We start from the raw sequence: 72,089 nt of genomic DNA, 5'->3' as shown, positions 1-72,089 counted from the left end.
TACAAAATTGAACGAGTCCATGGTAGTCAACAATTCAGCTGCAATCAAACAAGTGGGATCATCAATATGCAGATTAAAGTCCCCAAGGACTAAAACGCGATCTAGTTTTATAATAGACGTTAAAAACTCAGAGAAATCATCAAGAAATGTGCGTGCAGGACCCGGAGGTCGGTAAACTAAAACACAGTAATAGGGGTGTGTTTTCCCAACCTTACACATCTGCATCTCAAATGAGTCAAAAGAAGCTGTGTCCGTCAAACTGCAGCAACAACAAAAACAAAACAAAAAGATATATATATATATATATTATAATTTTTTTTTATGTGTTGGGGTTAAGTGTTCATGGAAAAGCCTTTTTTTAGCTTTTTTTTTATGCATTTGTTCTCCCTAATTTGGACTGCCCAATGCGTTTGAAGTCCTCATGGTGGAGTAGTGACTCGCCTCAATCTGGGTGATGAGGACGAATCTCAGTTGCTGCCACGTCTGAGACATTGAATCCACGCATCTTATCTCGTGGCTTGAGGAGCACGTTACCGCAGAGACATAGCGTGTGTGGAGGCTTCACGCTATTCTCCACAGCATCCACGCACAACACACCACGTGCCCCACCGAGTGCGAGAACCACATTATAGCGACCACGAGGAGGTTATCCCACGTGAATCTACCCACCCTAGCAACCAGGCCAATTTGGTTGCTTAGGAGACCTGGCTGGAGTCACTCAGCATGCCCTGGATTTGAAGATGACTCCAGGGGTGCTAGTCTGCATCTTTACTTGCTGAGCTACCCAGATCCCCATTTTTGTTTTGCAGTTTTTTGAAGACAAGAGAGTGAGTCTGCTACATGGATGGAGTTGGGAATGTCATCCCACCAATGTGGTACAGTGAAACCAAAAGTCCAAAAACCAAAATGGGAATGTAGCTCTGCAGAAATGATTTTAGGTACACTGGAGCAGACCCAGTGACTGTTCTGTATGCCTCTGTATGTGCATCAACCGGCAGCCAGTGAAGAGAGACAAGGAGTGGTGTAACATGTGCTCTCTTGGGTTCATTAAAGACCAGATGTGCTGCTGCATTCTGGAACATTTGCAGGGGCCAAATTGCATATGCAGGGAGGCCTGCAATGAGAGTGTTCCAGTAGTCCAGTCTAGTTATGATAAGTGACTGAACAAGAAGTTGTGTGGCATGTTCAGAGAAGAAGGGTCTTATTTTCCTGATATTGTAGAGTGTAAATGTACATGATTGTGCTGTCTTTGAGTCTGTGAAATGTATTTGGTTATCGATGGTTACCCTATGATTTCTGATCATTTTGGAAGGCGTTATTGTAGTTGAACCTAGCTGAACAGGGATGTTGTGTTCAACATTGGGGTTGGCTGTAAAGATGAGGAGCTCAGTCTTCACTGGGTTATGTTAAAGGTGGTAATCCATCATCCAGGTAGAGATTTCTGTCAAACAGGCAGAGATTTGAGCAGTCACCATGGTGGCATTGGGCTTGAAAGATAAGTAGATCTGTATGACATCAGCGTAGCAGTGGTAAGAGAACCCATGGATTTGAATGATGGGTTCTAGTGATGTTGTGTATATAGAGAAGAGAAGTGGCCCAAGCACTGAGCCCTGAGGTACCCCCATAAGTAGCTGATGTGACTTGGATACTTCACCTCTCCAGACTACCTTGAAGGACCTACTTGAAAGATGGAACTTAAACCAGTCATGTACAGTTCCTGTGAGGCCCAGAGTAGAGGGGGTAGACCGTAGGATCTGATGGTTGACCATGTCAAATTCTTCTGAAAGGTCCAGTAGAATCAGGACAGATGATCTGGAGCGACACAGTGACAAACAGCAGGGTAGTCTCGGTGGAATGTCCACTTTTGAAACCTGACTGATAGTCATCCAATAGCTTGTTATGCAAGAGATAGGCAGAGATTTGATTGAAAACTACCCTTTCAAGTGTTTTTGCCATGAATGGGATGAGAGAGAACGGTCTGTTGTGTTCTACTTGTGTGGGGTTAAGTGCAGGCTTTTTAAGCAGCGGGGTTACTCGAGCCTGCTTAAATATAGTGGGGAAAATCCCTGCAAGTAAAGATATATTAATTATGTGTGTGAGTGCAGGTAGGATGAGCTGAGAGATGGCTTGGAGAAGGTGGTAAGGAATGGGGTCAAGGGGACAGGTGGTGGGGTGGTTGGAGAGGAGGAGTTTAGAGACCTTAGTGTCAGTCAGAGGAGAGAACATAGAGATGAATGGCGGGTGAATGAGAGGCTGTAGTGCTGAGATTGTCTTGCTAATGGCTGTAACCTTGTGGCGAAGACATCTGCTGTCAGGTGATGTGTCAGGCGGTGGAGGGGGAGGACAGAGAAGTGTGTCGAATGTTCTAAACAAGCTGCGAGTGTCTGTGATGCTGTTGATTTTGTCCTGGTAATAGGAAGTTTTTGCAGATTTAACGTTATCTAAAAAAGATGCAAGCAGGGACTGATACTTACACAGATCTGCTGGATCTTTAGATTTGAGGTCAGTCCAATGTTTGCGTAGAACACCAGAGAGCCAGGGGATGGGTGGTGTCATACGTGCTAGCCTAGAGGAGAGAGGCTAGATGCATAAAGTAGAGCCTAGTGTGTCTGTGGCAGTGTTTACATCCTGGGTAGAAAATAAGTTTTGTGTGGAAAGGTGTACTCAATTGTAACTGTGAGATTTGGTGAGAGATTCAGAGGGAATGCCGTGCAATTCAGGGCTGCTCACAGCAGGCAATGCTTGAAGGAAAATTAATTTGCCATATTTGAGAAGTGTTTTTAAAACTCAAGTAGCTGGTGCAGAACGAATATGCGATTACTTGTGAACATTTTTAAATCATTTCATGCATATTCTGTGCATTCTGAGCATGCACGGTTAGAAAAATCAGGCCGCACACGCTCAGTGCTCAACACTGTGATTTTGATTTCGAACAAAAATTTACATCAGGCATCCTGTGCACATATATGCCTTGTGTTGGTGTCTGACAAAGTATACTCTGGGCTTTTGTCACACAGTCAGCAGAGGGTGCTGCAGGGTCTTCCACTCAGCCATTGCCTAAAAGCTAGAGCACCCTGTGCTTGTAGTCACCAGTCAGGCTGCGGTGATCTGTGCTGGAAAGAACACCAGCACTGCTGCCAACACAGCGTAGAGTTTTGCAACTGGCAATGGTGCAGGAGTCACAGTTACCAAGAGTGTCAACATGCCTCTCATCAGCCTGTCGAAGGGGGTGGGGTCAGTTGTAGTGGGTGGGTCGAAAAGTGCCAGCCCCTCGCTGGTCACTGCAGCACCACTGGTTGGAGGAGGCACATTCAGTGGGAAGACTGCTGCTACCATCTTGATAACCAGTCATCTGCTGTCCAGAGTTGCCATGGAGACCCGTTCCCCTTGTTTCCTGCTATTTTTAAAGATGTGAGTTAAGGAGGGGAAAATTAAAATTCCTTTTGAATGGCAAAGCACTAAAGCTCTTACTGACAAATGTGATTTTCTTTTGTTTATTTATTTATTCTTCACTCAGTGACTCTTTCTGAGGGAAGTTGGTCCACTAGCCTTAAAGAGTTTGTGATAAACCAATCTTTCTCAGCATTCTGAATCCATGCATTCTACACAGCACAAACCTAAAGGAATGTCCAAAGCATTACAGTGATTTTTAAAGGACCAGGACCTGTTCAGAGCAATATAGTTAAAACATCCTTTACAGCAAATGATATTTGTGGCCCAGTTTGAATTTCTGATCTTCTTCAGTATTTGTTTGGTGACTTGCTAATGTATTACATTTCTTCTAATGGCTGTTGTACTCCATATGCAGAAGCAGAGCATGAGCAGTGATCATGAAATCTTATGTACATGATGCTGGTGTAATCTTGTGTAGTTTTGTAGAATTCTTTCATGTAGTGACAGCCAACACAAAAAGCTCTGCTCCTTTCAAACATCATAATTTTGTGCATTATGGAGAGGGAGGACAATGAGCCTTTGAATGTTGTTTTGTACACTCGGTTTAGCACAATCACTCAGTTTTATAGCATAATCAAAAATAAGTAATTGTGTACAATGAATGAATTTGATGAGCCAAAGCTTTGAAGCATTGAGTATTTTCCTCACAAAAAGTAAGCCCTTCCAAAAAATGTGTTCTTACCATCTTCACCTACTTTTGAGGTAACAGCATTGCACACTTTTTCCAATTGTTAATTAATCCTTTTAAAAAGTAAGTTAAGGGTCATAGAGCACTTTGGTTTTTTTCTTCGCAACCAGTCTTGTGTCATCTAGTGTTAATACAAAAATGAGCTATGTTTTTAAATTACTGACCATACAAGATGTTGTGTATATATTGCATACACTCAGCTGTGTATGGGTATTGCTGTTAAGCTTGTTGACCTGCGCTCTGTGTAATAGTGTATAACAGGCAGATTTATTTCACTTGTTTAAGCCTATAACAGACCAGTATACTTTATGATAGCTGTGCTAGCTTTATAGGAACCTCCTGTGTAGAACCCAACAAATGAATGGGATTGATGAATCTGTCCAATCTTTACAAACTTAGATGCAATGGATTTGAGTCACAGTCACAGTGTTAAATGCATCTGACTGAAGATAATTAGGTGTCACCATTTGGTGTGCAAGAGAGAGATCTATGTTATTGGCTTAATAAACAATGTTTATGTATTCTCCTTGTTACTCACAGGTATGCTGAAGTTGCACTCTGCTCAGTCCAGCTCCCAGCAAACAGTTCTCACCATTCCAGCCAATCAGCTGAAGCAGCTCAGTGTGGGCAGCAGCTCCTCATGGCTGCAAACCATCTTGATGCCTGTCAATAAAGGTAACAACACTCTGATCCTCTGAAACCCACACAGCCTGACTCACTCAGAGTTTTTGAGTCTGTCTAAAGTGAAGTTAGGGTTATTATTTTAGACTTTATTCTCTCAGTAACTACTTTGGCATGTAAGCTCTGTTCCAAAAATGTTTTTACTAAGCTCATTGCAGTGCATATTACTTGGTATCTTATAAGGCAGCATCATTTTTGTCATGGCATCTATTCCCAGGAAACACACATACTGATATAGTGTATATCTTGGATGGACTGTCAGTTGCTTTAACTTAAAGTGTCTGCCAAATGTGTGAATGTAAATGATACAAGGAGGGTGATTAGGTCTGAGGGTGTTCGAGTTGGGGTTGACTTTGTATTCTGACATTAAATGGAGTGAAAGTGTGCATCAATTGAATTGAAGCTGCCAGATTGCATTTATCAGAGATGTTGGCTTTTTCCAGCCTTCATCGGTGATGACAGTAATAGGTGAACAGAGCTCTGGAGACATCCTTCTGTCAGATATGGTTTTCGGTCTTTCTCTCAGTCTTTCTTTCCCTGGCTCTAGTGTTGTGTTAGATTGATCTTCGCAGGCATTGTTTCAGCCAAAGTTGCCTTATTTTATTCTATAATTATTATTTATTTTATTTTTTTAATCAGTGCAATAAAAGACAGGAAATGTCCTGTCACAGTACACAATCTGTTGTCATAGTGATAGAGTTGGATGGGATATTGGAAGAATTCTTTGAGAGATTAAAGTATTGATTAATTGAGAAATGGCAGGATTGAGTGCTCTTAACATTTACTGTATAAGAGAGAGATGCAACAGGAAATTTCAAGTTTATGAATCAGAACATAAAAAGCCTTGAAATCATGTTGGAATGATGATGTTGACCAGATGAGCGCATATGAATGCCATAGTGTCGAACATGTCTCAAGCTACGATGGTTGGAGACATGTACATTAAAGAAGTCATAGCAAAATGCATGAGATGTGAATGTTGATTGTACAGTTTAGTTTTATAAACAATAGCAATAAAGCTAGCCAGCTGAATGTTGAGAAGAAAAACTGCAGTTCTCATCATCTTCTGTCAGTGACATTCTCAGGGCTACTACTGGTTTCATAAATAGATTGGTTGCACATTATTTTACAGTAAATTTACTCTCTGTATATTTAGAGTGTACTTACCCAAGAAAGTAGTGAGTCATTTTTGGTAACCACATGTACTTAATATGGGTTAGGGCTGGGTTAAGGTTTAGGGTTTGTAGTACCTAGTAAATACTGTAAGAATCTGTAAATATCCTGCCTTGAAAGAAATCTAAAGCATTATCGAACATAGCAGTTTGTTAACATTGCTTTAAGACTTTATGTAACCCTGTCTGTTTGTGTGTTACAGTAGGACAGTCTGATTCATAAGGTGCATCAAGCCGTACGACTTCAAGTGGAGCTGCTTCGTTAGCATCCACACCTGTAGTTCAAGGTGAGGCACACTCCAGAATGTTTGTTTTGTGATAAATAATCCTGAATAAAAACTGAGCTCCTCTCGAACTGTATTCATGTGGGTGGGGGTTTGTCTTCTCTGTGTTTGTGTTGTTAAAATTGAACCTGGTTTGGTCGGCTCGACCTGTACTACACCACTACCCCAAACAGCCTCTGCTCCAGTCTCTACAGCACACTCCTCTGTTACCCGGGCAACCAGCCCTATTTCTACAGAAGCAGCTGCTTATATAAAAGAAGAACAGGGCTCAGAATCTATAACACATGAACTTAAAGTAAGAACCTCACACACACACATACACAATCAACACATAACTATTTCTTTCTGTCCTATTCTGTCTTTATAACAGGTTTCCTAGAAGATTTGTTAATAAGAATTATTTAATTATATGTTGTTATAGCAACAATCTGTCTAATTAGACTGATTTAAAGGAATAGTTCACCCAAAAATGAAAAGGTGTAAGATGTTTTCTTCTGCTGAACACAAAGATTTTTAGAAGAATATCTCAGCTCTGTTGGTCCTCACAATTCAAGTGAATAGTGTCCAGAACGTTGAAGCTCCAAAATTACTTAAAGGCAGCTTAAAAGTAATCCATATGTTTCCAGTTGTTAAATCCATGTCTTCAAAAGTGAAATGATTAATGTGGGTGAGAAACAGATCACTAGTTAAGTCCTTTTTTAAATATAAATCTCCACTTTCACTTTCATATTCTTCTTTTGTTTTTGCTAACGTGCATATTGCCACTTACTGAAAATTAACAATTTTGATGTGTTTCTCACCAACACTTAAATCACTTCTGAAGATATGGATTTAAACACTGGAGTCATATGGATTACTTTTATGCTGCCTTAATTTGCTTTTCAGAGCTTAAAATGTTTTGTAACCATTCACTCATATTGTGAGGACCTATAGAACTGAAATATTCTTTTAAAAATCTTTGCTTGTGATCAGCAGAAGAAAGGAAGTCATACACATCTGGGATGGCATGAGGGTGTCACGCAACCTTTACAAATTTTAATAAAAGAAAAGTACTCTGCTTGTTTTGAGTCAGATATTACAGGGTTCCCATGTGTCTTGGAAAACCTGCAAATTTTCATTGCCTGAAAAAGTCATGAAGAATTTGAAAAATACTTAAATGTCCTGAAAAATAACATAAGGATTTGGTATTCAGGATAGGTGTCAATAATTAGAATTAATTGTAAACAATAACACATTTTTCTCTCATTTCGTTAAAAAAAGAAAGCTTAAAAGATTGATGCATTCACTAGATGAACTCAGTTGCACTGAACTTGCCTATTTATTATGTGGCGCCTTGTCTGTCTCTCTCTCTCTCTCTCTCTCTCTCTCTCTATCTTTCTCTCTCTCTCTCTCATCAAATTCAACTCAAATTCTGACATTTCCCAACTCAATACAAATATGAAATTATTTTTCTATGAGGATGTAGATTCAGCAGTGATGCAAGAACAATTTTCACCCCACTTAGAAATATTGTCAATGTGTTGAAAGCTTATATTATTTTTGTGCACATTTTTTAAATGTTGTTGTTCTCTCTCAGTACTGAGCACATAGAGTACATGGCACAGCTTCTGACGGCCATAGTGAAGAAATTCCCTCTGATCGTCCCTGAGAAAAGTGAGTTGTGAATGTTTATGCACACAGTTTTACCTTCTGCCATTCAGTTCTCCAGTTGATGAATGCTTTAAAGAGATTTTTCTGTACATGTCAATTTACACTAAGCAAAACCGGACCAACTGAGGTGTGTGTGTGTTTACAGATGAGGACTCTCATCCTTTCTGTGCAACCTCTGTAGATCAGTACTACTACTGGAACATCGGCAAACGGAGAGATGCAGAGGTACAAGAGGAATGTGTGTTTTCCATCTAAACAGAGCTTAGAATGTGTGTTTGTATGTGGACCTGTAAAGTTTGATTGTGTTTATTTGCTTTTTCTCTCTATGTAGCTGCAGTGTGTGGTAATGGTTCGTCGAATGTGTGCAGATCTGTTGGAAAGGATGCCTTACCTGCAGGCTCTCACCCCTCCCAGAAATAAAGAGGGGCTCCATTGGTGCCATGTGCATGGTTACACACCCCCTGAACCCCAGCGTATAGAAGAGGACTCCATAGAGGACATACTCGCACAGATAGACAGCGAGCCGGGTAGGGTTGCTCTAATGCCAAACTTCTGGCTTCATAACGATACCAGCACTGGCACCTTGATATTGATACTACATTTTTATAGATATAAATGTTGCCTTTTCTGTTTGAATTTTTCTGGATTCCATTTTAAATGTTTTAATCAATGTTATGATCAAATTGTGTTTAATCAAGTACATACTGTACAGATTTGATCAAATGAAAATATAATAATTTATAAATAATAATTTTTGGTAATACAAAAAAGATGCTCAGCAGAGCTTTACAGTATTAATGAAAACATTAATTGAAAATGATCTGATTACCTGAGGCTGTCATGGCTGAATCACAACATGCTGATATTCAGTACTGGTGTTCAGCTTTTAACAATATTTATCATTATATTATTGTTATTATGAGTATTATTGTTACTTCTTTGAATAATACAGTAGTAATATTTTTCTGTCGTAATGTCTTCAATTTCACGCATCCAGTTAAATTAAGCTCTCATTTCCGCAGGACTTTTATTTTGAAAGACCTTTGTTCTTACTGTTTTTACTGAAGTGTTCGTTATATCAAGCTTGCCGTGACTCGCAAGCTGAAATCTCCAGTGAAAAAGGTAATTTGAGAGTTCACAGCCGTTTACACACTAAACACACTGCTCTGCGGCTCTGCAGATGGATACTATTGGACACACTGCATGAAAATCAAGCAGTAGTAGTGTGTGTTGCATGTGTGTGCATGTGCATGCCTGTGTGTGTGAAGGAGATGACGATGCAGAGCCTCTTATTCATTCTGTGGGGGTGTCGCAAATGTGACTATATTATTCAATTGAATGACATCCTTCTGCTGTTTAATGATCGCACTTGGCCATATCATAGTTTTTTATTATTATTTTCAAATAGTCTTTGATTTCATCTCAAAACACTCATATTACATTACATTTTGTTAATGGCAGCATCATTTAATATGGTACTGAAATTAACAACAAGATGATATCGTACCATTTAAACAATTTTGGTATCGCAATATTTCGTTAGTACTAGTAGTAGTAGATTTTCGTTTCGTTATAACGCGCAGCCCTAGAACTGGGTGAGTCTGTGATTGAATGTTTAAGTGTTTTGCCAATGCATGAATGCTTGTGTGCTTGATGTTGTTTCTGGATTTTGTGTGTGTGTGTGTGTGTGTTGTACCCTTAGCTTAGGGTTAATTCATTATGTTCATTAGTCTCTCTCTGCCTGCCCATGTGTCGACAAGAGCTCTGACTTACACTTGTCTTGGCACAGACAATGCAGCAGTGTTTTCTCTTCCTCTCTCTCTTCTTTAGTTCACAGTGATGGTGCATTAGCCTGTATAATGATGAGATAATCAGTATTCAGAGTTGGGCATGAATTCAGCTCTCAGCTTATATGCCCGTCATTGCCTCCTGTATGCCATGAGCAGCTAAAATAAAACATAGTCCAAAACCTAGTGAGCTACCAACCTAGGGAACATTTTAAAGCATCTTATCCGTGCTTCAGACATAAAGCCAGTTCCCAAAAAAAACTAATTAAAATTGTTCTGTCTTCTGAGATACCTAGTTTTCCCAGAATCTAAGTTGGCACACCACATGTGTAATTCATGGATAAGCCAACCCCAGATTGCATTGGTATAGACTTAGTGAAAGTTTTCATTTACATTTTAAACTATTAAACTATTTAGAAAATTGAGTTGTGAATTTAGCAACATGCTTATGTCAGACTTTTTCAGAATCAAATGTGAGTGGTAGTCAAGTCCAGTACACTTCACGTGAGAAGTGTTATTTGCGCACTGTGTATGAGTTATGGAGTTACATTTAAATGGATTAATGGAGTTATTACCCATGAAGAGTGTTTCAAATCAATCACCTATATTTCAGTTATAGGATGCTGCCTTAGATGGGAACTGCCTATGTAGGCAGTGAGACAGCTTTCTTGTTTTTGAAGTGAAGCTTTGAGTAGACAAAAGAGCAGTGCTGTATTTGTATTGTTTGTGTAATTCTGCAGACAAGCAATGCGAAGTTGCAGTGTTTTACTGTGTGTGTGTGTGTGTGTGTGTGTGCGTGCGTGTGCGAGCGTGCGTGTGTGTGTGCGTGTGTGTGTGTGTGTTCGCTAGAGTGCAGCTCAACTCTGACAGGCTGTCTCAGTGTTGTCTCAGTCATATGTCTCAGTTTCTGGAGCAACTTCAGAGGATTCTGAAGGCGGAGCCTGAGGAGGAAGATGAACTACTTGACATCATTAGTGTGAAGGAAATCGACGCTGCCAAGGTCAAAATCAAACTGGAACAGGATGATATTGAGCAGGAAACCAAGTTCTTTCTAGGGTGTTGCCCGTCAACCCAGTTCATCAGAGACACAGCAGAGCAGGTGAAAGGGAGAGAAATGAACTTCCTGTCTGCATGTCGTCAGACTTACTGTTGTGTCATACATGCAATTGTGTGTTGGTGTGTTAGATTGGCATGACGATGCAGCAAGTGGAGGTGTAGAAAGAATGTTTTCGCTCCTGTCGTGAAAACCGTGATTCTTAAGTTCTGTTTAAAAAACTGTTTAAATTGAAACTGCATATTAATTTGGGATGTAAGTATTTTAACTACAAATAAATCACACATCACAAGCTGGAGTTTGTCATTTCTGCGACACAATCGCCAGTGAACGGAATTGCAAAAATTAACGTTGTTTTTAAAAACAGCTTTCTGAATACGCCCCTTGCCTGCAGTTATTCAAACAGTCAGATAGTCCCGCACCCAACTCACGATTGAGTGCACGGACAGAGTGCACGGAGGTAGGCAGGTACATATTTAGACAGGAGGTAGGCCATCCAATCATTGCATTCGGGCCGAATTTTACAGGCCTGTGACTGACACAAATATTTAGTATCAGAGCTCATGATGTATTGATTGCTGTCTGGATGCAAAGAGAATTTTCACCAGTTTAACAAAACATGCTTCTGGTATAAATTGCATACTCTAGCTTTATGAAGATTTTTTATGAAGATTTTGGACCAGTGAGATTTAGTTTTGGTTGAGGCTACACAACAGACAGACAAAGAAAAACAAGCAACCAATAAAATGTCTTGTGCCTCTCACCGTGGTTGGGTCTTACAGGACAAAAGCTCTTAAAGGACTGAAAGATTAACATTGAAGAGATGTATCTTATCACACCTGGTTAGCATGATAATAAAAGGTGGATGCATCATCAGGCTGAATGGAGCAGTTCACAGGCTGTGGAGCAGTTCACCAGTGAAATTCTGAGGGAATCATTTGGCAAATGCTCATGGGAAATCCCCACAAAACAGGTCAGTGCATCCATCAACATCAGATTAATCACGACAGAGTGGGATTTTTGGTGTGTTTTTCTATCCAGTTTATTAAATATTATAAGGTTTCAAGGTCAGTTCTGATTAGGGATGAAACGTTTCACAATTTCATTCCGTTGACATCTTTTCATTCACATTATTGCTTGAGAAAGTCAGGTTTTTTAAGAACATTTTTACAAATCCAGTCAGTTATATTAAGACAGAATCAGCTACATTTACTCAGCATCATATAAACTTGACATCATAAAATAAATCTTAAATTGTGACTTTCTCCATGTCAGAGCCTGAACCTTTATTTCCCCCACCAAACTGGTTGAAATCCACAGTGTGGGAAATCTTTGGGTATGTTTATGATCACAGAATTTACAGAGATGAATGTAAGTGAAAATTCATTCTATAATTCGATATAAAGAGTGAGTTGGCTCAGTACTGCTCTACTTACTCAGCAGATTTATGTCTGCATTTATTCATATGCCTGTCACACACACAGTGAGAGTCCTACCAGAATACTTCATCAGGCTTTTATACAATATTCATTCTCTGCCTTCTATAATGGACCATTTTAATTGATGATCATGTAAGCAGCAACTGATCGATGCCTCATACATTAACAGAAAGCACTACTTTGACAGGGCTGCATTTAGATCTCTTATTTAAAACTGAAAGGTCAATACCCCATTAAATAAAGATAGCAAATGTACCGTGAGATTTCTTTCTCCATCTCTCTCTCCTCACATCCCTCTGTTTTTGCCTCTGAGGGAGATATCGGCTATGGACATGCATCTAGCCATTGGTTCTATTCCTAGTGATTTTCTTACTAACAGGTACTTTTGCCTTCATATTAAGCTTTTCTGTCTTTTCTCTTGTATTTATTCTCTCCATAAACTCTGACTTAGACAATGCTGACTAACTTCCAACCCCTCCATTTGACCACAGAAAGGCAGACAGACAGGTGGACTGTCTAATTGCACACTGACTCCACCTCATCTTATTGTGTAAGGGTGGAGAATCTGCAAGAGCTGACCAATCACAGGCTCAAATCCATGCTAACCTGCACATATCATAACAGAAGCCAGGTATTACCACGGCCACATTAGCAACTGTGTTATATACGAGGCACCCAAACATAAAATTGAGTTATGGACCGAAGAGCAAAGGTGATCATAACATTACACAGATCACATGACCAAACAGACCAAAGAGCTGTCCATTTTCTGTTCATTTCTTATGGCTTAATTTATTTATTAAACCACACTTCATTTATGAATTCTGTTATTTTGAGTCCTAAAATATTATTGTAAGTGCCTCAATGTACACAAAATGTTTGCTATAATTAACGTTATTCCACATATGCTGTCAATTGATCTTAACTTGTATTGAACTCAGAATATCCCTTTAAACAGAATGAAACCTCTGTAACTCCAGTAGAGCTGGCCTTTAGAGCACCGAGTTCACTTCCAGTACTCTGCTGCTTTCATTGAGACCAAACCCCTGTGATCACATAACCTTAACCCTGTGCTGCAATTGACAGAGCTGTCTATCTGATATTAGTCTTAACCAGCAGTCCATCCATTAAAAAGTAAAATATGGTACTCCTGAACCAGCAAGCCATTAACACATTTTCTCTTCTGCTGGAGATTTTTTTGTGCAGCATGTGTGAAATCATTTACTTTCAGTGTGTGTTTTAACAGGTCTTAAGAGACCAAATTTAGTGGAACTTTGGAGAAAATTGATTCAGAAATCTTAACATGACTTAAAGCAGGGTTGGGGAACATCAGGCCTCAGGGCTGTATAAGGCCCACGAGACCAAAAAATGGCATTAATTCAATTAACCTGAAAAAAAAAATTCCTTTCAAATAATCTTTAAAAATAATTTTAAATGATAACAACACCAGTGGGGAATTCTCAGGGCCAGCAAAACCTTCTCTGCTGGCCTAACATGCCAAATAAATAAATATCAATCACCTTTTTGCCTATGTATTTAATTGACCATTAATGGAGCACCGGTGGAGAGAGTCAGCAGTTTCAAGTTCCTCTGTGTCCACATTACTGAGGAACTCACATGGACCGTCCACACTGAGGCCGTTGTGAAGAAGGCTCACCAGCACCTCTTCTTCCTGAGATGGCAGGAAGTTTGGAATGAACCACCACATCCTCACATGGTTCTACAACAGTACTGTAGAGAGCATCCTGACTGGCTGCATCACCACCTGGTACGGCAATAGCACAGCCCACAACCACAAAGACCTGCAAAGGGTGGTGCGAACTGCCAGACACATCATCGGAGGTGAGCTTCCCTCCCTCCAGGACATATATAACAGGAGGTGTGTGAAAAAATCACATGCCCGAAGCAGCGTGTGAGTCTGAGCTCCACCCCATCAGGCCTTCAGAATTTCCACAGAATCCCTCAACAGTGCAAATGAATGAGCAACTAAAGTCAGATTGTTAGATTGATTTATTTGTTCTTGGTGGGTGTGATCTTTAGGATATGTCCCGGTAAAAGGCTTCTAGCTGTCCTTAAGTGGTTTTTGCATTGTTATAGCAACATCAAGTGTAAATTAGGCTGCTGGAGCATTCCGTGTCGTATCAAGTTTTGAAAATTACTGCTGAATTCCATTAAACTCGCAAAGTCGGATTTTACAACTTCCTATTAGGAAAGGTGCAATGGAATACATCTTGAAGTTAGAATTACAACTTGGAGGCTCGTGCAGAAATTCTCAACTCCGATTTCGCCGAGATGCAGGTGTATGATGTCACACAAACATGTCGACACTCAGGGAGATTTACAAAGTAAGTGATAAACATTCACTTTATTAAGTAATATCGATAAATGTGTTTGTTTCCACATTACATGATAATAAATCTTGTTTAACAAACGCTTGCAGAAACAGGTTTAAAAAATGAAATCTCTGTTGATAATCGTACACCTGAAGCACAAATGCTAGCGCTGCAGAGTTGTTTATCAGGTAGGTTGCTAGGAGACATCTCTAATGAGAGTCAAACCCCTGCTAAGCAAACGGGAGCATTGCAGTTTTGTTTCCTTAAACGTCATCTTCTGAATATCGGGGAATGGAATGCATTCATGGTCGGAGATATCAAGTAGGAATATCCCACATCCAACTTGAATGGAGCGCAGCATGACCGTGTACCCTGACAAAACAACATTTATCGCAAGCAACATTTAAATCGCATATATTATTAGATCGATTTTTTTCTATGTATTATAGACCTCCTTGGTAGATTAATATGAAAAATTATGATTTTTTTAATGTCTGTTTGGGTGACGTTCATTTCACTAAGCAGTCATGCTGCTGTTAAAATTATGCTTGCTTGAGCATTAAGTGTCGTTTCAAGTTCTGGCTTTCGTGCGTGAATGTTTTTTTAAAATGTCAATTGGTATTATTAGTAAGCTGCGACATAATGTATGATGCCCAAAGGCGTAAGGTGTCTTATTCCTTGTGAAACTGTGTTTTCTTAATGGCATGAATCACACTCAAAGTCTAGAATTTAAATGCACGGCCCGCCACTGAACAAATAAAATATTATATAATAGACAGACCTTTTAGTGTTTTTGGTGTGCAAGCACGTAATGGAATGCATACATTAATTTCAACCCACATTGCAAGTGATTGGGGCCAGTACATAAACATTAAAATGCACACTGTTCAAAAGTATAGCCTCAAGACATAAACATGATCTTAGTGTGATCAAATCACTTACAAAGTTTACCGCAGTTGCGTTGTAAACTTTAAACTTATAAGGTTTGTAAGCAATATTTTCCACACTAAACTTATGTTAAAACGGGAGATGTTTACATCTTGTGGCTATATTTTTGAAATATTGTGTATATTAATGCTTACGTACTGACCCCATTCACTTCCATTTATAAGTGCCTTGAGGGATTTTATGTTGTAGTCAACATTATTCCACAAATGCAGTCGATTAAGCTTCATTGGAACATTCCTTTAACTAGTTTCACACTAGGGAAAATAATGTCACTTATATTCTTAATCATGTTGTTTTCCAAGGAATATGAATCATTTTTGTTCTGTGAGATTTACGAAGGGCTGAGCTTCGATCGGTATGGGTGTGGAGGAAAAAGCTGATAGTTTTTGTCTTCTTTTGTATCTGTCAAAGACTTATAGGCATTGAGGAATTATAGCATATGTGATTTTTACATTTTTTATGAAAACAAACTGTTAGCTGGTTTGGTGGGGTACTTGGCTTTCAAAACCAGCTGCAGTTTCTGTGTGTCGCTTGTGTTTGAGACATCAATTTCTGCTGTGTGTGTTTATGCTTGTGCTTTCAGTGTTGGACAGTTGAGAAATCGTCTTGTCTATATGAACTGTCTCCTGATTTTCCTTCACATTGTGTATTAGAAAATGACTATTCTTATATTAAAACCAGTTTATCTGCCTCTCAGATCCATCTGTTTTGATTTGTTAGTTTTTCCTCTAACTGCAAGTACAAATGAATTGTCACAACAAACCAATTTACAGGATGAACTTTAGAGGGTTGTGTGTGTCAAGCAGATTTGTGTTTGGATTTCAGGTGTTTCTCTATTGTTTTTTCTTGTGTTTCACAATTTTAGCTCTTCTCATGCTTAAAGGGATAGTTCACACAAAAATGAAAATTCTTTCATTTACTCGCCCTCATGCAATCCCAAATGTGTATGACTTTCTTATTTTGCAGAACACAAACAAAGCTTTTTAGAATAATATCTCAACTCCGTTGGTCCATATAATGCAAGTGAATGGTTTCCAGGCCTTTTAAGCTCCAAAAAGGAGATCAAGTCATCATAAAAGTAATCCATAAAATTCAAGTGGTTTAATCAAAGTCTTCTTAAGCGATCCAGTTGGTTTTGGGTGAAAACAGACCAAAATGTAACTCCTTTTTTACTGTTACTTCTTTTTGGATCTTCGAAATTCTGGCCACCATTCACTTGCATTGTATGAACCAACAGAGCTGAAATATTCTAAATATCTTCATTTGTGTTCTAGAAATTTGTGTTCTACAGAAGAAAGACAAACACATCTTAGATGGCATGAGGGTGAGTAAATTATGAGAATTTTCACTTTTGGGAGAACTATCCCTTTAAGGGTCCCCTGCTCTTTTTCCATATGTAGCAGGAAAATCAGGTAAGTTCTAGATAGTTCTATGTTGATCTTTGCTGTTTTAATGGTGGTTTTAAGGGACGTCTTTGCACAAAACAACAGACATTTTTAAAATGTATGTATGGGAGAGTGAAAATTTAGATTGATTCTCTTTGATTAAATCATCATCAACAATGCAGAAGAAATTTTACGATGGTTATTTTTATTTTAACAGTGTTTACTCTCAATATTTCCCTTAATTTCCCTCAAGACCAAATTTTCAAAATAAAACTTGGAAAACCCCTTGTGAGCAATTCACCCTCAACATTCAGTAAAAGTTAACTAATCTTAATGTATAAATGTAAAGACAATAAGGTCTGTAAAGGGATAGCAGGGTCTGGAGTGAGAAAACAGCAATTAAAAGCATCCAGTGTTCTCAGGCAGACATTAACACAGCAAGAAAAGCAGAACAACATTACTATATACAAAAAATAGTGTAACTACACACCCACACTAAGTTACCATATTACATTTTTGCATTTTTCCTCATTGTTAAACATTGCATATTCAAACAAAACATAAAACTATTACGAAACATGCAGATTTTCATTGAGCAGGGACATGGCAAGGTCGGCAATCTTTTTTTTATGACAACTTTCCCAGTCACTCTTTCACACACTCTTTCTCTCGTACACTTTTTCACTTTTAAACTTGAAGTTTATTACAAACATATCCTTTCAGTAGATGTTTAACATTTGAAACATACATTCTCTTGCATAGATTTTACATTGTGTAAATGTCCAGCAACATTTTTTAGTTCTATTATTTCCTCTGTGGAATGATTTGGAGAATCTTTTTAAACTGATTTTGTTTTTCACAATTGAACTGATCCCATTTAACTGATTTTACATCTTACACAAGTTCCTGCAATCCTGAACATTTCTCTCCTCAATCTCAGTTGTTCTATTCCCCTGATTTATGATATACATTCCAAGTCTACCAATACCTCCAGTTTCTGAACATTCATGTGTCTTTTGAGACATTCTTTCTTTTTAAATGATTTCCTCTTTTAGTGAAAGGCTGAATCAGATGTGTGTGCGTCTCATTCAGCTTGATGGATCATATGTTGAAGATCCTTGATTTGCTCTGAAAGACAGCGGATGGGTTTGGTGACAGCTTAGTCTTCAGCACCTGCTCCTGTTACACACACATATAGACATTTCAGTTAAAATGATCACAATGACTGAAGATTCAAACACAGGTTTGTGGATAAGACCCCCTATGAAAATGCAATTGGTAGTGCTTTGCAAACATCCCCACAGCATGATACTGCCACCACTATGCTTCACTGTAGGGATGGTATTGGCCAGGTGATGAACGGTGCCTGGTTTCCTCCAGACATGACGCTTGCCATTCAGGCCAAAGAGTTCAATCTTTGCCTCTAAAATTATTTTCTTCACTGGTGATGAGAAAAATACATACTGTATACATATACATTTTTTAGTATTCAGTAAGACAGACCGTACTGTAAGTGTTTTCATTTAAGTGTTGGCATGTAGCTAAATTGATTACCTTATAATTAATTATTACTTTTTGGCTCATCAATTTAAAAACTGCTGTTGTAGCTTCGGCTTTGCATTCATTGTCATTTTCCTATATATGAAAGTTGAAAGAGAGCCACCACAACATCTGTAGCACAAGGGGTTGAGGGCAATATTAGCCCAAAAAACACATAGATGCACACTTCAAAAATCCAGAAATAGTACACAATCCAGGCACCTTTGTCATACCATTTTCAATGTACTATGATTAGTATGCAATTTGTCATCCAGCCTAACTCCATCTATCTGCCTCTCTCTCTTAGATTTTCACCATTTCTTGCTGGAAGACAATATCTATTCCTAAGCACTGTGGGGAAAAGTTGGAACTTATTGTGTGAGGCCAAGCAGTGGAGGGAAAAAAGGAAAATTAGATTTATGTACTAAATCTTTTTCTCTCTAGCACACACGCATTCACACACTATGCTCAGTATTTATAGAAAAAGAACCTGACAACTCCCTCAGCCATGCAGACTCACTTAAAGCAGTATTGTGTCAATATCTATAATAGAAGTTAAGCTCAATCGACAGCATTTGTGGCATAATGTTGTTTACAACTCAAATTAATTTAGACTCGTTCTTCTAAAAAAAAGAATAGCAGAAATCTGGGTTACAATGAGGCATTTACATTGGAAGTAAATGGGGCCAATCCATAAATGATAAAATGCCCTGTTTCAAAAGTATATTAACAAGATGTAAACAATATGCATGTTAGCATGATTTTAGTGAAATCAAATCACTTACCTTTTCTGTGTAAAGTTATAGAGGATTTTAGAACTGTGTTTCCATGATGATGTAATGCTGTAAACCCTATTACGACCATAAACATTCCATTTTATTGAAACAACTGTACAGCTCAAGTTAACAGAAGAATTGATTTGTGTTTTTGTATAATTTTTAGCTTCATATTTCTGCCTTTAACCCCTCCAAAAATTAGCCCCATTCAATTGCAGTGTAAAAACCTCACTCTAGCCAAGTTCTTGCCTATTTTTAAAGAGGAGGGATTAATAGAAATAATTTTGTCACAAATGCTGTCGATTGAGCTGAACTTGCACTGAATCTGGAATACTCTTATAAGAATGGTCCTGTAGTTTCATACGTCTCTGGTCTCTTTGTCCAAGCTAGTGTCTAAGAAAAGTGGACAAATATTCAGACTTTTCTAGTCAAATTAATTTAATCAGATGCTGCAGGGAAAAAAGGAGGTCAGGATAGGTTTGAGTTAAACCCCAGAGATGGCTGAAATGATGCCAGCTGGCTTAGTCACGCAAGTCTCCAGTGACATATTCATACACTATCCAGTAATCTTTCAGACACATACTCCACAAAATTTCAGCACATCAGACTCACACAGGCTTTTTGAAGACTTTAAAAAAAACTGGGAAAGTATTACAAAGACATGCACATAAAAAGGAAGGTAAACGACCATTAGATATGATCTCAAAACATTTATTCTCGCTGCATTAGAACAACAGACCAGTGGATCTGTCTGATAACTTGACAAATTACAAATAGTGCAGCTCAGGTTAAATAAAATGGGAAAAGTTATAATAAAATAACAGAGCAAGTAAAGTGACGCCATAGGCACAAATGGTTCACCCACCATAAAACCTCACCAAATAAATCCCTGCATTTCTGCCTCAGGTCACTGGTATTGTTTTTAGTAGTCTGTTTCTCTCCTCACTGGTTAAGCACATTTGAGGTACAGCATAAGAGGATCCATTGCTTACACAGAGTGCAATTATGACTAAATCTGATTATTACTGATACAATTCGCTGCAGAATTGTTCAAATAGAATGGAGACACTCTAAATGTATCCCCAGTTTCACAGTAAGCTTTGATTATTATTGACAGGAAGCACAGAGCCTACATTCACGTAATGTGCCATGGGAGATCGGTCAGTGTCTGATTACATAACATCAATGGCTCAACAGACACAGAGGGTACAACCAGATCTGCCCCAGTATTCAGAAACTGTGACCTAAAACCCTGATTTGTCCCAGAAAGGCATTAGTGTTAAATAACTAATATAATTTAATTGCATATTGAACGTGATTTCACAGATTAACCTATAAGGTTACGCAAATCAACATTGCTTGTAACTTAAAGGAATATTCTAGGTTAAAAACAACTTTGTTATTCTAGAAAAGTATGACCTGGTTTGTTTTGTGAAACACAAAAGGACATTTTGGGTAGAATGACAGCCCCAGTCTACATTCACTTTCATTGAAATGACAAAAGATCCAATGAAAGTAAATGGTGACTGAGGCTAACATTCTGCCTAACATCTGCTTTAGTGAAAGTAGTAGTCCCACTTCAAAAGGACATTTTAGACTTTTAGATTTTTAACTTTAAGGCTCGTATATTAAACATTTTTCATGTAACCGCCTGATCTCACATAACAATCGGCATGCTTGTGCCGATTTTTCTTTAGCCGAAATTGGTATACTATAAACAAATTTAAAACACTGCCTCCAAAGCCAGAATGTACCTTAGGGTTCCTTTGTAAGTGCAGTATTGTATACATGGGTGTTTTTTATATATATATATTAATTTGTTGTTATTTAGTCTAAATATGACATTGGTTTTACACAATGATCCCCTGCTTATTATATCAAAATTTGCTGTTTAATCTCATTCTGCTGAGTGTGGTTTACATTTTTGCACATTGTTGATTACATCAGCACGCTGTCAGATCTCATCTCCCTGATCAGTCGTTCTGCTCACCTCTGGTTTAATGCCGTGCTCTGTCCTCTGTGTGTGTGCTCTCTCTGACAGACTGCTTGGCTGTGTGTGTGTGCTGGTCTCCAGAACACCATTTGAATGTCTGTGTGTGTCTGTGCTGAAGGCAGCCTGGTAGCTGGTCTCAGGTTGGGGCTCACCAGTGCCTGTACTGAGGAAGGTGGGACGTTTTTGGGCAGACTTTGATGGCCGGGCTCCAGACCAATGCTGGTACTCCTGCCTGATCCCAGAGAGAGATAAAATGACAAACACAGTGTCAGGGTCCTGGGGAGCATCAGACAAGAGCAGCAGACATTAAGCAGAGTTAAAATCAAGCTTCTAAATGAAAGCAACAGGTGGCCTGGTCAAAGACCTGTATGAAACATGATTCAAGACACTTATAGGAGTAGCTGCATCATGCTCATTATCTGTCTATATAACAAATGTATGTTCTTCATAAAAACTACAGTCTGATATAGAAAACCCCACTGCAGAGGACTTTATATTAAGAGGATTATAACAGCACAATCTGCAGAAGCATGAAAGCCTCTGGGAAAATCAATGTGTGGAGTGCTTAGTTGAATAATTGAAGTGAAATGATGCATTTTCACAGATCAACTAGTAAACCATAGACTGATACAAACAGCTCTGTCGATCATAATTATGCTTTCATCCGACTTAATTTATGTCATATGCGATTTTAGTTTCATTGCTCTTTTACGAGTTGTCCGATGAAATATGCATGAGAAGTGCATCGTTTGAAAATCACCGCAATGCACAACCATTACAACAACCTTAGCTTCACTTAAAAAAAACAAACACTATTGTCTCTCTATATATACTGTATATATAAATAGCTTATAATAATAAAATAAATGTATTCTAACAATAGCGAATAAATCATTTTTATTTAAAATATGTGATATTTATTATATTTGTGTTTTTTATTATTTATAATATTGTAATATAATATATGTGTGTGTGTGTGTATATATATATATATATATATATATATATATATATACACACACACACACTAATTAAAAAAGTATGTAATTACGTAAAATAAACTTAAAATATTTAATTTAATAAAATATTAAATAATGTATAAATATGTAATAGGCTATTAATCCATTAAAACATAATTAATAAAATAATATAATAAAACAACCAATGTTTTGGTTATAATTTTTCATATTTTTACCCAAAATACATTTTAGAATGAATATCAACAAATAAGTAGCATATAAAAAACATCGTCGTTGTAAAATGTTTCTTACACCAAACCAAATCTAAAAGCCAAATACTTTCTTTATGATTCATTATGATAATAACTAAATGAAAAGAAGCGCGAGACTGAGTCAGTCATTGAGAGGTGCTGAGAGAACAGCTCCCTTATAAGACCACAGAGCAAAACTCAGATTGATCATCAGTACCTGTACGAGCTGATCTGATCTCCGCCTCTCTGCCTGCCGCTGCGCTCCTTTCTCTCCACCCGCAGCTGGTTCGTGTCGTTCGGGTAACCGTTTACCGGGCTGTCCGTTAATGCGCCGCTTTTTCCGCCGTTACTAATCCAGGGAAAGTTGTCCTTCTTCGGAATGGGCCAAGGTTTGTAATCCTGTTTATATTGGGTGACGCTCTGAAAAGGCACACCCGGAGGATGGTAGTCCTCGCGGGGTTTGTAACTCGCTTCCGTCCGTCCCCTGTGCGGCCGCCGAACTCCAGCAGAATCCCGCGCCGTGGGAGAGTCGAAGTCGATGCTCGGCGCTTGCTCCGTGGAAACCAGTTTGGTCACGGATTGCACCTCGTGCTCCGTGATGTCCGAATAGTTCTGAATCGTTAGCGGAACCGACAAATCCGATTTATCAAACTGATTCCAGAACCGCGCCAAACAACATACTCTGCTGATGCACGGCCAAGCCATAGCGAAAAACGGGAAAAAAAGATGAAAAAAAAAAAAAAAAACACTGCAAACCCAAAAAAAAGCAAAATAAAAAGAAAGAAAATGCAAGCGATAAAGTGGTTGATTACATAAAGGAATGTGAATGCGGGTCCACTCCTCGACAACTGCGCGAGACCGCTCGCTGTCGGTACACTGTCATTGCACACTCATCTCACGTGGTCCGCGGATTTCCACTTGATGCAGGAAAAAAAATAATCCATTGAGAGCCGGTGACCCGTGCGCACCTCACTGCTAAACCAAGCGCACTGAACCAAATGTTCTGAAAATCATTTATTAATAGCTGTGTCTCAGAACCTAGTGAGATTAGGCCCTACTACATAGACTGCAATTTTGGGCATCATAGGCGCCAGTGCTTACTCACGATGTGCCTAAATGCTGCCTACACTAATAAGGAGTACCAAGCAGACTACAACCCCAATTCAGGGACAGTACAGAAGATGCTAATAAAAACAAAAAGGAGTGATTTGTAAATACTACCCTGTGCTGTATTGAAAGCAGTAATACTACACATTATATGGTATTTTACCATGTTAATAGCATTTTCTTTTCATAATATACACTCATTTCAAGTCAGATGATTGAAACACACTCCAAAAAAGTTGAGACTGTCATGTGTTTACTACTGTGTAACATCAACATTTCTTATAATAACACTCATTATGCATTGGGGCGTTGAAGACACAAGTTTAAGTTTAGCAAGTGGAATTTTCAGCTGCAAATTGCACGGGGCCTTTGTTGCCACATGGGTGCCAAAGGATTTTTGGGGCCCCTGACATCTTTGCATTCTGAGCCCCCTATCTTATTGCAACCTGTATAGCATTTTTTTTTTTTTTATTAAAAGTTATCATTAATAATAAAAAACATGAACATATAATCATGATTTCACATTCAATAATTAATTAATGTAACAATGCATTTAATAGAAATAACTAGAAAGTTGGGACTGTGTTTCTAATGGAAATATTGTATTTTGTTATGTTTTAAATGTTGTTCAACTCTAGAACACATATATGGGTCAAAAATGTCTCGGCGTCTAGATTTTAAGACATTTTTCTTAGACAACCTTTTGATCTGTCCCTCCAGGTATTCCTCAGTTAAGTCTTCTATCACGTGAATTCCCTTTTATAAAATTTTGGTGAAAATAGTTTTTTTATTATATGAGAATTTCCATGACAATCCCTAGAATACATATAACCCATATGTATTTCCTATGGTATTCAATGCATTTAACACTGATATTATTTTTGTAATACATTGATTGATTGTTGAGTAATATATATTGTAGTAAAATATATATACACCGATTAGCCACAACATTAAAACCACCTGCCTATATAAAACATCGGCAAGTAGAATTCTGAGATGATATTCTTCTCACTACAATTGTACAGAGTGGTTATCTGAGTTACTGTAGACTTTGTCAATTCCAACCAGTCTGGCCATTCTCTGTTGACCTCTCTCGTCAACAAGACATTTCCATCCGATGAACTGCCACTCACTAGATTTTTTTTGTTTTTGACACCATTCAGAGTAAACTCTAGATACTTTTGTGTGAATATCCCAGGAGATCAGCAGTTACAGAAATACTCAAACCAGCCGGTCTGGCACCAACAAACATCCATGCGATTATCTAATCACCCAATTGTGTGGCAGCAGTGCAATGCATAAAATCATGCAGATATGGGTCAGGGGCTTCAGTTAATGTTCACATCAACCATCAGAATGGGGAAAAATGTGATGTCAGTGATTTGGACCGTGGCATGATTGTTGGTGCCAGACAGGCTGGTTTGAGTATTTCTCAGTTTGAAACACTCAAACCGATCGCTCAGTTTGGCCGGGCGGCCAGCTCTAGGAAGAGTCCTGGTGGTTCCAAACTTCGTCCATTTACAGATGATGGAGGCCACTGGGCATTGGGCCCTTCAATGCAGCAAACATGTTTCCGTACCCTTCCCCAGATCTGTGCCTCGATACAGTCCTGTCTCGGAGGTCTGCAGACAATTCCTTGGACTTCATGGCTTGGTTTGTGCTCTGACATGCACTGTTAACAGTGGGACCTTATATAGACAGGTGTGTGCCTTTCCAAATCATGTCCAATCAACTGAATTTAACACAGGTGGACTCCAATCAAGTTGTAGAAACATCTCAAGGATGATCAGTGGAAACAGGATGCACCTGAGCTCAATTTTGAGTGTCATGGAAAAGGCTGTGAATACTTATGTACATGTGATTTTTTTGTTTTTAATAAATTTGCAAAGATTTCAAACAAACTTATTTCACTTTGTCATTATGGGGTACTGTTTGTAGAATTTTTAGGAAAATAATGAATTTAATACATTTTGTAATAAGGCTGTAACATAACATAAATTGGAAAAAGTGATGTGCTGTGAATGCTGTTCTGAGATGCAGATTGGTGCTGTTTTGGTGGCAGCAGGGGGACCTATGCAATATTAGGCAGCTGGTTTTAATGTTGTGGCTTATCGGTGTATAGTGAGTAAATATAGTGTCATATGGCAATATAGAGTAAGGTTGCAATTTTAAACGTTTATAACAGGTTGTTTTTTTACTAAATAAAAATAAAAATGAATACTAGTCCATTGTACTTATATGTGTCTGCCTGCAGTCTTGACCTTTCAGAATTGCAATTAAAATACCATAACCATACCATGGTGCTATCACAATACTTTCTCGAAGGAGCTCACTAGTTTTTGAGACACTCAAATTCTAACTGCTGCAAAGCAAAACAGATTTAGTGAGCCTTGAGAAAACCCACAAAAACACACATTCTGTTTTTATTGTGACATTCTTCGAATCACCATAACAAACCAAACAACATATCTCAAAAAGCAGCCCTGTCACATGGATTAGATATTATCTACAATGTGATTTGGTCTGGCTTATTTTGGACTGAACATCAGGACCTCAATAAACCCTAATAGTCATTGGAAGGCTATTTTCCAACCAATAAGCATAAGCCTCATTAACAGGTCAATTAAACAAGCACCTGGCCCTCATTACTGCACTCTCTGTGTCTGCTATTGCACAAAATGTCTCCCTCTGGTCCTTGAATAAAAAGGTTGAGAATTCTTCTAAGCAAAAGTTGAAGTTTCAAACATATTTACATTTTTTTAAATTGACAGGAAAACTTGTGGCCTAAACATGTAACAGTAAAATATAGAAAAAAACTTCACTACATTCCTCTCTGTAGGGTCAGATTTAAAAAAATATTTTTTTTTTTAAATCCACGAAAATGTATAATCCTTTTGCCTTTTAACAAACAGCACACATGGATCAGATACAGTTCTAAGTCACAAATCAAATCAAATAAATCACATGACATCATGCTATGTAGATGTAAAGGTGCCATCTGTGTTCTGCAGGTAACAAATTCCCAAGTGTACCATCAAAGTTATTGGACCATGTTGATTTGCATTGTATGGACCTACAGAGCAGAAATATTCTTCTAAATATTCTATATTTGTGTTCAGCAGATGAAAGAAAGTCATACAAATCTGGGATGGCATGATGGTGAGTAAAAAATGAGAGAATTTTCATCTTTGAACTATTCCTTTAAATTCTTGTATTACTGTGAATAAACATGGTAGAAACATTCACATTTATTAAAATGTGTATTGCAAAGGAAATAAGAAGTGTGTTCTAGGTTGGAGTTCAATGTAAAGAAATGCTGCCCCCTGCAGGCAAGCAGTAGGACTACAGGTCTGAAGTTTAGTAGCGCATGTATGTAGCTATAGATTCCTTGTATAAGTCTTGTATTCTATATGATCTCAGCTCACATTCATCTTAACATTTTTATATTTTAGGTGAACAACCTCTTTAAGGATTCGTGTTCCAGCCCGTTAAGGATTTCCAGTTCTAGTTCATTTTCTGTTCCCATTCCTTCTTTCTTAACTCCACTCGCCTTATTTTTCCACTTACAGTCTTGGGCAGATGGTCCACAAATTCAATCTGACAAGAAATGTATTGAAACATTTGAAATGGGGAATTTTTTTTTTTAACAATGTTTCCTAAATAAAATAAAAATGTATTGAGTGAAATTACGAAATATAAGAGGATGGAACTTTAATTGGCAGTGGGATCAGTTACCTTGCGTGGATATTTATAAGGAGCTGTGACACTCTTTACATGTGTTTGTAGTTCCTGGATCAGTTCTTTATGGTGTCTTGATTTAAAATCTGCTGTCAGCACTACAAAAGCCTTTACCACCTAAAACACAGAGCACAAACAATTAAGATCCCTCTCTTTTCTGAAAACCAGTGTGAAAATCTCATTTTCGATTTTAAGTGAAAAAACAACAAAATTAGTTAAAATCTTAAACAACTTCAAGAACTTAATATACCAACTTTGCTCTAAAACCTAGTAAGATGTCTACTTAAACAGTATTTAAAGGCATCATCGGCATACTCCCGATGTGAAGGCTGTATCAAAAACTCTGTTGGCTGTTCTAAGATACCTTGTTTTGGCCAAAAGCGTTAAGACAGTCTCGCATATATGCTTCATAGAGAAGGCAATTGCAGTACCTCTCCTCGAACCGGATCAGGGCTGCTAACCACGGCTGATTCTGCTACTGCTGGATGTTCTATCAGAGCATTTTCCACCTCAAATGGACCAATGCGGTACCTAAAACGCACACAATCGAAGATATCAAGCGAAATAAACGTTGTAACTAACAAACGATTAAAAAAAAGTTGCTGTACCCTGCAGAGAGGATGACATCATCGGCTCTGCCGATGAACCACAGGTATCCGTCATCATCCATCATTCCTCTGTCACCTGTCAGGTAGAAATCACCACGGAAACATTCTGCTGTGCGCTCTGGCTCCCCCTATAGGATAAATTCAGAAGTAAAACTTAATTTGCGCAATGCTGAACAACTGTATTATTAGTACACTAATTCACCCACTGAGTGAAAGTGTGTATGAGCAGAAGTACCGTGTACTCTGTAAAGAGTGAGAAGGGTCTGTGTGGTTTCACTCTGATTGCAAGGTTCCCCTCTTGTCCTTGTGGCACAATGAAACCATCTTCATCCACCACCTTCAACCAAAACATCCAAAAAGCGCATTGAAATCAGTCCAAATCAGTGTAAAGCTCCTTAAAGTGAATATGCTGGGTTCTACACAAGTTAAGCTCAATCGACAGCATTTGTGGCACAATGTTGATTACCACAAACATTTATTTAGACTCGTCCGTCCTTTTCTTTAAAAAAAAAAGAAGATCGAGGTTACAGTGTTGCACTTATATTACAAGTGAATGGGCCGAATTTTTGGTGGGTTTAAAGACAGAAATGTTTAGCTTATAATTTTATAAAAGCACATACATTAATTTTAATGTTACAACTTGTGTGTTATTTGAGCTGTAAAGTTGTTTAAATCATAATTTTAGGGTTTGTCGTCATGGCAATAAAGTTGTAAAATTGGCTATAAGAGATTTTATCACACTAAAATCACATTTTAATGGACATTGTTTATATCTAGAGGCTATATATTAGAGAACAAAATTTGTATTTTAACCATCTGGGGTCTGAGGGTGTTTTGGGCCCTGGAGAAGTTTTGACATGCCTTGACATTTGTGCTTTTTTCAGTTGCTTAAAAACACATTAATGGCTGAAGTCTGATAACACTGTCTTCAGCACAAACTGGGCTACAATAATATGTGAGCAACATGTGTGTACATGTTCTTATTTTTGAGAAAATAACGTTTATGCATGGTTTTTGAATTTTTTAAAAAAATAAATGTTATGTCTTTGAAATAAGGCCATATAACACGTCCTCAAAATTTTCCCACAAGCCTTTTGAGAACTGGATCTTGTAGCCTAGAGTTTTTGCTACAAAATGTTGTGAAAACCACCCTGATCACTCATTCATACAAAACAATATAGTAATTTAAATTTTGTAAGACACTTTTAGTGTTAGAAAGGTCATATGCCAGGAGGTGTGAACTATAATGAATACTGCTGCACCTGAACATCATATCCTGGTGCCGCCTTTCCAAAAGACCCTGGTTTGATCTTCATGCCTTTGAATGTGCCTGCAATTAAGACCTGGGTGGAAAAAGAAGAAAAGGATGATCTTTGTGTGAGACAAAACTAATCTTAAACGTATTCTCCTCGGTTCATTGTAATGGATGTTATTCATTAATTTGTGTCTACATAAAAAGGTACTAATATTGGACCAGTTTTTACACCCATCTACATTGCTCTTGTAAAAATTGACATAAGATAAAACTTACAGTTTCAGTCTGTCCATAACCCTCATAGATGTCTAATCCAGTGAGTTCTTTCCATTTCCACATCACTTCTGGGTTTATAGGTTCCCCAGCACATAGACAGTGCTCAAGAGCCTGGAATTTAAACCTGTCAGAAGCCACAGACACAGATTGAGATTTAAACCTCAAAGTCAAATTACAAAACATTTTTAATACAATAAGTTAAAGCTACAAATTATTAATATGTGTCCAGGATATCAGAGCACAGCAGTTACAGACAGAGTACCTGGATTTGTCCTCCTGTACAAGCATCCGATAAGCTGTTGGTGCCGTGCAGAAGGTGGTGATGGGATAGCTACACAAAGTCTTTCATGAGAAAAACAAGAGTTTACTTGGATACTTTTATACTATTGAGTTTATTGCACAAAATATATTTACTAATCATAAAACATGAAAATTACTCAATGACTAGCCTAAACAAAAAAAAAGAAAAAATCCATGATAACTATGTTGTAAAACACACATACATATGCAACTATATTTGTTGATTTGCAAAATATCTCCAAAATAAGATTTTAGTTTAGGTGATTTTTTTGTTGTTTAGTTTTTGTACCTTGAGAACTGTAGTGGTGTCAAACCGTGGCATTTGGTGAACAAATACACACGCTCCTTGAATCCAAGGAGCAAACACACTGCTCCATGCTGACTTGGCCCAGCCCGTATCTGATGTGTTCCATAAAATATCCCGCTCTGTCAGATCCAACCAGTACCTTAAAAAACAAGCACATTTTATATAAATATTTAGAATTATACATATTTAACCTTTTTATAACTACATATCATTTACGAAATTCCCACTACTCGGAAAGTTTAATATGCTCATTAAATATACTTTACATACAGTACAGATTTATTGTCTTTCACCCAAAAATGAAAATTCTCTCATCATTTATTCATGCTCATGCCATCTCAGATGTGTGTGACTTTCTTTCTTCTGCTGAACACAAATAAAGATTTTTAGAAGAATATCTCAGCTCTGTTGGTCCATTCAATGCAATTAAATGGTGTCCAAATCTCAAACTGTGAAACTCAAAATGGCACATAAAGGCAGCATAAAAGTAATCCATACAACTCCAGTGATTAAATCCAGCTATATGAGAGGTGTGGGTGAGAAATTGATCAATATTTAAGTCTTTTTTTAATTTTTACTTTAAATCTCCCCTTTCACTTTTGCATTCTTCTTCTTTTGATGCTTCATGCATATCGCCACCTACTGATTGGGGCTGGTCAAAGGTGGAGATTTATAGAACAACAGGATTTCAATATTGATCTGTTTCTCACCCACACCTATCATATTGCTGGTGGTGGCGTAGTGGCCTAAAGCACATAACTGTTAATCAGAAGGTTGCTGGTTCGATCCCCACAGCCACCACCATTGTGTCCTTGAACAAGGCACTTAACTCCAGGTTGCTCCGGGGGGATTGTCCCTGTAATAAGTGCACCGTAAGTCGCTTTGGATAAAAGCATCTGCAAATGCATGAATTAATGAATGTATGTAAATGTAACCATTGAGTCATATGGATTACTTTTATACAGACTTAATGTCCTTTTTGGATCTTCACTTGCGACTAAATGGACAAACAGAGCTGACATATTTTTCTACAAATCTTCATTTGTGTTCATCAGAAGCAAGAAGGTCATACACATCTGGGATGGCATGAGGGTGAGTAAATGATGATGATGAGAATTTTCATTTTTGGGTTAACTATTCCTTTTAGGTTAATGCAGAACTGGTATTTTAAGAATCCAGCCTGCTGCCCCTTAATAACCTCACAAACCTGCCGTTCACTGTGAGCCCCAGGCCGAAACTACAGTGGCTGTGTTGGGTCATTTTGGGTGAGCCAGTCGTGCCACTGGTAAAGAAGATAGTCATGGGCTCCTCACTCTTGGTGTCTACACAGACATGGTCATCTGATACTCTTCTATAACACAAATGTAAAATTTAATTTACATATTTATTTACATTGTTCAATTTCAAGGTCCTTTACTCACTTATAGCTTTGTTTGAGCAATTATTAATTAAAAAGTCTCACGCACACAAATTACTTTCTGATTAAAATAGCATTGCACATGCACATCTGCCCTTCAGTCTCCTCCACTCACCCCATCAGTTCTGTCAGATTGCCCCAGCCGTGTCTGGCCCCGTGGGACCGCAGAAGTTTGATGGTCAGGGAAGGGCATTCCGAGGCCACTGAGTCCAACAGTGGAGCCACAGTTTCATCTGTGATTACACACTTGGCTCCAGAGGCCTGCAGCCGGTGGTGGATATCTCGAGCCGTAAGCTGACAAGTGCCAGGGATCAGAACAGTACCTATGAGAAAAGGGGGGCAAAAAAAAAGTGTTGAAAGAAATACACACAACTAGACACATATGGAGAATTCCCACAATTGTAAATAATGGAGAATGTGTGAACTAGTGAAACTTCAGTGAAGACAGCAGCTTATAACAGCCAAACAGCCAGTTAAAATTGTATTCATTTGGATTTGCAACGTAATATCATTATATACATAGTATTACTTTATGACAGCAAATTAGATTGCTGAAATAAACGTAACACTTATTTTGCATAGTACTTACTATAACTTCATTAAAAATATATTTAATAAAAATAGAAATAGTTTATAATCAATTGACAAAGCTTTTAGTACTTTAGGAACTGTCACAAGTTACTAACACTTGTGTTAATCAGCCGAGCAAACACAGTTAGACACAGTAAAGACATTAAGGCACGATTCCTATAAAGATGTTCACTGTGGGCACTGAGACATTAAAGGGATAGTTCACCCTAAAAAATTCATATATCATTATTTCATCATTTACTCATCCCTCATACCATCTCAAACTCGTATGACTTTTTCAGTGGAACACAAAGATATTTTGAAGGCTGTATGGTCTGTTTTTGTCCAAACATTATAAGTCGATGGGGTCCAAAATTTGAAGCTCCAAAAAGGACAAAGGCAGCATAAAAGTAATTAATACGACTAGAGTAGTTTAATCAGTGTCTTCTGAAGAAATCCAATCACTTTGAGTGAGAAACAGACCAAAATGTAAGTCCTTATTCACTATAAATCTTGAGACGGCATGAGAAGTTACATTTATGGGTGAACTATCCCTTTAAGGCATGACTTTCTGTAAAGCTGCTTTGGAAAGATGTGTTTTGTGAAAAGTGCTATACAAATAAAAATGACAGTTTTAATTTCAAACAATTAGCTCAAAAAGAACAAATACTGTCAAAAGAATCAGCCTGGCCGATTTATATCAGTCTATCACTACTCAAATCCATTTTAAAAAACCTGTTGCCAGTTACAAGTGTGTACAAGTGTGTATTTTGGGTAGAACTTTTGTTGGCTGTTTACCCAGCAAGGCTACACTGATAGATGGTCCAAAAATAACATGTTTTTTCCAGCATGGTAAAGCCATAAAAGAAGATTAAAGTTGAATAGAAACGGAGTAAAGGAAAGCAGAACAAAGGAGAAACGATAATGAAAATATCTCAGCATAAAACTGACTGTACATATTTCACCTGTTCTGAGACATGCTACATTAACCAGCCACCACTCCGGGACTTGAGGTAAAATGAGGAAAACACGGTCCCCTTTTTCCAAACCGTACACCTGACACAGAACATTTGCTAGTCTTCTGGAGTGAAACCCCAGCTCCTCAAAACTCCATCGAACCTCCTCCCTAATGTCATTCACCCACCACAGAGCTGGAAGAGATGACTTCAGTCCGTTCTGTAATTTCACAACAGTAGACAATTCATCAAACGCTTACACAGCATTGCCACTGGGAAATTAAAAGATGGTATTACAATAATTAAATCAGCTTGGTGAAATAAATTAAAATAATTTTCATTAATAAGTAATACATGTGTGTGTATATATATATATATATATATATATATATATATATATAATTTTTGTGTTAGGGCTGGTCAAAATATTGGCAGGGCAAGCAGAAATCTGAACTACTGACCAAACAGAAAAAAAATAGGCTACTTACCTTTGATCCCCCAGTCACTAACAAAGATTTTTTTTTACAAGTAATGCTAAAAGAGCAGTAGTTTATGTATATTTAAAAACTGAATTTTTGTTTCATATCAACTTCTGAGCTGCATTGTGTAATTTCTGCACCACTAAACAGAACTGTAAAACTGATGTTCAAACGGGTTTCCTTTAAAAACTCATCTGGTCTTCCATAAAGCAACAAAACGCGCAGTCCCGCCCCAAACTCACGCGATTGGCTGAGAACCGCCTCTAAGCTTTCTGATTGGCTTACACGCACAGCCTAATGTCAAATTATTTTAATGCCGTTAAAAACAAGTGATGAATTCTCAGAAAACATTATTCAGTGATAGGTCTCAGTCTGGATATTTTACGTGGTTTGTATTCCAAAATTAAATGAACAAATTTGGATTTCAGACATGTTCACAAAAACTTTCTTCTGCTAAGCATTGTTTGTCAAAAAAACAAATAAAAATTTTTTCCCAGTGTGCAGTGAGAACGACCACAAAATACCAAGACAACTTTGTAGAGCTTTCATTTACCTTTTCTTTCCTCTCCCACTGCTCGAGCACATCTTTGGCAAAATTAAATTGTGCAGAAGGTTTTAGGTTGTAAGTCCGTCTCATGTTCTCATAATCGCCAAAGTTTTTTGGTGCAGATGTCTTGGGTCTGCACATTTGCAGACATTGTCCTCGCCAGAGTACTTCACGGTTGTAGGCGTTTTTCAGGGTGTGTTTAAAAATGGCTTTACGAAAGGCAATCAAATGCATTATCGCAAAGTAACTGCAAAATAAGATTTGAAATAGTTCCTCGAGCGGTCTCTACTGCTTTGTATTAGGAAATGACTTTCAGACGGATCAGTAACTTATTTTCGGAGTCTGGTCCTTCAATCGTTGTTCTTCAACAGTTCGAATGTTGCAGGAGACAAACATGAATCTTGCAGGCTTCATTTGCAGAAATAATATGTTTGCGAAAAACGACCATATAAGAGACCACATTGCAAAACCCCTGACATCACATAAAGTGTTCAGTGAACTCTGAAATCTGACACCAAATCTAATCAGTTCTCTAGAACAATGAACGCCTACAAAACTAAAGTCCAATATCCAAAGCTCTTCTTTTTTACAACTATTTTAGCATTATAAAGCAAAGCTCGAAATAACAAAAACTCCTCTATCCAGGTGTTTATTTCATCAACACATGAAAAATACAGCAGTCGGTAAATGTGGAAAGTAGTAGTTTTTAATGCAGGCTCTTATTTAAAAAGAAACAAACTTTAAATATGAATTCATTTCTGTACTCCAAAAATATAATTAATAATAAAAATACATACACATACTCAAGAGTGCCACAATACATACGTACACACACAAAACATTCAGAGCCATTATAGTTTAAAATATTTAATAAAAAACAATTAAGACAGACATGTGTTGAATGGGCAACTAAAATATGAAACTTAAATTAAAAAATTAAAAAAAAATTAAAAAAAAAAAAAAACCAGTCTGATTTCATCCATCTAAAACCATTAGGTTAAATGTTAGAGGCAAAAACAAAACAGATACAAACAAAAAACATAAGAATAGAAATGAGCACTCAATGCCTGAGATGAGTGCGTCGTGTGCGGGCAATGGGTGTAGTCACTTTAGGTGTCTCACTCTCAGCCATAACAGCATCTGGAAGAGAACCAATCAAAATTAAGGATAAAGTCAAAAATGAAATGTAACTTCAATTAAAAATATACTTCTGTCCCAACACGCATACCATCCTTCCTATTTAATATTCAATATTTGAATTAGTACAATGAATGTTGGTACAAGTAATAATGTGGACTGACCATCTTCTTGCTCATCTTCCTCATCACTGGTGAAGGTGATGACAGGCTTGGGACGCGAGCGAGTCGTTTTTGGGGTCACAAGGTCACTGTCATCTAACTTGGGCTTACCACGGCCTGAGGAATAGACAGAGAGAGACAAGATACAATGTTTATTCATTGTTTGTCAGAAATGATGTGCTTCTAATCAGCCATATTAGTCACATGTTACCTCGTGTGGTTTTTCGAGTGCTCTTGTTTGGCTGTGGTGTGCGCATGTTTTGGCTTTGTGTGTCTCCCATCTGCTGTTCTCTCCCCTCACTCTCCACATTCTCCAGCCCTTTAGTGTGAACGGCCGTCAATCGCTTCTCAAAGTCTTCAACCTGTGCCTGCACACGCACACAAATGAATTTCAACACCTCAAAAATATCATATTACGAGTTGTTGCATGCGCGCACGTGTGCACACACACACGCAGTCAACTAATGCCTCCCTTTGGGGTTTGCATTATGCAAATTAACGATATGTTAGATATTATGCATAAATCATATAGGTTTTGTTTCAGTGATGCAGGTGTATTTATGCTTATTCACTGGTACAATGGAGAAATTAGCTTTTGTTGTCATTTACTGCCCATTCGTTCACATTTTTTTTAATTGCGATTATTCTCAGATTTTAAAAGTGCTGAAATTTAGGGGGCCTGAGTAGCTCAGCAAGTAAAGCTGCTGACTACCACACCTGAAGTCACAAGTTCAAATCCAGGGCGTACTGAGGGACTCCAATCAGGTCTGCCAAGCAACCAAATTGGCCCGGTTTCTAGGGAGATTTGAGTCACATGGGGTAACCTCCTCGCGGTCGCTATAATATGGTTCACTCGCGGTGGGGTGCATGGTGAGTTGTTCGTGGATGCCGCGGAGAATAGCTTGTGCCTCCACACGCGCTATGACTCAGTGGTAACGCGCTTAATATGCCACGTGATAAAATGCACAGATTGACATGTCAGATGCAGGGAATTGTGAAAAGCTGAATTTAAATGTATTTGATGTATCGTTGAACTGTATGTAATATGCAGTTAAACCAACAGGAAGAGTTCAACCATGATGGTGCGATACCTTAAACTGCGGTTTGGCTCTTCGGCGGAGTTTGGCCATGATGGAGAGGAGGGGTTGATAGACTCCTTGCTCAGTGAGTTTATCACTGTAACAGTCCCAGCACTCCTGCAGCTTCTTAAAACCTCGTTCGCACACAGATAAGAGAGACAGAGACACAGCCAGATCTGCCCACTGACGCTCAGTCCTGCAGAGAGAGAACACAGGTGCGCGCACACAAACACACACAATTATAGAGAATTTATACACATCCAAATGTGAGAATTTCCCTGTCCTAAATAGAATTCTTCAAAAACAAGTGTGCGTGTTTGACTCACTTTGCCGTTCTGAATCTCTGGCAGAGCTTCTCCACTAAACTTTCTGTCTGTCTCTCCTTAGTGATGTAAGAGAAAAGTTGCCTGAGATAGATAAATAGAGGTGGGTTTACATTTGATAATGCTGTAATGAAGTGAAACTTTTGCCATCCTTGCAAGCAACATTGTTTTCTTACTTCATTATTGTGTTAAAATCTTCCTCCTTTATCCCTCGCTCCGGATCAGATAATCGGCTGATGATGTCTGGCAGAAGGTTATAGATGGCATTGTCCTGAAGAAACAGGTAAAGAATTTTAATAATGAATTATCTTTCATAAGAAAAAATCTGATGGGAAAAAAAGCTCAGATTGATAGACATGTAATCTAGCTTTCATGAAGCTAAATTAAGACTTTTTAAAATATTTTATTTAACACCATGCTAGCTTCCATGGAAAAAAAAAAACAGGTTAAAAACACCAGTTATTAGGTATAGTGATTTTTAGTGAAATTTCCTTTGGAGCCAAAAATCACACACCTCACCTTTAAGTTGCATAAGCGCAACAAAAACTCAATGACAAGTGCTGTATTCCCTCATCCAACATAAAATACTGTTTAAATTTTTAATTCAGGACATCTGGCTCCGATGGAAGATTTTTAAGGCCTTCATTTAAAAAACAAATGGAGACTTGCAGAAACCCTGGATAGAAGCGGAGGAAGAGACTGTCAGCAGAACAGCTGCACAATGTCTACCTTTGCAGAAAGCTCATTGAAGAAGTTGAGAGCGAGGCTGACGATATGTGGCTCGGAGTCCAGCAGGAGCACTGCAACCTCACTGACCTGACCTTTGACCTTCATCACATCCTTCAATACCAACTGCGTCAGAACAGTGATGGCGGTCAGACGTACAGATGCATTCTCGTCACTTAGCCTAAAGACAAACACAGTCACAACAATGATCAACACTAACCCACAACAAGTGATTAGAAAACCTTTTTGAAAAAATTATTAATTAAATAATAATTAAATTCCATTTGTTGCAGAAATTACACACATCACCTTGAATAATCTAGCTAAAAAGTGCAGCGCTACACATCACCCATTTCTTAGGCCACACACTACAAAGTTTTGGGAGTGACATCTGAATTTAAATGCAGGAGTGAATCCACTAAATTTTAATTTCATGGGTGTACGGAATACAAGACTGATTCCCACAATTGTGATGATTGGCAAGTAAAAACATAGCAACCCTGTAGTGAGTCAAGCCTGCCAACAACAGGGATGCAAATTCATGAGGTGAAAAAAATCATAGCAGGTGCTCCAGATGTATACTTTCAGCTGATTTGTTGTTGTCCTTAAAGATTTATTAAGTATTTAAGCTTAAAGTAATCCCTTCTAGGGGGCCAGGGTAGCTCAGCAAGTAAAGACACTGACTACCACCCCTGGAGTTTGCAAGTTTGAATCCCAGGGTGTGCTGAGTGACTCCAGTCAGGTCTCCTAAGCAACCAAACTGGCCCGGTTGCTAAGGAGGGTAGAGTCACATGGGGTAACCTCCTCGTGGTCGCTATAATGTGGTTTGCTCTCGGTGGGGCATGTGGCGAGTTGTGCCGCGGTGGATGGCATGAAGCCTCCACACGTGTTCACCACCGTAATGCACTCAACAAGCCACATGATAAGATGCGCGGATTGATGGTCTCAGACGCGGCGGCAACTAAGATTCGTCCTCTGCCACCCGGATTGAAGCGTGTCACTACGTCGCCACGAGGAAGAGCGCATTGGGAATTGGGCAATACAAATTGGGCAAATTAGTGTCAGAAAAGGTGAGCAGCTGAAAGGTGAGTAGTTTAAATCCCTGGAACAAGAAACATGAATTCCACAAGCTTAACCTGTTTTGTGTTTCTATTTTTGAGAAAAGAGATTATCGACCAGGTATGTATTATCATCTGACAATTTTTAGTGAGCTGCTGTCAACAGAATTTTGTTTACACTCAGTTTTGTTTTTGTGCACACATTCTCTGGATTGTATGTAAGGGTTACCCTGAGACCACAGGGCTGATGAGAAAAACTACAGTGGAGAGAAACAGACTGGTGTATATATAAATGAATGAATGAATGAAGACACATACCACTGTTTAGGTCAACTACACTAGAAGTCAGACAGATCTCACATGCACCATTGATCACATTAATTTGGTTGTAGAATGTGGTGGTCACTCTCATATATTACTAAGCTGTAAACAGGATAAAGCACTAAAAGTTGAACTGACAACCGTATTTGGCTACAGTGTACGTGGCCTAAGACACCAAAACAAACAATCATTGGGTCAGGGGCTACCTGGCATAAAGGTTGGGTGTCCAGGGTTCCAGGATGTTCGGGAAGCGGACCGTTAAGTCACCAAGAGCAACAATGGTGTTGGCCCTGACGATAGGAAGTGGGGATTTCTCCAGCACAGTGAACAACAGACGGATGTGATCTTTACAAACATCAGGACTAAAGAAACAGACAGTGTTATTATACACTTATACCATGAATGCAGGAATAGTGTGTGTGCGTATACCTGATCATCATGTACTGAGACAGAGCCAGGCAGGCAGCAGCAGTGAGCTGAGGGTGGGAATATCTGCCGGAGAGCCGCAAACTTTCACCAGTAGGGGCAGAAATGCACTCAACATGTTCCCTTCTACAGAGAGAGACCACAGTGCAACAAGGATCAGCTAAGGTCTGTTCCACACACATACACACACTTCTGTGACCAGGTTTTAATAGACTCACCGGCAAGTAACTCTGTCTCACAGATCTTTCGGATAAACTCCGCCTCTGTGTCCTCAGCTGAAGCGCCCACCAGCCCAAGCTCCTCCTCCACACAACTGTCATTGACATCCTACCAAAAAAAAACATCAGTACAAATGAAGCAGCACTTAAATATGGGAGTGTAAAAAACAGGAAGCAACCAATCAAGGACCTCTCTTTATTAACCTTTGCTTTGCTGGCAGGTGCTTTCTCTTTCTCCTCCTCCTTTTCTCCTCTCCTCCTCCGCAGCTCAGCACTGACGCTTCTCTCAAGGTGCGATACCTGCCAGAATGCCACCGCGCCGCATAGTGACAACACCTGGGCCAGACTCACACAATTCACTAGAGAGAATAAGAGAATGTTACACATTTTATTTGCAATTATAAACCATACAAATACAGTACGCAAAGAGCAAAGTCTCTTGTGACTACATTACCTTGCTCTTCAGAGCCCTGAGACCCACCCTCATGCAGTTGTGATTGGTTGGGCTCTCCACCCTCCGTGATTTGCTCCAAAAGAAGACGAGCAGACCGCTGGAGGAGGCGGGAACACAGCTGGTCAGGTGACTCTGCCAGGAAGTAGATGAGACGGACAGCCTGTTCCATGAAAGGCTGCCAATGGGGGTCAGACTGGACCACTCCTATTCAAGTGAAGGTACAACCATTGATGACAAAAGAAGAAATGGATAATAAAAAAGATAAAGAGGGGTGCAAGGTAAAACATACCATCAGCAACAGCCTGTGAGAGACAGCTGAAGAGATGATGGTCCATAGGAAGTCTGAAGGGGGCACCCTTTGATAGCTGAGACACAGAATACAAGAAAACATTCACCTCAAAGTCTAATCATTACATCATAAGTCCTGTGATTGGCATGTGTGTAGTTACGCACCCTCACATGGTCGGTTACATTAACGATGGTGACAAGCGCGTCCCGAGCCAGGAGATAATCTTCTGCAACCTTCTCTTCCAGAGCGACAGAGCAGAGTGTGTCCAAATTACTGAGAACCACCTCCCTCTCAGCACTACACACACAAACAAACATAAAAATCAAAGAAGTATAAATGTTGTATACTATGCTTCATAAAAGTAGTAAGCATCACAACTTCATGTATCATCTCTGTGCATACAAAGAGACATGGTTGCCCTCAGATTACCAAAGAACATGCTCATAGCCCACTATACATTATAGAGAACAGAGTCTCGACCGGTGTTCCAACACACACACACACACACACTGACAACCCTACCCAACTCTCTTTCCTACATATCTCTAAGGAAAAGCTTAAGGGGAGGGGCTTGTTCAATGTAGGCAGGCCCTTACAGCAAAGCAGCAAATCTCCACTGCTCAGCCAAGATTACCAGCCAATTGGGACACAGGAGAGCTCCGACTATTATCCAATGAGCTCACATTCGCCTTGGTCTCATCACGGGGCAAAAAAACCTACAGTGATTTTGGTGCCATCCAATAAGATCCTAAACATTGTCTTGCACAAGTTTGAGTGTCTCACCGTGCTGCCATTCCCAGCAGAAGCACTGCAGCTCTCCTGTGAAGTGCTGTAGTGTTTCGTTTACCAGAAAACCTCTCCCACAGAACCTGCACAACTGAAGACTGCAGGGCGCTCTCATTGCTGAAGAACTCCTGCACCTGCACAGAGAGGAAAACAATATAATGGTAGGGATGCACCAAAATGTCAGCTTTTAAAAGGAATAGTTCACCAAATATGAAAATGATCTTATCATTTACTAGCCCTCATGCCATCTCAGATGTGTATGACTTCTTTCTTCTGCCGTACACTAACAAAGATTTTTAAAAGAATCAGCTCTCAACTTTGAAGGCAGCATAAAAGTAATCCATATGACTCCAGTGGTTATTCCATGTTTTCAGGAGTGATACGATGGCTGTGGTGAGAAACAGATCAATATTTAAGTACAATAGGTGGCGATATCAGGCATGTGATTACCAAAGGACAAAAAAAAAAAAAAAAAAAAAGGAAAATGTGCTGGGATGGCATGAGGGTGAGTAAATGATATATAATGCAGAAAACAATGCTATGGGTGATTTAGAATTGGTGTCATAAACAGTTTTTGTCCAGCACATCGCGCTCAGACTCAATTGTTTACAGAGCTGAGCTGACAGTGGTTCTGCAGACAGTGCGGAGGTAAGCGGTAACTTCAAGGTAAGTTGCTAACTAGTTTGTGAAATACATACTGGGAAGATAATAAACAACGACCCCATCATATTCCCCCTTCAATATAACTAATACAGGGCTTAAAGTGAAAAAAAATCCTGAGTCTGAACTTTCTGTGGCTCAACCAGGACTTTTACCAAGCCCGTTTTTTCTATTAACCAATTCTATTAGCAACAGCACAGTCATATTTTCAACACATTAACAACTATTGTGCCAAAATAATTGAAACTTTTGCAGTACTAGGCTTACTGTGTCAAGAAAATAATATAACATGAATGTTTGTGCCAATATTTATTGAATTGCTGGCTTTGAAACATGTTAATGACATAAAGTGCATTCACCATTCAAAATCTGACCAACACATTTAATATTCGGTCTACATTGTTGTTTGTTGACTCCTCAATGTTCAGAGAAAACATTGTTTTTTCGAGTTTGTCCGAAAGATCTTTTATGAAATGTAAAGCGAGGCCGTGTGTATTTAATAGCTTACTTGCTGGTTCGACAGTGACAGTTTAGACAAAGCAGTTTTGTCCTCGGCCAACTTTTTTATTTAGCTATTTATTGTATGTTTATTCTTTATTTTCTCAGTGTTCATTTCTAAAAATTGTTGACAATGTATAATAATAATAATAATGTCAAACATTCTTTGATAAAAAAAATTGTTTCAGAAAAGTACATTTGATAGTCATATCGGTGCAAAATTAGTGGACAGTCCACATAGAAAAGGTCTGTTTTCATACTTAACTATATTGGCCACCGTATCAGTAATCTGTGAAAAGCACTTTGTAACTCATTGTTTAATCAAAACTAATTCTAGGTCAACAAATGCAACTGGATGACACGATAAAAGGGCACGTTCAGGTTCAGCCAAGCCCACTTTCTTTGGACATTATTGCATCTTTTTATGGTTGCACCAAAAAGTTTGCCCAAAGCATGTCCAAAAGAAAAGAGTGCAAAGATGCTTAATGCATGTTACTCACAATCTCTTCCAGACACTGGATGGTCCCTAAAGAAGAATCAACCATTAGCTCTGACAGACTGTCCACTAGTGTCTGAGCCTTTGCCCTGAGGAAAAAAAAACAAACAAATATACTTTGAGCTTCCATAATATCAAGATTTGCGTTCTTTTAACCTTGATGAAAGCACTCAAATACAGGCATACCTGGTGTTGTCACCATGAGGATTGAGGTACAGGCGTCTGTAGGCTTGAATCACAGCGTCTTTGACAGCGACGTCAGTGGACCAGACCAGAGGCAGCATCTTCCTGACACCACACACTGAGTCAGCCACACTAAATTCAAATGCTGTGACACAGAACTGCACTGCCTCCTGCACCACTGAGAGAAAGAAAAAAATTAGAGAGGGCTACACATTCTGCCTGGATGTTAAAGATAAATCAATCTGATTTCTTAGCAAAATTTATATAATTTTCAAGAACATGCTGAGTTGGTGTTGTCGAGAGATTAAAGGGATAGTTCACCCAAAAATAAAAATCCTCATAATTTACTCACTCTTATGCCATCACATGTCTATGACTTTCTTTTGCTGAATACAAACGAAGATTTTTAGAATAGCTCAGCTCTATAGGTCCATACAATGTAAGTGACTAGAGATCAGACCTTTGTAGCTCCAAAACTCACATAAAAGTAATCAATATAACTCCAGTGTTTAAATCCATATCTTCAGAAGCAATATAATAGGTGTGAGTGAGAAACAGATCAAAATTTAAGATGTTTTTTACTCTAAATCTCCACTTTTACGTTCACATCTTTAAAGTAGAAATTTAGAGTAAAAAAAGGATTTCAATATTGAGTCATATGGATTACTTTTATGTTTCCTTTGTGATTTGTGGAGCAACAAACCATTCACATGCAATGTATGCAGGGTTGAGATATTCTTCAAAAAAATCTTAATGTGTGTTCATCTAAAGAAAATCATACACATCCGGGATGGTATGAGGGTGAGTAAATGATGAGAGAATTTTCACTTTTGGGTAAACGGTCCCTTAAAGGTCTTATTTCTTGGGCTGAAGAGTTGGGGTGACAAATAGTAGTAGTAATCATACTAGTATTATTATTGGTATTCGTTTCAATGGTAGTAATTACCTGTAGTTATTTTCCAGTACAGCATGTTGTTAATTACTGCAATGGCTCTTTCCACCTGTAGAGCAAAGCTCTCTGTGTCTTTCAAGTACTGAACCAACATCTCCTGCTTCTTCAGTTCACTCTCTCTCCCCTCGTTTCCTCCTCCTTCACCCTCTTTTTGTGGGGTGGGTGGTGCATCGCTTGCTCCAGCCTTGGATGTCTCCTGCTCTGGGCCTGAGAAGAAAGAAAAGTGCCACACTCAATTTATTTAGTGGGATAGGCACCTCAAAGGTGCTTATTAAACTCAAAATCTAAGCTAATTTTTCAGCACGGGTCCAGGCAAAATGTACCTTTGAAAAGGGTTGCAAGTGCATTAATAAGGGTTTCTGTGTTCAGGTCAGCCAGAGCAGAGAAGAATGGAGATTCTGGGAACAGTGAGTGAGCCCGCACACACAGACTAACCGCCTGCCTGCACACACACGTATGCACAGTTAAACACCTCATTCTTGTGCATCTGTATGGATATGTAAGTGTAATAGCTTTTATCTGCATGCGCTATACATTTACCTGTACTTGTTTTCTCTGAGAAGCTGTGCGATCTGGACAGCAGTGTCTCTGTCGCTCCTCTCTCCCTTTGGCTCTACCTCCACTTCTTCATCACCCTCTTCCTCACTGCTGGGCTCCAGCTGTGCCGCCACTGTCAGCTCCACCTCAGGCTTCATCGCATCCCAAAGATCAGCTGCTGTGATCACTGCAACTACAAACAGGGCTAAAATGTTACAGCTAGTGCCAGAATAAATTTATTCTTGTCACCAAGATGAGATAACTAGATTTACATCACTCATGGAGTCATTTAGGCAGACAGTAGCTAAAGACTGAAAGGAATCAAATAGAAAATAATGGATGTTTACCAGGCTCTTGCTCTCTCTGTGCATCTCTCATCTCTTTTAGTTTGGTTGTCTCTTTTTCCAGAGGCTTCTTCAGGTCCATGCTACTCAGCTAAAAAAAAAAATTATGCTATAGACATGAGTTAAACAAAACTAGATTTTTTTTTGATAGTTGATTGGACATCCACATTAGATACACATGCACAGAATGAGTGTGTACCAACTGTTTTAGCTGTGCATTTTCATACCTTGCAGCTGTATGGGTTATGAGCAATGAAGGCAGCCAGCAGTTGGATGGCACTCTTGCACACATGAACAGATTTATCACCAAGACGACCAACGGTTAGCTCCATAACCTCAGTGTACCTGCACAATGGTAAGGCCTGTAAGAGAGAAGGGGAATTACACTCACTGAACACTTTATTAGGGACACCTGTACACCTACTTATTTATGTGATTATCTAACCAGCCAATCGTGTGGCAGAAGTGCAATGCATAAAATCATGCAGATATGGGTTAAGAGCTTCAGTTAATGTTCACATATACCATCAGAATGGGGGAATAAATGTGATCTTAGTGATTTCGACCACGGCATGATTGTTGGAGCCAAATGGGCTAGTTTGAGTGTTTCTGTAACTGCTGAACTCCTGTAATTCACACACAACCGTCTCTAGAGTTTACTCAGAATGGTGCCAAAAACAAAAAACATCCAGTGAGTGGCAATTCTGTAGACGGAAACGACTTGTTGATGAGAGGTCAATGGAGAATGGCCAGACTAGTTCAAGCTGACAGAAAGGCTAGGGTAACTTAGATAACCCCACTGTAGAATTGTAATGAGCAGAATAGCATCTCAGAATGCACAACACGTCAAAACTTGAGGCAGATGGGCTACAACTTCAGAAGACCATGTCGGGCACTTAATTAGGACCATAGTGTTCCCAATAAAGTGGTCGTAAGTGTATAGCTAAAGAGCTGCCTATCAGAAACACAAAGCATTTTATGCTGAAATGACAACACATACCTTGTTGTTGACGATACGCGTGTAGACCTGTAACACACGGGCTCTGACATGTGAATGTGCATCATGAATATGCTCCTGCAGCGTGTCCAGGAAACGATCGCGGCCCGCACGAGCCGACTCCTCCAGTTTATCACCAGTCAAAACCCGCACCAGAACCTCACCAAGAATCTCACACACGGCCACACGCAGACTTGGACTCTACAAAAACATATGAGAACCATATTTGAAAATATTTAATTTGCTTGGCTAGAAAAATTTATTTATAAGATTTCATGAAATCCTGTTGCCGGTTTGCCCTCAGATAACCAAAGATAGAGTTCAGTGCCCACAAAATTACCATAGAGAATTGAAACTCAACCCATGACCCTTCACTCACTCACTCAAAATGTAAGCCCCCACCTGTCTCTTCCCCCATTTCTCAAAAGGATTAAAATGTATAAGGGAAGGGCTTGTTGAATGTAGGCAGGCCCTTACAGCAAGACAGCAAATCTTCACTGTCCAGCCAAGATTACCAGCCAATAGGTACACAGGAGAGTTCAGACTCTAATTCAGTGGGCTCACATTCGCCTTGGTCTCATCACTGGGTAGCACAAAATGACATAAGTAATGCAATAGAGTGTGACGAGAACATGTAAGTGTACCTCTCCTTCCAGGTGTGTCAGAAGAACACTGATGTTGGGGATCATGGTTTCAGGTACCAAAGTTCCAAGTTCAGACAGAAAGCTGGAGAAAGCCTTTACGCCTGAACCTTCTCTGACTAGCTCCTCACTAGACTTCTGACCGATCTCTCTGAGACACGCGTGCAGAATCATCACAATATTTGTTGATTAGTATAAAAAGTGTCAGTGAAATGACATGTATAAAATATTATTAAAATGAACAGTCCACCCAGAAAGGAAAATTCTCTCATTTACTCACCCTCATACCATCCCAGATGTTTATGATTTTTTTTGCAGAACACAAAGATTTTTTAAGTAAATATGCGAGCTCTGAAGGTCCATACAATGCAAGTGAAAGGTGACCAAAACTCCAAAAATCACAAGAAGGTAGCAAAAGTGGTTTAATCTATCTTCTGATGCAATCCATTTGGTTTTGGGTGAGAAACTTTTTAAATTTAACTTGAGTTTCATTATAAATCATGATATCAGCAGTCTCCTTGGCATCATGATATAAAGCTTGACTATACTTCCAGTGCCTCAATGTACTCCATTCAATTTTATTTGTATAGCGCCTTTCACAACACACATCGTTTCAAAGCAGCTTTACAAAAGATCAAGCATTAACAAACGATAAAACTAATGTCTATAAATCATCATTGTGTAATTAGATAAAATATGATTGTTTATGATTGTGTAAAAAAGGAATTATATTTTGGTCTGTTCTCCCCAAACCGCTTGGATCACATCTGAAGACCTGGATTAAACCACTGGAGTCAAATGGATTACTTTTATGCTGCCTTTGTGATATTTTTGGAGCTTCAAAGATTTGGTCACCAATCACTTGCATTGCATGAACCTGCAGAGCAGAGATATTCATCTAAAAATCTGTGTTCTGCAGAAGAAAGCAAGTCATACACATCTGGGATGGCAAGAGGGTAAGTAAATAAAATAATTGTAACTTTGATCTATCCCTTTAAGTCAGGTAATGTCACCTCATGATCTCCCCAACGATGGCCTTGACCCCGTATTCTGTGCTCCAGGCAGCCACAGCTTGGGCACACACCGATGCCAGCTGCTCAAAGTGCTGCAAGAGCTGGATCACCTTCACACACGCTCCTACAAAACACAGTACATAACAGCTCAACATCTACAGCACTGCAATCCTGACATAGAGAAGATTATATCAATTGCATCGCACAACATATTATACAAGCTCAGAAACATCCGTTTTTGCCATCAGATTACTAAAGGAAACATTCACAGCTGGTGGGACCATTAGAGAGAAATTATTCTTTGCTGACAGGCACAATTACTTAGAAAGATGGGACATACTCACACACCTACACTGTATGTAAGCTGCAACTCGTTCACAAGTTTCCATATCTAAAAGGAAAACTGTATGCATTCTGAGTGGCAGCTTGTATGACTATAGGTGGGCCCTTACAGCAGCATAGCCAATATCCACTGCTCTGCCAAGAGTACACATCAATCAGAAAGCAAGAGAACACAACATCCAAGCTAATCAGCTCGTATTTGCTTTGGTCTCGTCACTGGACACAGCCACTACTTTTAAATGAGAGTGACCAGCTTGGGTCTCTACACATGGCAAGTTAAAACACTGACACACAAAACAAGATCCAACTCATTTCATTCCAGCATATGTGGTTGCAAATATAAATTCTATAATCTCACCCAACATGTGGTTGTATTTCTTTACCATGATTCCTAGCACATGGATGATGGCCTCTCTGGTGGATTTGCTCTTCACGTGGCTTATGGTGGGGTTTTCCAAGAGTTTATAGCAGCAGCACGTCACACAACTACATACATTACGTGAGAAAAGACACTTGAGAAATGAAAAGCACTTTGCCATATATAACAAGTTGTTAACTTGAAGAATTACCATTTCTTTTCACTTGACAATAAAACAAGTTAGCATGGGCAGTGTTTGTGTAAGACAGGGTTTCACCTGACAAACTCCTCCTCAACTAAAGACAGGCTCCACAGTGTACGAATGTCCAGCTGCAGTAGCTCAGTCAAACACTGAAGAACTGTCTCTCTGTCACTGTCCCACTGCAGAAGACCTTTTCCAGCCACTTTATCCTTCTTACGACCCTGAAGCACACAGAGAAAATCTTAAATTTCTGAAAACAACATTTTAAACAAGGTCAGAAACACTGGTCATCACCCTCAGATTACCAAAGAACAACATTCACAGCTGGCTGGCCCATTTGGAGAGATGTGACACTTTGCTAACTGACACATTTACACACACCCAGACAGACGACACATACTGACACTGTAAGCTGCAAATCATCCACAAGTGTCCATTTCTAAAGGAGAACTGTGTATATTTTGAGTGGCAGCTGACTTGACTATGAGTGGGCCCTTACAGTAGAGCAGCCAATCTCCACTGCTCTGCCAAGATTACCCACCAATCAGAAAGCAAGAGAACACAACATCCCCAGCCAGTCAGCTCATATTTGCCTTAGTCTCATCACTGGGCACAACCATTACTTCAAGATGAGTGTGTGACTGGATTGGGCCTACCTTGCTGGGTGCAGTGACAATATTCTCCCTGTAGGAATCACATTCAAGTGTCTCTGTGAGCTTGCAAAGGAGAAAGACGCTCATCTTGACAGCATTGAGCTGTTGTTTACGGTCTACAGGTGACAGGGACCCAGACAGGAGGAGGGTTGGTAGAGAGACGGACAGCCCCCTGACCACTGTAAACAGAGACAGTAAAGTGATGGATTGTTAAATGTAGCTTTGATTCATTGCAGCAAAGTGGACGATGTGATTAATGGGACACTAACCTTGTATCAGCAACTCAAGTGTGTCTTCTTTCACCACCACATCCACTGTGCGACAATGTCTAAAAATACAAGATCAGTCTGGTTGGTTGAAACTCAATGTGGTAATTTATACATCCAACTCATAATACAGCTAAATGTAATCCAACCTATTAATTTGCATTGTTATTAAAAGGTTCACCTCTAGAGATCTTATTCACAGCAGCGCCATCTTTGACAGGAATGACAACAAGGCTGTGAGGTATAGATGCTGCCTTCAATGGGCTGTACAGCAAATTGAAGTGTTTTTGGATCTTTCTGCTAACAAATCATTGAAAAAATATCTTCCCAAGAACATTCAGTAGACAAAAATTCCAGACAACATGAGTAGTGGAAAATCAGATGTGGTCTGGGAGCTGATGGCGCTATTGTGAATAAGGTCTATGGGTTTCTCTTATGCAGGCATTATCCAGCATCTAAGGTTTTTCATTTTCATTGCACATTTAATTTGTCTTTTTGTACTACCATTCCTATATCAATTTATTGTGTAAAATTGTAGTTTTCTTAGGCACTTGATTGATAAAACATTAACACAGAGATATTATAATCATGAAAATGTCAGTCTACACTGACTTCAGTACACTGTACGCTGTGTCAAAATGTTCAAGAATGCATAGTGGCCCCTGGCTTCTCAAAGCTGATTTCAAACCTTTTGAAAAAAATAAGACAGAAATAGAGAGGACAATGTATTAATTATTATTAATAATAATAATGTATTAATATTAAAAGCAATAATGAACTGAAACGTGTTCTCAATTTAGAGATCGGCACTTACTGTTGAGGTGAGATTGGAGGTGTTTAGCAGACAGCACATCCTGCACCACATACTGGTTCACTGCTCCAGACTTCACAAGATCATCCAAACCAACTGGTACGATAAAATCCCACGACATCCCTGCACAACTAAAAAACAAAACGTACTTTGATTAAAGCGAAAAATAAGAGTTTGTGTTGACATGTAAAAAAATGACATTACAACAATGTAAAAATACACATGCACAAAAATCAAATCATGATTTTGTTTTTTGTTTGACAGGAAAAGCTAACGTGCTATGCTAATCTACAGACTAAACATGCAAAAACATTTCTCTCAGCAAATGAAACACTTTCCAAAGTTTAGATGAACAATATGAGACTCACCAATGGAAAAATGTGTACTCTGAATAAATATTTAACAGATAAATGAATCCAGACCTTTCGTCTAAACCGAACTGAACGGTTTAAGTCGCAGCTTTGAATTTTACACAGCGCGCCAAAGGAAGTACGTCATCTCCCCGCCCACTCGCACGCCGCATCACTGATCTGTGCGCCGCAACCATATGGCCAGTAGAGGGCGCGACGCCAGTGCACAGTGCTTGCTCTTGTTTTCTGGTTATGAAGTTATTTTTTATTAATTTTTATTAATTTTATTAAGTTGTACTTATTAGCTTGTCTTTCTTTTTATTTAATCAGATAAAAATTATGAAAATATAAAATAAAAGATGAACATCTAAGCTTTTTTATGTTTTTCTTTCGAACTCTCTTGCTTTTTTCAGCGTTTTAGAATTAAACATTCAAAATCTTGTTACCTAAAGTAGTTCTGTCTGTACAGAACTTTCACGAGTTCACCACTTCACAGGACCATCGTCATTAGCGAACACTTTAGGACAACAATACATGCAACGTTACAATCTGCAAATGGTACTATGAATCCAATTCTCCGGTGATAGGTCTTTATAGGCAATTATAATGCAAATCAAGTATTTGGGCCATTCTTGGGATTCGGTAATATGGTCCCCCAGACTGTAAAGTGTTGGTTTACTAAAATGAAATATTAAAAGCTTTGTACTAAATGTTGGTATGTTCATTATAATAAATTAAAAGATTTCTAATTGCATTAAAACAATATTTTTAATAAAAGAAGGTCTTCTTTCTATCTTATATCAAGCATTTTATCATGTCCCTGAGACACCACTGAATTCTACCTAGAAAACAAATCATAAAATGCGCACATTGTCTGTCATTTTTGTCATTAATATAAACATTTATTTGTGTTCCTTTGTTAGAAAGATATTTTACCCCCCCCCCCAAAAAAAAATCATGTTTTTATTTTTTATTTGATTTATTTATTTTACAAAAAATAAAATAAATAAATAAAAAACAGGCTATAAAGTTTTGCCCCTGGTCTGAACTCCACCCCATAATACCAACAATTTCAGCATATAAAATTGTGGTTCCAGCCATATGTTACATTTTTAACCAGAAGTAAATCTGTAAATTCAACAGCGTGGTGAAACAATGGGTACGAAATATCAACATTTCTATTCATATTTTGAAGTGTATTAGTCAAGTGGGCATGCACGCTTAAAAACTCTGTCACATGAAATTAATAAATTAAATTGTTACTTTTTAAAGTGATATTTGAATCCATAAATGGGGGAAGACCCACCCTGGGATAAGATGCCCCCCCTTAACTTTTTCTCTTGACCATAGATGGCACTAAATCTCATCTCAACACCTTTATTGAATGTCTGTGCTCCTCTTAAAATAGTTATCTGTGACATTATGTTGAATATTAAAAGTTTTTATGTCAATTACTATGTCATTATTATTCAGTTTTATAATTATTAACTTATGGAGTTATTGTTAGATGCTTCCATGCATTAGATGTACATTTCAAACATCTCTATTCCTTATAATTAATAGGCTAACTGAGTGGAATTTAATATATATTCATAGTATTGCTATTATAACATGCCTTCAATTATTAATATGGGTGTCTTTATATATATATTTATAGGTATGCACAGTATATTATTGTTAGAATAGGTTTATATTTCAGATGAATGTCTTTAACTGGGATTATGTTATTTGATTTGTCATTGTGTAGTTTTTCAATAATTTAACACAATGTAAATAATAAACAATTACTTTAAATTTCAAAAAAACATTACTAAGAATAATATCGGGGTAGTGGTAATTTTATGCTATGATAACAAATTTAGCAAATGTTTCTATTTATTTCCCTTGATAATATGTTGTATGATGCATCATCATCCTGTACATGCTAAAAGTTTATCTATACAGGTTACAATTTAAAAGCAATTGAACATTATTCTTAAGGGGGGGCATCTTACCCCATCTTACCCTACATTGAGGGTGTATTCATTTCATGCATGCTATGTGGACTTCTGTCCTTCACCATACAAAGGAACGGTGACCATTTTGAGGAAAAAATTATTTCACACACAACCCTGTCACATTTCTTCACTGTCAACTTGTGACGGGGTTGTTTTATTCACTACATTTATGGAAATTGTAACAAAATATGGAAAAGTCATTATATTAAATATAAAAAATGTTATGTATTAAAATATGTGGGTGCAAGTAGCCTAGTGTTGGGACAGTGGAGACAATACTGGATAATTAAAATGGTAAAACTATTAAAAACGTTTGGTTACGTATGTAACCTCCGTTCCCTGAGGGAGGGAACGACACGTTGTGTCAGAGAAGCGACACTAGGGGTCTCTCTTGAGTGCCGATATTCACCTCTGACCTATTGAAAAGGGCCAATGAGAGTTGGCAGTCAGTATTTGACTGGGGGACCAGTCAAATACTAGGGGACCCATTCCCCTAGTATTTGACACTAGGGGACCCATTCCAATCTTGCCATGTGCTGAACCGTGTACGTGAACTGCCGATACAGAGGCGGGCAGGGATTCATCCAGTGCCACGCATCGTCTATACCCGGCTGCACGTACCCTTCCCCAATGCCCCATACGAACATCGGGATCCTTCTAGTTACCCTGAGTGGGGAACAAGGCGATGTTTGCCAACATGGGAACGGGCCAGCCTGGCTGGGCCTCTTTTCTCTCTATGTTTCTCGCATAGAGCAATCACGGCCGGGACCCTTACACGCATATAGGGAAGGGGGTCTTACCCAGACCCTGTGGAGACCACACCTGCCCTTTTTCTTGGGGAGGAAAAGTGGTAGACACGTCACACGGCCGTCTTAGGGCTCGTGTGGAAAGTATGGTGCGGTGGTAGATCCAGCCTCGAAAGGGGGGAGTTGCTACAGCACGGCGACCGGGGCAGCTGTAACTGCCTAAGGGAGACACGGGGGTCCGCTCGTAAGGGGACAGAACCGTGGAAATACACACAGGGGGAGTCCGAGCAGGAGGCCTTACCTGTGGAGCACCTATACCAGTACAGGGTAGCCATCAGGGTACCCGCAGTGGCTTGGGTCGGCGAGTTCCTCCGCTGAACAGCGGACCCGGAGGGCTGGGGAGGAATCGACCAGGGTCCCGACTCGGAGTGGGGTGCCCTGGGAAAAAAGGCGCACTACTTAACCTTGACGTCAGGAAAAGGGCACTGGGCGCAAGCGATCCACCCGGCCGGTCGGTCTACGTGTTACCGAGTTCTACAGGCTCGGACCTGACAAAACACGAGACACAACCGACTCAACGCGGAGGTTGTAAAACCTCGCGAAGGTGTTGGGTGTTGCCCAACCCGCGGCTCTACAGATGTCTGCTAGGGAGATTCCCTTGGCCAGTGCCCACAAGGACGCAAAACCCCTTGTTGAGTGAGCTCGGACCTGCAAGGGTAGGGGCACGGCCTGGGTGTGATAAGCCAGTGTGATGGCGTCGACAACCCAGTGGGCGAGCCTCTGTTTGGAGACGGCATTCCCTTTCTGCCATCCCCCAAAGCAGACAAAGAGCAGCTCAGAGCGTCTGGTGCTCTGTGTGCGGTCCAGGTAAATGCGCAGGGCGCGCACTGGACATAGCAATGAAAGGGCTGGGTCTGCCTCCTCCCGGGGCAGCGCTTGCAGGTTCACTACCTGATCTCAGAATGGTGTGGTAGGAACCTTGGGCACATAGCCCAGACGCGGTCTTAGGATCACAGACGTATCTGCCGGACCGAACTCCAGGCAAGTGTCGCTGACAGAGAATGCTTGCAGGTCCCCGACCCTCTTGATAGAGGCGAGCACGTTCAGCAGGGCCGTCTTAAGAGAGAGGGCCCTGAGTCCAATTGATTCAAGCGGCTCGAAGGGGGGTCTCTGGAGTCCTGCCAAGACTACCGAGAGATCCCAGGAGGGAACTAGGCCTGGCCTCTCAGGAACCTGAGGATCAGGTCGTGCTTACCCAAAGACTTGCCGTCTACAGGATCGTGGTGGGCGGCAATGGCGGCAACATACACCTTGAGGGTGGACGGGGACAGCCTCCTGTCCAGCCTCTCCTGTAGGAACAGGAGCACTGACCTAATCGCGCATCTCTGTGGGTCTTCAGTTCGGGAAGAACACCAATCTGCAAACAAGCGCCACTTTAGGGCGTAAAGGTGCCTGGTAGAGGGGGCTCTGGCTTGGTTAATTGTATTCACAACGGTCGCCGGTAAGCCGGTTAGCTCTTCCGCATCCCATCCAGGGACCAGACGTGGAGGTTCCAGAGGTCTGGGTGCGGGTGCCAGAGCGTGCCCCATCCCTGAGGGAGGAGGTCCTTTCTCAGGGGAATTCGCCAGGGAGGAGCTGTCGCGAGAAGTCTGAGTTCCGAGAACCAAGTCCGAGTGGGCCAGTAGGGGGCCACTAACGTGACTCGCTCCTCGTCCTCCCTGACCTTGCACAGCACCGGTGCAAGAAGGCTCACTGGGGGAAATGCGTACTTGCGCAGCCCCAAGGGCCAGCTGTGTGCCAGCGCGTCTGTCCCAAGGGGAGCCTCTGTCAGGGCATACCAGAGCGGGCAGTGGGAGGTTTCCTGGGAGGCAAACAGGTCTACCTGGGCCTTGCCAAACCGTTCCCAAATCAGCTGGACCGACTGGGGGTGAAGCCTCCACTCCCCGCCGGGCAAGCGGTGTCGTGATAGCGCGTCCGCTACGACGTTGAGCTTGCCGGGGATGTGAGTGGCACGCAGCGACCTGAGTCGCTGCTGGCTCCATAGGAGGAGACGGCGGGCGAGTTGTGACATGTGGCGGAGCGTCACGCCTTGGCGATTTATGTACGCCACCACCGTGGTGCTGTCTGATCTCACGAGGACGTGTTTGTCCCGAACTAACGGGAGGAACTTCCTGAGGGCGAGAAGGATGGTCAGCAACTCCAGACAGTTGATGTGCCAACGCAGCGGGGCCCCTTTCCAACGACCCGCTGCTGCGTGCCCGCTGCACACGGCACCCCACCCGGACCGGGAGGCGTCGGTTGTGACCAGAACGCATCGGGACACCTGCTGCAGTGGCACCTGGACAAAAAGAGATGCTCTGAACCGTAAGAAGGGTCGGTGTCGTGGCAGAATTGAGACGTGGAAGTACGCGTCCTTCAGGTCTACCGCTGCGAACCAATCTAGATGCTGAACGCCAGCCAGAATATTTCTCTGCGTGAGCATTTTGAACGGGAGTTTTAACAAGGCCCGATTGAAAACTCGCAGGTCCAGGATTGGTCGTAAGCCGCCGCCTTTCTTGGGTACAATGAAGTAAGGGCTGTAGAAACCCTTCCTCATTTCGGTTGGAGGGACGGGCTGTACCGCGCCCTTGGCTAAGAGGGTCGCAATTTCCGTGCGCAGGGAACTGGCATGCTCGCCGTGTACTGCGGAAAAGCGGACGCCCCTGAAGGGGGGCGGGAGCCGGGCAAACTGAATTGCATAACCGAGTCGAATGGTCTGGTGCAGCCAGCGTGATGCGTTGGGAAGCGAAAACCACGCTTCCCAGCTCTGCGCTAGGGACACCAAAGGAATGAGTATTTTGGACGTACCCGGCGGGGCCTCGCAGCGGGGCGGAACAGGTAATGCAGCGTCGGGCGGCTTCGTTGCGGCCTGAGGCTGGGGTGCTGAGAATAGACTCAAAGCACTTACCTTGCTCTCCGTCCCCCGGACGGAGTACGGGATGGGATGGGAGTACGGGGCGACCACGCCAGGAGGTAGGGCTACTGGGACATAGATGGTGCGCAACTGCCCTCGTAACTGAGGAGGAGGTCTGCTGGCGTCCTCTGGACTCGTCTGAACCGGCCGGCCGGGGGGCAGTCGTAGGCAGGCGGAAGGCGGGATCGCCGCGTCCGGTGTGCCGGGACTGTCGTAATCTGAAAGCAGATTGCCGTGAGAACGGCATTTGCGGGCCAGGTGACCCAGAGGCAAAGGAAATAGCTCTTTTATTGAGATTGTGGGTACCACAGCCCCCGTCAGGGGGTGTGGCAAATGAAAAAACAAAGGATTCTCCTCCCGGCCCTCCACCGGGGGACGGAGTGGTCTTACCACCTCCGGAGCTAACGTCTTGGGCTCTGGGTCGGCTGTCTCAGGAACGCTTGGGAGCCTTCCGGGTCCTAGAGGGGGTTCGTGAGACAGGGGGTGTGCGCCGCCTGCGGGGTGCTCGACGCTGGGGCTGAGAGCTGGGCCCGGGTTGAGGCGGAGCAGGAGCTGGTTTCTTCGCAGGGAGATGCCCCGTCTCAGCGGGCAGACGGGGCAGGGCCCGTAGCGGCAGGTCTGCGGCGGGGCATGATATGAGAGATGGCCTCCGTCTGCTTCTTCACCGCAGACAACTGTTGGGCGAAGTCCTCGATGGTGTCGCCGAAAAGGCCAATCTGGGAGACAGGTGCGTCCAGGAAGCGGTTCTTGTCGGCCTCACGCATCTCGACCAGACTGAGCCAAAGATGGCGTTCCTGGACAACTAGGGTGGCCATCGTCTGTCCGAGTGCCTGCGCTGTGGCCTTCGTCGCTCTCAGGGCGAGGTCGGTCGCTGAGCGCAGTTCCTGCAGCACATCAGGATCAGGTCCACCCCGTGCATGCTTCTGAGAGCTTTGGCCTGGTGGACTTGCAGGAGGGCCATCGCATGCAGGGCGGAGGCAGCGCGTCCAGCCGCACTGTAGGCTCTCACGTTGAGCGAGGATGTTGTCCTACAGGGCTTGGATGGGAGTACGGGGTGACCGCACCAGGAGGTAGGGCTACCGGGACATAGATGGTGCGCAACTGCCCTATCGACCTGGGGAATCGCCTCGTATCCTTGGCGCTCTCCGCCGTCGAGGGTGGAGAGAGTGGAGCGGGTGGCACCTAGACGAGCGGAGAGCGGGGCTCTCCACGTAGACGTCAGCTCATCATGCACCTCCGGGAAAAACGGGACCGGGGGGATGCGAGGCCGCGAACGGCGCGCTGCCCCCAGGAACCACTCATCCAACCGTGAAGGCTGTGGGGAGGACGGAGGGTTCCAATCCAACCCCACGCTCACGGCGGCCCGGGAAAGCATGTCGGACATCTGAGCTGTCGGCCTCAGCCTGGGCCTGCTGGCCCGAGCGGCAGTCCAGGGGAGTCCTCGGCATCAGACACCGCACTCTCCGATGCAGCGGCGAGCTCATCTGCTTCGGACTCGGGAGGATAGACGGCCAGGCCGTGAGGCGAGCCGCTATCGCCGCGAGCTTGGACGGGGACCAGCGAGCGTGTCGGGGAACGGAAGGTTCGCGGGGGCTACCCGGCGAAACCGCACCGCTGCCGCCTCAAATCGCCCCCAGCGCCAACCGCGATCGTCCTCAATCCCGTGGGAAAAAGGAGCAATGCGGGGTGCGGCTGGGGTGGCTTGCTTTCTATTGAAAGCAAGCCGCGACCGCAACGTGGTCATGGTCATGTTCTCGCAGTGAGAACATGAACCATCCACAAACGCCGCCTTGGTGTGATCGCGGCCCAAACACACGAGACAGCGCCTGTGGCCGTCTGAAGCGGAGAGACTTCTACCGCATCCAGGAACGACACAGGGGCGGAAAGGCATCTTGAAAAAGATGCGTCCTTAAAAGGACGTTCAACGCCGCTGTGTTTGCTCTTTTAAAGGAAATCACTCTTTTAATACACAGTGTGTGTGTGTGTGTGTGTCTGCGCTGTCGAAGCGCTCAGGGGCAACAATGCACGCCGTGCAAAGTACAGAGAAAGCCGCTGTTGTGCGCCGTCAAATCCAACAGCAAGCAGATCGTCAGAGATACAGGAACGTTCAGGGTGTGTATTCTCGCAGCAGACTGCAAACAGACCATCGGCTCCGAAGAAATTTTCTGACTAAACTTCCGTATTTGCCCCGCTTAAATACCCGTATGCGGGGGCGGGTATGCAAATACTGACTGCCATCTCTCATTGGCCCTTTTCAATAGGTCAGAGGTGAATATTGGCGCTCAAGAGAGACCCCTAGTGTCGCTTATCCGACACAACGTGGAGAGAGCGACAGAAGGGGAACCAATGTATTGTCTGCCAAAACACAGCTTGACATGTTAAGGGCTAGCACAAAAAAGTTGGGGTTTTAGTTAAAGCTGAACTATGTAAAATTTTGGGTTATAAATTAACAAATTGTCATTTTTGTTTAATTACATTAACAATGCCTGTTCATTTTGGTAAGCCTATAAAATAGTTTGTATTTTGAGCTGTCCTGTCGGATTTGGCGCAAAATTTTGTTTTATGTCATTCCTCTTTGCATCATGACATCTGGCACCAACAATCATGCCACGATCCAAATCACTGAGATCACATTTTCCTCCATTCTGATGGTTGATGTAAACATTAACTGAAGCCCCTGACCCATATCTGCATGGTTATGCATTGCACTGCTGCCACACAATTGGCTGATTAGATAATTGCATAGATGATTGTTGGTGCCAGATGGGCTGGTTTGAGAATTTCTGTAACTGCTGATCTCCTGGGATTTTCACACTCAACAGTATCTAGAATTTACTCTGAATGGTGCCAAAAACAAAAAACATCCAAGGAGGGGCAGTTCTGTGCATGGAAATGCCTTGTTGATGAGAGAGGTCAACAGAGAATGACCAGACTGCTTCAAACTGACAAAGTCTACAGTAACTCAGATAACCGCTCTGTACAGTTGGTGCTGATTTGGCAGCACGAGGGGGACCTACACAATATTAGGCAGGCGGTTTTAATGTTGTGGCTGATCGGTCTATGTTCCTTGTCTATAATTATGTTTTTTTTTTTTTTTTATATTTTCAAAGCAATGAATTTGTAAGGTGGTAGTTTATCCTTAAATGTAACCATTAAAAGTATAGTTTACCCAAAAATTAAAATTATTGTATCATTTACTCACCCTCATGCCATCCCAGACGTGTATGACGTTCTATCATCTGCTGAACACATACAAATAATTTTAGAAGAATCGCAGCTATGTTGGTTCAGTGCAAGTGAATGGTGGCCAGAACTTTGAAGCAACAAAAAGGATATAAAGGCAGCATAAAAGGAATGCAGAATACCCCGTGGTTAATTCCATGTCTTCAGACGTGATGTTGTAGGTGTGGGTGAGAAAGAGATAAATATTTAAATCCTTTTTACTATAAATTCTCCTCCCTGCCCAGTTTTGCCCAAAAACAAATGAAAAAGGATGTGTAAGTGAAAGTGGACATTTATAGTAAAGGACTTAAATATTCTGTTTCTCACCCACACCTATCATATCACTTCTGAAGACATGGATTTAACCACTGGAGTCAAATGGATTACTTTTATGATACTTTTTGGGAAAATTTTGGGTTGAACTGTTCCTTTAATGGTTAAATTAACGGATTTTAGGCTGCTAACACAAAAGTTGTGTATTAACTATCAAAGGAAACCATGATCTGGAGAGTTAGTGAGATCCCTCTTCTCTTCATTACATTTACATTTATGCATTTGGCAGACGCTTTTATCCAAAGCGACTTACAGTGCACTTATTACAGGGACAATCCCCCTGGAGCAACCTGGAGTTAAGTGCCTTGCTCAAGGGCCCAACAGTGGCATCTTGGTGGTGCTGGGGCTTGAACCCCAACCTTCTGGTCAGTAACCCTGAGCCTCAACCACTGAGCCACCACTGCCCCATCATTGCTTTTTTATACTAAGCAAATTACAGTGCACCATTTAAATAATAAAAGTACGAGAACATACAAAATATGAAGACTACTAATTGTTACAAAGAAGCTCAGAAATTATATATCATGTTGTGATTGGCCTGGAAGGGGAACCCTGGTTTCCTTGTACATAATCAGCAGTATTTTCAGACAAAGGATGAGCTGAATTATTTGTGTTTACATTTCTACAGTCAACACTGGTCTTTAGATTTACTGCAACTGCAGTGCTGTATTCTAATTATAGGGGGCAGTGTTGGACTGGATGAATGCAGTGTGAGTGGCTGCGGAATAAGGGATTATGTATTCAGCTGGTGGTGTATTGGAGATGAGTGTGGACCTCTGACATGCTCTCTGAGCTCCAGATCTGTTCTTCAAAGCAAGGACATGAGCTTCCATCCTCCAGAGGCAGATTCAGCCATGTCTCAATTTAATTACCAATCAAACAGCCACCATTCACACTTCTACCTCATAAGAAATGTGCATTAGTTGAGGATCTAGTGTGGGTCAGTGTTGAGTTGATATTCCTGCAGCTTTAAAGAGCATGGGTCCTGAATATGAGGCGTAAATTGTTGCCATGGGCATACATTGGAGTCGTAATGCATGCTGGGGATGTTGTGATTAAGCATGATCTTGGTGTGATGTTTTCAAGGTTAGTTCATTGTGGCAGCTGTAATTGCAATCTCCATTATTTATTCAATCGATTGTGTAGACATATCTTTCCCTATCTCCACACAGACATTCTTTCTGCACCCACATCATGTTCCCAGATGAGCCCACCCTCACAAACACAACAACGTCACTCTCTGTGACCTTTCTCAGCAGTACATAACGTAGAGCGTCAGTTCCACACATACTTGCGCGCACACACACACACCGTTCTCTCATGCGCCTCTCCTGTGATCTCTGACACAAGAAATGGAAACATCTTTCTGTAACCTTCAAGATGTGACCATCTGACCACTGAATTGCTGTGAATTTGCTTGGCATGGGTGATTTTCTTGACGTTTTTTTTTTTCATCACATGATTCTGAAATGTTCTCTCTCAATCATGTTTGGTCTTTCACAGTCCTTTTTTTCCCACACTGTGTGTGTTTGTGTGTAATGGATAGGATGATATATCTATCTATCTATCTATATATATATATATATAGATATATACACACTCACACAGTATATTTTTCAGATTCAAATTGGGCTAATTGTTGCACAATAGCCTAGTTTTTGTCTCTTCACACATATTTCTCAACACAACTTTGTGTGTGCAGCAGGGTAACTTAAAGGAGGTCGCACACCAGATGTGTCTGGACAAGGCGCATTCTAAAATTAGAAACAATTATTTTCCATGAAGGTACACACACCGCTGCCGCCGCCCAGTTTTCTGTTTCATACACAAACCTGCAAACTCATATTTGCACTTTGTTAATTCTTGTAGTACATAAACCTTCCAACTTTTGCATGTATGGTGACTAGATTTACAACTTTGGACTGCCACCTGCATCAACACTATTAAGTCCTACACTATTATGTACAGTATATCCTATATCACCCCCATGTGGTCTCCCAAAGCTATTAAGCCAGACTACGTTAAACGGGCAGCCAACTGACAGTGAGTTGGAACACTCACAAATTAGGCTTCTAATTTAAGTGTCAACTCATTTTAATATTTCAATTCCTCAAAAAATTATTGAAAAAATAACAATAATCGCACCCGCTTTTCATCAATAATTGATGCATTGATATTTTATGACATTCCTAGATCAGGGCAAAATTGGATGCTTTATTTCATTTTTCCATGCGCAAGGATACTGCTTTTTATTCTCGGCTCCAACTCAGAATTGCCACAACAACATATGTGTCCTCCCTTACCCATAATAGACTGGCTCAGGGTTGATTCCTGAGCAAGCTGTTATGGCTGTGTGTGTGTGTGTGTGTGTCTCAAGTTTCTGTGGTTGTGTAATGGGTTATTGCAATAAGATGAGTGGTGGATGTCCCGCAGTTAACATTAGTGGAAGAGTGCTTAAAAGTGGCATGTCATAGAAAAATGGATTGTCTTTGCTCTTTATAAATAAAACTCCAGCCAAACAATTTACTATGTTTGCTTGATGAAGCCAACATACCATCATTCTACAAACTTGGTTTAGGAATTTTTCAAAATCACAAAAGACCAAAATTTCTAACACTAACTCCTCCTAGTGTTTTAATGCTATATCCACCAAACATGGAACAGAACTTCAGACTGTTCTGGAATAGTGTTCTATGTCTTTTCTAACTGATCAGACTTTTCTCACAGCAGACGTAAAAAAAAATAAGAAAAATTCACGTAGATTTATAACAGTTATGTTTCTATCCAAGTTAGAAACTTAATTTATGTGGAAAAAAAAAACATAATATTACACAAACAATGTTGAATAAAACTTCGTTTCCATCCCATGTGTTCAAAAGAACAAAACTGTCACTTCCAGACATTGCCACTTTTGTAGCCACTGTGACTCTTTCATTTATACAATTCTTATGGTTTAGAGCAAACAAAACACTGTAAACAACTTGGTCTCATGTCTGTGAGCGGCAGCGCGGCACACAGTTCTGGGAGTACTATGCGTGTGCATTCCTTTATTCTTATGACTTAACCGTGCAGATTTAATAGATATTTTTCAAAAAGTGTCAATAAACCTGCTCTTTGGCACTATTTAAGATTGTATTCAATTTATATGCCCTGAAAACTCTTTGCAGGATTTGGATTTTCAGTAAATTTTTTTTACTCCATTTTGGAGATTTTATTTGCATCTTAGGGTTTCCATCCAGCAGTTTTTATACAATATCCCAAAATGTGCATAAAAGTACATGGATGGAAACCCAGCTATTGACAGAATGTTCAACAGAATGCTTTTTAATTCAAACTCTAATTTACACTTTTCACATGTCGATAATTTTGCTCGTTCTCATAGTGTTGTATTTGAAGTGGATCACTGAGGCTATGATTCATAATGTTTGTCAGTTGAGGGCGCTATTGTGCCACTGTTGAATTTGACAGCCACAGGAACTAACAATGCTGCTCTTTTGATCGGTTTTGGTCTCAAAATTGTCTTTAATGGGCAGGTTTTTGGAATGAGAGGGCGTCACAAATTTATATATATATATATATATATATATATATATATATATATATATATATATATATATATATATATACATCCATCCATCCACCAACCAACCAGATTCCATAATCACAGTAAATTCATGTTCCTTTATTTTTTGCGCAGCACTCGCTCACAATACTCCTGCCAACATGATAAATAAACTGTTTTACAATGTTTGTTTTGTGTAAACGGATGCGCCCGGTATAGGCAGTGTGTTAATGTATTGTCTGTTTAACCATCATTCTTCTAACATTTTAAACTAGTTTAAACTTTCAGACAATGATTTGTCAAGCCAACATCAAAGTTTGCCTTGACAAACTTTATCTATCTAAAGTTTACCAATTCAAATGTAAGTTTCGAGCGAAAATGCAACCAGCGAATCATGCTCATTGTTTATGTGAACGTGATTACTACCTGATTCCAACAGGACCAGAACCAGTGTCTTGCATGTTGCTAGCGCAACGCCCTATCGGTAGCACTAGAGGGAATTTTCTTCGTGCTTGAACTGATGCAAACATTTTTGATTAGGGATGACGCTTGTCAGTAATTCAGCAATATGAGGTTGATTTCTGAGTACTTGAACTTTTGGAAGCTAAATGTCAACATGTTGTGTGATCATGTTGAGAATACAGTAATTGACCAATCAAAGTCAGGTCTGCCAAGAGTGCCTTGTAGTCATTTTATATATTTGTGTGTGTCTGCATTTGTAGTATGTGTTCTCAAGTGGGTTTTTTTTTCCACTCACAGAGGGTGAAATCACATTCATTAGAGTTATTGCTGACAGAATGGAAAGAGCACAGAGAGAAAGAGGGAGAGGAGAGGGTGGTCTTTGAAGAGTCTGTGACAGCTCATACTGGCGTGCCATCTGCAGGGTACCCCCTAAACACACAAGTTCTCTCTCTCTCTCTCTTTCTCTCTCTCTCTCGGTTGCTATTGGTTGTACTGCCGTAACCCCACTGCAGAATCAAATGATATAACAAAGAATAGAGAGAAGCATTGAAGTATCCTTTGTTTTGCACTAGAACAATCACATTTCCTTTACAAAGAAATTCTGATGAGTTTAATTGTTGAATGAACCGCTCTGATTTGAGATATTAAAAGGAACTCATGAGTCACAATTGGAAAAAATTAGCCTGAATCAGCATGCTCATTTCACATTGCAAGTATTGTGTCTTTTTTTCCCCTGCTCTCGAAATGATTTACCCCTTCAGAGACATGTAACGTGTGCTGAACCAGGACTGTTACAGTGACAGTGAGATCCAGCTCAGCTGCCGTGGTGTGCAAAATACATCCCAATTTATGAATGAATGAATCAATGAAAGGTTGAATGATGGAGCAAATGAATGAAAGGTGGGGGAGGGGAGGGCTGCAGTGGTATGCGGTATCTCCTGGACCCCGCCTATCCGGTTTTGTTCTTCCTCCCTATCGTCCTGTCATCTGATTGGCTGAGAGAAGTCAATGCTGCTGGAAGGTACTGCAGTCATGTACCTCCCCCAACCATCACCACAACCACTGTAGTTTATGAATGAGAATTTAATGGAAATATGTGCATATAAGAGAGATGTGTGTTTGAGTGTGTTTCCATATTTTGTTCTGACTAAATGGGAAAATCTGTTTTGTTTTGGTCATACAAATATATTTGTTTCTATACTGTACATGCATAAGACCTGTAATGTGTGTGTGTCTTTATATTTGTGAATTACACATGACCTTGTGAAAAGGTCTTTTTTGGCCTTTTTTCATTACTGAAAGTGTATGTGTACAACTGTATATGCATAATAAATGTTGTGTGTGTCAGTATATTCATGTGTGTGAGCTTGTAAAAACTGTTGATGGTTAAATGTGTGTGTACTGTGCTTGGCATTGTAGAAAATTGGTGCTTGTGTGTTGGACCTTTGACAATGTGTTGCTTATTTGTTTGAACTTCAGGAGGAATGTGCCTCCCTTTCTCCTCCTTTCTCTTTTATACACGTGTCTGGAATATTAACTGGGTTACCCGGGCAACGGGACTGGGATGATAGATGGGCTCGCCTTCGATAAATGGGCCAATGGATGCACACAGAAGTAACCCGCTTGTGTATTTGTGATTTATGAAAGGGTTTGTTCTAAACATACACCATGACCAACCAATGCTGTCTCACATGCTTGTTTATTTGCTACATGATTTTCTCTCTTTGAATAATTTTAAGTCGCAGATACTGTGCACTCTTTGTGAGACTCTCTTCTGAAACCTTTCATTTGCACAACACATAATCACACAGCTCTTACCTCAACCTATGAATCAGACATCAATCCTTCCCAGCCTTCTCTGGATCTGTATGATGTTTGTCTTTGCCATGAATGGATTATTAGAAGCTCTAGTATTGTGACACCATCTGTTGTGAGAAGTTTCACCCTCTGTAAAACTTACTTCTTCTGTGGTACACAAAAATAGATGTTAGGCAGATTGACAGCCTCAGTCACTCTTCACTTTTATCGTATGGAAAAAATATGCAATGAAAATGAATGGTGACTGAGGCTATCATTCTGCCTAACATCTCCTTTTATGTTCCATGGAGGAAAGACATTCAAATTTAAAACAACATGAGGTGAGTAAATGATGACAAATTATCTCATCATTCACTCACCCTCATGCCATGCCAGATTTGTATGACTTTCTTTCTTCAACAGAACACATAGATTTTTAGAATAATATTTCAGCTCTGTTTGTCCATACAATGCAAGTGAATGGTGGCAGAACTTTGAAGGTCCAAAAAGCACATAAAGGCAGCATAAAAGTAATCCATACGACTCCAGTGGTTAAATCCATGTCTTGAGAAGTGATATGATAGGTGCGGGTGAGAAACAAATCAATATTAAAATCCTTTTTTTTACTATAAATCTTAGGGCTGGGCAATACATTTTTATTATGGCTATAAACCTTATTTGGTCGATTCAATATCAATTTTGAAAAGCAATGGATCGATCTTTGTGAACTAGGTCTGATTAATGTGAATCCTTTTATTTCTAGCTTCTCCTGTGTGCTGATCAGAGGTGAATTAATCTATGGGCTTACGTGGTCTGCAGCCCAGGGGTCCACAATTCCCAGGTGGTCCAACATCCTACTTCCCAGTTGGCATTTGCGAGTATCGCGCATCTAACATGTGCAGTGTGAGAAGCGGATGTAAATACGGAGATGGTGCGCAACAGCTAAATCCATCTGTGTAGCATATGTTGACATATTACAACTTTTCCTCGGCTTTGTAGCCAGCAGTTATGTGTGTGTGTGTGTTCCAAGAGTGCTCACGATGTGGATTCGTGCAAGAATGCTCAAAAACGCTTACAAACTCTATCAAAATACCCATCTAGTGACTTATCGAGTTCTGAATGTAAACACAGAGACTTATTACTAAAGTAAATATAAACAGTGGGAAAAAAAGCTGAGTTGTATCAAAATATTTAAATTATAAATGTGTAATTTTTGCTTTGTCTCTGTATAGCATGTCATTAATAATAATCAAACAACAATAACAAGAAAATGAGAAAACCTTTCACTGCTATTGGCTGGTTATTTTAGTAGCTTTAAAATGACTCATGTATTATAATCTTACAGTGAAGAACACCAGTAATACGTAGAATCTTGAATCTGCTGTATGTCTATATACTAATTTGGTACTAGAAAATCACTTGCCATTATATCAAACACAGTTCAAAGCTATTTGGTTTGTTAAATGAAGCTTAACATTGTCTTTGTGTTTCTTTTTGAGTTGCCACAGTATGCAATAGACTGGCATGTCTTAAGGCCAATATTAGGTAAAAAAATGGAAAAAAAGAAACGGCTTTCTCTAGAAACTTGTCAGTCAATCATTGTTTTGAGGAATGAAGGCTATACAATGCTTGAAATTGCCAAAGAAAACTGCAAATTTCAAGCAAAGGTGTACACTACAGTCTTCAAAGATAAAGGACAACTGACTCTAACAAGGACAGAAAGATATGTGGAAGGTCAGATGTACAACTAAACAAGAGGATAAGTACATCAGAGTCCCTAGTTTGAGAAATAGATGCCTCACATGTCCTCCGCTAACAGCTTCATTGAATTCTACCTGCTCAACACCAGTTTCATGTACAACAGTAAAGAGAAGACTCAGGGGTGCAGGCCCGATAGGAAAAATTGCAAAGAAAAAGCCACTTTTGAAGCAGAAAAACAAAAAGAAAAGGTTAGAGTGGGAAAAGAAACACAGACATTGGACAACAGATCATTGGAAAAGAGTGTTATGGATCTTAACCCCATTGAGCTTTTGTGGGATCAGCTAGACTGTAAAGTGTGCAAGACTTTCCCAACAAGACAGCCACATCTATAGCAAGTGCTACAGGAAGTGTGGGGTGAAATGTCACCTGAGTAGACAAACTGACAGCTAGAATGCCAAAGATCTGCAAAACTGTCATTGATGCACATGGAGGATTTTTTGATGAGAACACTTTGAAGTAATTTAAGTAATAAGTTGAAGTAATAAAGATGAAGTATTTTTATTGTAATAATAATTTTTCAAGTTAGTAATGTCCTGACTATACATTGTGATCAGTTGAATGCCACTTTAGTGAATAAAAGTACCAATTTATTTCCATAAGAGCAAAATGTGTACATTATTCCAAACTATTGGCTGCCAGTGTATGAAAATAAAATTTCAGGGGGCGGTCTACTGGTCACCCCCCGCTGCTCAGGATCCTGTAGGAAATATTGCACTCTTATTTATTTTTAAATTGATGTTCCATGTACAGCTTTAAAAACATCTCTCCAATTTGTAGTACAGAATTTTCAATTTCTAATGAATCATATTGAATCAAATCAAGATCTTGTGAATCGAAATCGAATCTGGGCATCTCTGCTACCCAGCCCTAATAAATCAACTTTCTCAGAGCCCTCCCATGCACGCTGACAAAAATTCTTGTTTCTTGCCGATTTACATTCTTTTTGCATATTGTCATCTTCTCAAATATGATTTATTTATTGTTTTCCTTTGCTTTATTCCTCCCTTTTTTTCTCCTCCCTGGCCAGTAGGTGGCGATATGCACAAAGAATGCAAATTGCTGCTGAGTGACTCCAGTCAGGCTTCCTAAGCAACTAATTGGCCTGGTTGCTAGGGTGGGAAGAGTCATGTTGGGTTACCCTCCTAATGGTTGCTACAGTGTGGTCCTCGCTCTCAGTGGGGCGCATGGTGAGTTGGGCCTGGATGCCTTGGAGAATAGCGTGGGCCTCCACATGTCTCTGCGTTAATGCACTCAACAAGCCACATGATAAAATGTATGGACTGATGGTCTCAGATGCGTAGGCAACTGCGATTCGTCCTCCGTCACCCGGATTGAGGCGAGTCATTACTGCACCACGAGGACTTAAGAGCGCATTGGTAATTGGGCATTCCAGATTGGGGAGAAAAGGAGAGAAAAAATTAATGCAAATTGCTAAAAAATAAAAACAAACTCTTGTGAGTGTGCATAGGAGAGCTGTGTAAAAGCAAATTTATAATACAGAAATAATTCAATATTGATCTGTTCCTCACACACACACCTATTATATAGCTTTCGAAGACATTATTTGAAAAACTGGAATCTTATAGATTACTTTTATGCTGCCTTTATGTGCATTTTAGACCTTCAAAGTTCGGGCCACCATTCACTGCGACGGTATGTTAGGATCAACTGTCTCTTTAACCCAGCATTAAATGGAAACATTACACTGATATTTTATATCCACTTAGGGAAGTGTATGTGTGTGAATGTGAATGTGAATGTGAATGTGCAGGGACTGGAAGTTCTCTGGATGTGTTTAAGAGCACAGATGGAATTTGTACACAGGAAGTGAGAATTATCGCGCTTGTGTCTGGCAACTCTGCCATCTTCTGTCCTTCTGACAGCTCTGCACTTTGACTAACAGACAGGAGAACATCTCTACAGCTCAAAAATGGCAGTAGTGTGTGTCTGTTAGAATTGATGTTGTGTTATGTGTTACATCACATACATTGCTGTTTGTTAATCTAGATGTGAAAGGGTGTGTGTGTGTGTGTGTGTGATGAGGACGAGGGCGGGGCCTGCCCCAATCGGGCTAATCAGCCGAGGGGATGGCTAGGACCAAGCTGGATGCGGCAGTTCGGGAGAGAGAGAGCCACACGTAGCTGCCGTGTGTGTTTATGTCTTTTTAAGTTTTCATTAAACCTCATTTTGATGGTTTGTCCTGTGAGTGTGAAACTGTAAACGTTTCTGTCATGATTGACTCTTGATGACTGCAAAGCAGATTTGTTAGATTTGTATTATATATCACTATGAAAATCTGCAACTGCTCTATTAAAATGCTGTATTTATAGTCATAAACTCCTGAATGTTTCCAAATAAAACTTGAAATGAAATGCCAAATATACCATATTAATTGTTAATACTATGCCTATACTATTTCAGCTCCAAGCTTTATGAAGTCTGAATAGATTCAAAGTAAACATTTTCCTCCATTAACCTTTATTGAATATTCTTACAATCTTAAACTGTCACTCTACAATTCTTGTTTTGTTTTATAAATGCTGCTGTTATTTTAACCTTGACTACCACTTTCAAACAAGACTGCTCTGACTGGCTTGGTCGGTTCTCACATCTGTGAGGCAGCACTTAAGCTCATATCAACTTCTGTTTATTGTCACTGTTCTAATACATATGAAACAGTTTGTTCTTTTGACCATCTGGACCTGGAAATTCCTGATTGGCTCAGTGAATGTGCTCAAGGTGTGTGCATGTAAGTGCCAGTTTTCACTCATTATGGTGTAGTGAACTGGGTTGGAGGTAATGAGAACTCCTGTTTCAGGTAGAGGTCAGATTTAAGAATTAAGGAGATCACACACTGACTTAAGAGGAAGTCTTATTGCTCGACTGTTCGGGTGATTATTGTAACGATTAATCATTAGCTCTCAACTGACTATTCAGCTTGTGCCCCAACTTTAAAGGTTGTATAAAACATAAGTGCTAACAAAAAAAGAGGATAAAATCATATATTAAAAATATATGGGGGGCTTTTTATTTAGTTTAATTCAGTAAAAAAAATAACTGCAAAACAATGTTTTCTTCTGTATTATAGCTGCTAAAGTAAATGTGTGTTGTTTTAAAGTAGTTTTAGATATTTATATAGGAAAACAAGCCAAAACAAAAACAATTAAAAAAAAAACGTATTTTGTTTCAGTGTTTAATGGGGTGAAGATTATCCTCTCTCTCCTTTCTGTTCCCTTCAGTTCATCTTTAACTCACCCAAAAAACCTCTCTCTTATTAATAAAGCTGCGTACTGCCAATTTTCTTCACAATCAGAAATGCACAGTGACACATATATTATGATTCAATAAGTTGCAAGCCATCATGTTATAATCTAGCTGCAGCAAGCGTGCACACTCAATGGACGAGCATCCATCCGACAGTGTGTGCCTAAATCCGAGTGCAGTTTTAATCTCTGCCCCTTAGATCGGGACATTCACACAACTCATAGAAGAGGTGCTGACTGCAAATAGATATGCCAGTTTCGGAGTTTGTAGTTATTTTCATGACCTTCCTCCTTATTATAACTTTAATAAAGCTATAATGCATTAAATATAACATCCTGGTTACTTCCGTATCCTCCATTCCCTTATGGAACCAAGGAGCCAAGAGAAGATCCCGGCCATTTCAGCGGGTAGACTCATTCCCTCCATCAGGGAACAGAGGTTACGGAAGCAACCAGGACGTTCCCTATCTGTCACTCACTCGAAGTTGTGTCGATGAAGTGACACTAGGGGTCCCCTACAAAAACACCACAACAAGCTGTACTGTGGTGCGAGACAGGCAGACTACTGTGTGCCGCAAAGCCAGCGCACCAGGCCGACATGCTGTTATGAGCGTCGAACGGCCCTTCGGGGATAATATGACTGCCCAAAGAAAGAATAGGGGCAGGCTAGCCCAGTCGTGCCTTTTCCCTCTTTTTTTTGTTTTTCTCCCCGAAAAGAGTGAACATTTTTCTACTGATTGGGACCACCAGTGTCCATGTTGGGGGGGGTGGGGGGATATGGGGGGTGACACTCCCAAGGGGAAGACACCGTGGAGGCCACACCATGCCCAGAGAGAGGGGGTATTTTGAGTGGAAATATGTCACATGGTCTTGCCGACTCTTTTTCGTCAGATGTGAGTCTTGTGGAGAAGTATCATGTTAGGTCCTACTCAACGGAGGAGGAGTTTCTACAAACATACCTACAAACATACCTACAAACCTACGGGGAATCAGCACATGCAGAGCACCTACCCCAGTACAGGTCTTAGTTAGCACGTGTACTGAGCCAGCAGCGAGCTTCTCCGCAAACTCGTCTGCCACAGGGCTAGGAGGAAGTCATCCAGGGAATACATCTTGTGAACACTACAACGCACGTCTTCAGCTCAGTGGAGGTGACAGGCGATATGCGCAAGTGATACACCCAGCCAAATGTCCCGGACTTACCTGTTCATTCCTGTCAAGACACGGGACAAAAACGGCTCAACCTGGAGATTGTAGAAACTCGCAAAGGTGTTGGGTGTTGCCCAGCCAATTGCTCTGCAAATGTCTGTTAGAGAGGCGCCACTGGTCAGGGCCCAGGAGGCCCCCACACTCCTGGTAGAATGGGCTCGTAGCCCTGCGGGAGGCGGCACATGATGGGCGTGGTATGCCATAGCTATGGCGTCAATGATCCAGTGGGCGATCCTCTGCTTGGAGACAGTGCCTCCTTTCCGCTATCCACCAAAGCAGACAAAGAGCTGCTCAGAGACTCTAAAGCTCTGCGTGTGATCCAAATAGATGTGTAAAGCGTTCACCGGACACAGCAATGTCAAGGCTGGGTCTGCCTCCTCCTGGGGCAGTGCTTGCAGGATCACCACCTGATCCCTGAATGTTGGGTGTGGGAACCTTGAGCACATAGCCCGAACGGGGTCTCAGGATCATGTGAGAGTAGCCCGGACCGAACTCCAGGCACATTTCACTGACAAAGAATTAGCCAGTCTGAGCTAGGATTAGCCAGT

The 72,089-nt window shown here is 40.4% G+C and overlaps 3 protein-coding genes and 3 non-coding genes across 8 annotated transcripts; all 6 read right to left on the bottom strand.

Moving 5' to 3' along the window:
* Window positions 1-17,073: 17,073 nt before the first annotated feature.
* map6d1 (MAP6 domain containing 1) lies at window positions 17,074-23,323 on the bottom strand. The gene is made up of 3 exons (XM_052129171.1): window positions 22,610-23,323; window positions 21,180-21,414; window positions 17,074-18,053 (listed from the first exon to the last, which is right to left on the bottom strand). The coding sequence occupies exons 1-3, from the start codon at window positions 23,095-23,097 to the stop codon at window positions 17,976-17,978; spliced, it is 801 nt and encodes a 266-aa protein (XP_051985131.1). The 5' UTR covers window positions 23,098-23,323; the 3' UTR covers window positions 17,074-17,975.
* Window positions 23,324-25,228: 1,905 nt separating this feature from the next.
* On the bottom strand, window positions 25,229-34,441 carry acsm3 (acyl-CoA synthetase medium chain family member 3). 3 transcript variants are annotated; one of them, XM_052129165.1, is made up of 14 exons: window positions 33,962-34,441; window positions 32,939-33,149; window positions 31,519-31,726; window positions 31,194-31,337; window positions 29,969-30,125; window positions 29,642-29,721; window positions 29,380-29,503; window positions 29,111-29,191; window positions 28,084-28,185; window positions 27,849-27,976; window positions 27,672-27,771; window positions 27,238-27,357; window positions 26,964-27,099; window positions 25,229-26,575 (listed from the first exon to the last, which is right to left on the bottom strand). In XM_052129165.1, the coding sequence occupies exons 1-13, from the start codon at window positions 34,187-34,189 to the stop codon at window positions 27,007-27,009; spliced, it is 1,776 nt and encodes a 591-aa protein (XP_051985125.1). In that variant the 5' UTR covers window positions 34,190-34,441; the 3' UTR covers window positions 25,229-26,575; window positions 26,964-27,006. The 3 variants fall into 3 exon arrangements, with proteins under 3 accessions (XP_051985125.1, XP_051985126.1, XP_051985124.1); XM_052129166.1 differs by having other exon boundaries at window positions 25,230-27,099; window positions 31,194-31,334; XM_052129164.1 differs by having other exon boundaries at window positions 25,233-27,099.
* A 227-nt stretch (window positions 34,442-34,668) lies between these two features.
* ncapd2 (non-SMC condensin I complex, subunit D2) lies at window positions 34,669-50,358 on the bottom strand. The gene is given in 33 exon segments (XM_052129159.1): window positions 34,669-35,095; window positions 35,257-35,370; window positions 35,465-35,621; window positions 36,345-36,528; window positions 36,659-36,739; window positions 36,832-36,926; window positions 37,385-37,562; window positions 38,967-39,122; window positions 39,190-39,253; window positions 39,256-39,312; window positions 39,405-39,513; window positions 39,609-39,763; window positions 39,859-40,062; window positions 40,148-40,223; window positions 40,312-40,444; window positions 40,931-41,067; window positions 42,592-42,676; window positions 42,774-42,948; window positions 43,717-43,929; window positions 44,046-44,164; window positions 44,263-44,452; window positions 44,607-44,694; window positions 44,831-44,965; window positions 45,604-45,801; window positions 46,245-46,392; window positions 47,255-47,378; window positions 47,955-48,082; window positions 48,232-48,377; window positions 48,813-48,988; window positions 49,079-49,137; window positions 49,688-49,763; window positions 49,890-50,017; window positions 50,255-50,358. Coding segments are annotated over 32 exon segments (4,158 nt in total). The 5' UTR covers window positions 50,008-50,017; window positions 50,255-50,358; the 3' UTR covers window positions 34,669-35,015.
* On the bottom strand, window positions 40,563-40,855 carry LOC127645892 (small nucleolar RNA U85). Its single transcript, XR_007970859.1, has one exon. It is a non-coding gene; the product is annotated as a small nucleolar RNA U85 (small nucleolar RNA).
* On the bottom strand, window positions 45,896-46,189 carry LOC127645891 (small nucleolar RNA U85). The gene has a single exon (XR_007970858.1). It is a non-coding gene; the product is annotated as a small nucleolar RNA U85 (small nucleolar RNA).
* LOC127645893 (small nucleolar RNA U85) lies at window positions 48,448-48,768 on the bottom strand. The gene has a single exon (XR_007970860.1). It is a non-coding gene; the product is annotated as a small nucleolar RNA U85 (small nucleolar RNA).
* Window positions 50,359-72,089: the final 21,731 nt, after the last annotated feature.

Source organism: Xyrauchen texanus, chromosome 6 (genome assembly GCF_025860055.1).
Source record: "Xyrauchen texanus isolate HMW12.3.18 chromosome 6, RBS_HiC_50CHRs, whole genome shotgun sequence".
NCBI lineage: Eukaryota > Metazoa > Chordata > Actinopteri > Cypriniformes > Catostomidae > Xyrauchen > Xyrauchen texanus.
The sequence above is the reverse complement of the archived record's forward strand: the minus strand, read 5'-3'. Positions and strand labels throughout refer to the sequence as shown.

Coding starts and splice junctions, on each gene's coding strand:
- acsm3 (XM_052129165.1), bottom strand. CDS start 34,189: ATGCATTTGATTGCCTTTCGTAAAGCCATTTTTAAACACACCCTGAAA. Junction 31,727..32,938: donor TGTAGCATGTCTCAGAACAG/GTGAAATATGTA, acceptor CTTTTCTCATAG/GTACTGTTCTGATCCCTGGC. Junction 29,192..29,379: donor GTTATGGACAGACTGAAACT/GTAAGTTTTATC, acceptor TTTTCCACCCAG/GTCTTAATTGCAGGCACATT.
- map6d1 (XM_052129171.1), bottom strand. CDS start 23,097: ATGGCTTGGCCGTGCATCAGCAGAGTATGTTGTTTGGCGCGGTTCTGG. Junction 21,415..22,609: donor GATCAGATCAGCTCGTACAG/GTACTGATGATC, acceptor CTCTGGGATCAG/GCAGGAGTACCAGCATTGGT. Junction 18,054..21,179: donor AGCACGGCATTAAACCAGAG/GTGAGCAGAACG, acceptor TGTGTGTAACAG/GAGCAGGTGCTGAAGACTAA.